Source organism: Melozone crissalis, unplaced genomic scaffold (genome assembly GCF_028551555.1).
Source record: "Melozone crissalis strain CALT ecotype California unplaced genomic scaffold, PUWL_Pcris_2 ptg000062l_1, whole genome shotgun sequence".
Classification (NCBI taxonomy): Eukaryota; Metazoa; Chordata; class Aves; order Passeriformes; family Passerellidae; genus Melozone; species Melozone crissalis.
In genome coordinates this window covers 1,907,466-1,977,897 of record NW_026535840.1, presented here as the reverse complement: position 1 = coordinate 1,977,897, position 70,432 = coordinate 1,907,466, and the positions used below count along the sequence as shown (strand labels likewise).

The 70,432-nt window shown below is 42.5% G+C and overlaps 4 protein-coding genes across 10 annotated transcripts in view; 1 reads left to right on the top strand and 3 right to left on the bottom strand.

Annotated features, from left to right (window-relative positions):
* HNRNPH3 (heterogeneous nuclear ribonucleoprotein H3) overlaps positions 1 to 1,394 on the top strand; it is a 6,242-nt gene extending 4,848 nt beyond the window's left edge. For all 4 annotated transcript variants that reach the window (XM_054288372.1, XM_054288368.1, XM_054288371.1 and 1 more), the window contains exons 7-10: positions 1 to 16; positions 215 to 295; positions 379 to 465; positions 705 to 1,394. The exon at positions 1 to 16 is cut by the window's left edge and continues 120 nt beyond it. In XM_054288372.1, the coding sequence (XP_054144347.1) occupies positions 1 to 16; positions 215 to 295; positions 379 to 465; positions 705 to 781 (261 nt within the window). In that variant the 3' untranslated portion in view covers positions 782 to 1,394. The remainder of the gene's footprint in view (positions 17 to 214; positions 296 to 378; positions 466 to 704) is intronic.
* Positions 1,395 to 4,977: 3,583 nt separating this feature from the next.
* On the bottom strand, positions 4,978 to 29,585 carry RUFY2 (RUN and FYVE domain containing 2). Of its 4 annotated transcripts, none has more exons than XM_054288383.1 (18): positions 29,502 to 29,585; positions 26,755 to 26,928; positions 26,152 to 26,269; positions 24,887 to 24,988; positions 23,673 to 23,796; positions 22,054 to 22,115; positions 21,446 to 21,511; positions 19,615 to 19,684; positions 18,287 to 18,388; positions 17,373 to 17,489; positions 16,053 to 16,220; positions 14,800 to 14,897; positions 11,036 to 11,155; positions 9,139 to 9,268; positions 8,479 to 8,573; positions 7,232 to 7,280; positions 6,156 to 6,233; positions 4,978 to 5,325 (listed from the first exon to the last, which is right to left on the bottom strand). In XM_054288383.1, exons 1-18 carry the CDS (start codon positions 29,503 to 29,505, stop codon positions 5,182 to 5,184), a joined length of 1,821 nt encoding a protein of 606 aa, XP_054144358.1. In that variant the 5' UTR covers positions 29,506 to 29,585; the 3' UTR covers positions 4,978 to 5,181. The 4 variants fall into 4 exon arrangements, with proteins under 4 accessions (XP_054144358.1, XP_054144359.1, XP_054144361.1 ...); XM_054288384.1 differs by having other exon boundaries at positions 19,615 to 19,681; XM_054288386.1 differs by lacking the exon at positions 29,502 to 29,585 and adding an exon at positions 28,454 to 28,851 and having other exon boundaries at positions 26,755 to 26,930.
* A 2,658-nt stretch (positions 29,586 to 32,243) lies between these two features.
* Positions 32,244 to 51,396, bottom strand: DNA2 (DNA replication helicase/nuclease 2). The gene is made up of 21 exons (XM_054288335.1): positions 51,365 to 51,396; positions 50,606 to 50,785; positions 50,050 to 50,233; positions 48,590 to 48,735; positions 47,019 to 47,144; positions 45,987 to 46,206; positions 44,785 to 44,902; positions 44,290 to 44,455; positions 43,331 to 43,525; positions 42,916 to 43,146; positions 41,827 to 41,943; positions 41,614 to 41,723; positions 40,489 to 40,598; positions 39,221 to 39,445; positions 37,914 to 38,107; positions 37,726 to 37,815; positions 37,440 to 37,632; positions 34,555 to 34,644; positions 33,803 to 33,985; positions 32,909 to 33,055; positions 32,244 to 32,300 (listed from the first exon to the last, which is right to left on the bottom strand). Exons 1-21 carry the CDS (start codon positions 51,394 to 51,396, stop codon positions 32,244 to 32,246), a joined length of 3,114 nt encoding a protein of 1,037 aa, XP_054144310.1.
* Positions 51,397 to 54,015: 2,619 nt separating this feature from the next.
* On the bottom strand, positions 54,016 to 69,428 carry SLC25A16 (solute carrier family 25 member 16). The gene is made up of 9 exons (XM_054288406.1): positions 69,335 to 69,428; positions 68,427 to 68,519; positions 66,171 to 66,304; positions 64,469 to 64,532; positions 58,597 to 58,718; positions 58,011 to 58,077; positions 57,193 to 57,355; positions 56,240 to 56,308; positions 54,016 to 54,709 (listed from the first exon to the last, which is right to left on the bottom strand). Exons 1-9 carry the CDS (start codon positions 69,426 to 69,428, stop codon positions 54,553 to 54,555), a joined length of 963 nt encoding a protein of 320 aa, XP_054144381.1. The 3' UTR covers positions 54,016 to 54,552.
* Positions 69,429 to 70,432: the final 1,004 nt, after the last annotated feature.

The following is a 70,432-nucleotide window of genomic DNA, read 5'->3' as shown; positions in this document are numbered from 1 at the left end:
GATAAGAATCATATGCGTGAGTGTCGCGTTCCCCGGTGCTGCTGGGCCAGGCTCCGGCAGGGCTGGGGGCAGCACATCCCTCCTGAGCTTTCCCTGTTCCCATGTTCCAGACTCGCCTGTTTGTGGCCTGCTGCCTGTGAGGGGGTGGGGCTTGCTCCGTACCCCTGCTTCTGGTCTGGAAAACAAAACAAACTGAGGCTTTTTGCTTCTACAGAGCATCGGTATATTGAGCTGTTCCTGAATTCCACTGCTGGAGGTGGCTCTGGAATGGGAGGCTATGGCAGAGATGGAATGGGTAGGCATCCATTGCACACTGAGCTGGTGCTGTGCCAAGGCCGATGGGTTCAGGCTGGTAACGTTGCTCCTGTGGCTTTGCAGATCAAGGGTACGGCTCTGTGGGGAGAATGGGGATGGGCAGCAATTACAGCGGTGGCTACGGAACCCCTGACGGCCTGGGTGGATACAGTGAGTACAAGTTCTCTAAATGTGTGTGAGTAACGGGGGGACAGGGCAAAGAGGGGCACTGGTTCCTGAAACTCAATCTCTGGGGCCTTTGCACGTTGTGCTGCAGACACTGCTTAAGAGCAGTAGTGCTGCAGCATTGTTGGTGTGAGCTGTCACCTTCACCAGTTGTTCTGTGTCACCCATCCCGTTTCCTCTCCCTTTGAGGTGTGTGTGTGTGACCTTGTGCCAATTGTTTGCAGGTCGTGGCAGTGGAAATAGTGGAGGATACTATGGGCAAGGCAGTATGGGTGGAGGAGGCTGGCGTGGGATGTATTGAAGGATAGCCTTGCTTCTGCAAAACATCTTGGAAGAAACAGTCTCTGGTCTACTAGACTTTCTTACAAAATTTAATTTCTTTTGTATTTTAAGAACTTTATAATGACTGAAGGAATGTGTTTTCACAATATTATTTGGTAAGCAACAGATTGTGATGGGAAAATCTGTTTTCTGTAGGTTTTATTTGTTGCATACTCTGACTTTAAATAAATTTTTATATTCAAACCACTGATGTTGATACTTTTTATACTAGTTACTCCTAAGGATGTATTACATATTCCAGGCTACAGTCGGTTTAAAATGTTGTACTATGGTTCCATAAAGGTGGTTGTACTGTAACTCCTATGAACACTGATTCAGTTCTATGTAATCTTGGTCTAGTGAACAAAATGAAACTTTCACTTGTTTAGGGGAGAAGGGTAGATGAGTAGGTTAGTTTATTTGGTAATTACTTTCCTAAACCCTTTTGGTAAGTCGTATGTGCTAACTGCAGCACAGCAGAAAGCTGTGCAGGCTCAGTCACTGCTCTGGCTTCCTCCTGCTGCCAGCACCCCAGCAAATGCCCAGCTGTGGAGGGGCAGCACCCCAGCAAATGCCCAGCTGTGGAGGGGCAGCTCCCCTTTGTGCCACGATGGTTCCCACCCTGCTGTGGTGCTCAGAGCCTGCGTTTCACACCTGTAACCTGCCAGCCTAACAAACAGCTCAGCTTGGAGCTAACACCACATAGGTCAAGTACTGGTTCATTTTGATCTTTTTCACAAACGTGCTTTAGGAAGAGTGGGGGATTTGGAAGCAAATTACTTCTTTTCTTTATTGAATTTATTGTATTTAAACACGGTTCAGCATTTTTTTCACTGCAGAGAGCTGATTTGTCTGTATTTGTTCAAGGTTTGCAAAACCATTATACACAGGAGCTCATTGGAAGCCAAGATCTCTAAAAGGTCTGTAGGCCCAATACCTTTTCAGTAACACACAACCCAAACACGGCGATAAAACTTTCTGTGCATTTGTGACATGTAAGATATGTAAGAAAATTATTGTTTGAAGACACTTAACATACCTGATGTGTAATGGAAAAAGGTATTTATTCTTCTGAGCCAGTGTGATCTCCCAGATTAACTGCTTTGTCCTCAATGCCTCCCTTAAAATGTCAAATGTGATCTTGGGTATTGCAAGTCTGTCACCTGTTTTGCTAGTACTGTGTTATATCTGTAATAAATGTCTTCTTGTGGGAGAGGAGAATGGAGTTTATTTCACCAGAGACGGTGGCTGGGTGTCAGAGGGAGTGGAGGAGCTGCAAGGGGCAGCTGGCACAGGAACCTTTCCCAGCACTGGCTAGGAAGGGGAGGGGAAATGAGTCCTTAACCACTCGGACCGTGTTGGCTGCAGAATTAGGGGGCTCTTGCTCTGTTGCCAGGGAAGCTGAGGTGTTTCCCAAGTGGCAGGGGTAGCACCAGAGATAACTCAATTGCAGGAGTACCTTAGAGTGAGGTGGAGGAAAGGTGCACGGGCAGGAGCCCGTTAGCGTGGGCACGGCAGAGAGCGAAATGCGCGGCTCTGCAGCGCCTCCTCCTTCCCTGGGAACAGCTGGGGCTCCATCTTGGGAGGAGGAGCTGACACCTGCCCGGGCTGTGCTTTGGGCAGTGTGCTCACTGCAGCCCCGGGAGCTGACACCTGCCCGGGCTGTGCTTTGGGCAGTGTGTGCTCACTGCAGCCCCGGGAGCTGACACCTGCCCGGGCTGTGCTTTGGGCAGTGTGTGCTCACTGCAGCCCCGGGAGCTGACACCTGCCCGGGCTGTGCTTTGGGCAGTGTGTGCTCACTGCAGCCCCGGGAGCTGACACAGCTGGGCTGTGCTTTGGGCAGTGTGTGCTCACTGCAGCCCCGGGAGCTGACACCTGCCCGGGCTGTGCTTTGGGCAGTGTGTGCTCACTGCAGCCCCAGGAAGTGACACGAGTCCCCTGTGCCTGTCCTGTCCCCGCACCGCAAGGAGAGCAGCCTCAGCCCCGAGCCTCGGCTCGCAGCAGCCCCCCAGAGCGGCGGAGGAGCCGTTCCAGAGCCGTTCCAGAGCCGTGCCCGCTCCAAGCGGCCGGCCATGGCACTCCCAGCTCCAGGTGGGCAGCACCGGGCACAAGGAGCAGGGATTGGCTCTGGGGCTGGCTGACACTCCCAGAGCAGCATGGCAGAGGTGGCTTCATTTCCCTTTTGGGAATAAAATGCTGCTCTGATCCTGTCTGACAGCTCCGGGTTCTTGTGGGTACCCCACAGCTCTTCCTGTGCTCTTCTCTGTGTGAGAAGGATTTAGGATCAAGAGCAGGGTTTTACAGAAAGACAGAAATGCAGCATCAGTCACAGCAGTGCCCAGAAACCCTAAAACAGGCCAGGTATGCAGTCTGATGCCAAGGAAACCATATGGAACATCCAGCACTCATTTTGGTCAAGGCAGAAGTCTTACCTGCAGTCAGTAAGAGCAATCTGAACATTACACACTTTTCCTGTGCAAACAGGACAGCACAGAGGGGAGGAAAAGATGGCAGTTAGGTAATTAATTCATTCATTGCACATTATGGAAATGCACTACATTCTTGTTTTAAAAGATGGCCTATTTTAAATTATTTCTGTTTAGTTGCACCCCTTTTCACAAGTTATTTATTAAAGCAGTACAGATTGGTTTATCCTACCCTCTCTATCCTGCATCAAACCCAGCTCCCTCCATGCCTGCCCCACAAGAGCCCTCCTGGAAACACCCTCAGGAAGCACCTGAGCAGCACCTGACTCTGTCTTTGGCAGGGTACCCCACTCCCCACCACAGGCAAAGGCTTTCTAAGCAACTTGAACTTAATAAAGTAAAATACTCAGAATTACAAATTTAAATTAAGTGACATTATTCTCAGATAACTTAAATTTATTTTTTTCCAAAAGTTATTTACAGATTTACAAGTATTTGTGTGGTATTTTACAAAAAGTTACATCAGGTCATTTTAAAAACATTTTTCTTTACAAAAGCTACATAAGCAACTACATTGAGGTGTTAGAAAGAATAGCTATGTTAGCTTTTGGGATATTCCCTAAATCCCTGTCCTCAGAGACAAAGCCAAGCTGAACAAGGTGCAAGGACAGCTGAGGGACCTGTTTGCAGCCTCCCTGTGCTGCCAGCACAGCTCTCCAAGCCCACAGCTGCAGGAACTACAGGGCTGGGAATCCTGGAGGATGCAGGGCTGGAGCCCAGGCCAGCAGTGGCCAAAGGGAGCAGGGTGCAGGGCAGTGAGGGCAGTTTATCAAAGGATATTATTTCTATTTCCTATGGAAAGAACAAGGATCTTACATTCCAACAAAAGTTACCACCAGTGACAAGAGTGGGTGGACTCAGAAGGGCTCAAAAGTGCTCTGCAAAAAATGAAGTTTAGCAACCAGCTCTGAAGGTTTGAGAAAGATGGTGACAAAATAAGGAAGAGGTTCCCTGTGCAGCACAGAAAGGATGTGATCTGGCATTCCATCCCAGCCTTTCCAGGTGGTTTCTAGAGCTATGCAGTGACTCCACGTACCAGCTGGAGAGCATGACTGGCATGAAAATGCTGCAGAGACTGGTTCAAGGTTACAGACAATGTCAGACAAGAGGCCTGTGCTGAACAGCTCTCTTTGAGTGGAACACAGATATATCAAATTCATAATTCATGTGAATTCATGAAAACACACACACATTCATTCAGCAAAACACACCTTCCTCCAGGAGTGCCCTGAGCACTGTTTGTGCCCTGGCAGAGCACAGCTCCCCTCACCTGGGACTGCACAGAACACCTGCAGTGCCATGTTCTGGGATGTTCTGGAATATTCTGGGATGTTCTGGAATATTCTGGGATGTTCTGGGATCTACCAACTCCTGCTAATGCAGAGAAGTAAACGAACACCCGAATTTGGCAACAACTTCTCAGACCACTGCATTAATGGCCATGCTTTTCTCCAGTACAATTTGAAAGCAGCTACTGCAGGGTTCTGCTTCCCAACAGCCTGTCACAGGCACAGGATTAGGTTGGACTTGTGGCACATCAGTCTGCAGGAGTATCACCTTCCTCCAGATCATCTTAACAACTGAAATATTCATCCAACACACATTAACACTGAGTCTGCTGTATAAACTGCCCTGCTTCCTCCCAAAAAAGCTGCTGAGGCATTTGGCAGACCAACATACCCGTCTGGGCTCTTTTTAGATGTGCATTTTCTACATTTGGTCCCATTGTCTCCATTTGTCTCAAGAGGAAGCAGAGAAGTAACTCATTCACAGCACTTTGAGATTCCAACTCCACACTGCTTACCTCAAAGGCTGGAAATGCTGTTCACACTCTCTAGTGGGTGTGGTGGTTTGCACAGGATGAGCCGAGCAGCAGAATGAATGAATAAATCCCTTATGGCACGTTGGAGGAGCACCTCTGTATGAGGATGGCATGGCAGGAGTCACAGACCCTCACAGGCTTTGGGGAGGAGGGCAGGGGCAGCTCATTGTCAGAGCAGGCATTGCAGAAAATCTCCCCACAGTTCCTACAGTGATGCTAGAGCACAGGCAGAGAGCAAACATTTAAATTTACAGTGGAAATGTACTTGGTAACTGGATACCAACAAAATACACACAGCACAATCCAAACTGTAATTCCTGACTCCTTCTTGGAGCCAGCCTGTAAAAGGAAACGGATCTACATCCCAAACTGTGATGCAATCCCACACAAATGGTGTTTGTCTAGGACTGCACACAGACAGACACATGGTCTTTCTAGACTTTTATATATATATAAATATAAGATGTGTGTGTGCTGAAGATTTCATTCACACTCTGGATTAAGGATGTATTCTGCTATAGAAAAATACAGCATGAGGAATGATATCATGATATCTGAAACAGTGGATGCCTCTGTCAGGAGCTAATTGAGATTTAACATAAAAAGGCAAAGGAAACTTCCTGCACAAATTAGTAAAGCTTGGAAATTAATGTCATACTTTACTTTAAAATTACAAACTCATATTTTCTTACTCTAGTGTATAAAAAATGCCATAAAAAGACTTCTACACATGTCAAATTCTAACGGTGCCAGAGCTGATAAGAGTTTGAGATAACAATTCAACAAAGTAGTTAAATAATTTTTAACCAAGTTGCCCTGTGGAACTTGACTATGACACTGTTTCTTTTGAAATTAGGGCCCAGTTGCATTGTATGTATCAAAGAACCAGAAAAATATCTCAAAAATACCTCTGCTTTTACCTGATCATTGACATGTCATGCCACACCTCAAAGATAATTATTATTTACATCATACTTGTAATAATAATTACATAACACTTGTAAATAACGCATAATACATTGGGAGAAATCTTGTTAAAGTTTTACCTTCCTTTTGGAAAGTGAGAATTCCTTTTCACACAGCTTGCAGTGAGTGGCTTCTTTGTCCTTCAACCAAACCTGGCCCTGGAGAAAAATTACCATAATTATGTTTATCTGATGAAGTTAAACTCTGGGCTCCAGGGGAGAAGACAAATCAAGAGCAGAACATTCACTGCCTGAATGCTCAGGGCCCTGGCAGCACTGTAATGTCACAAACACACCCTAGAGAGCACAGGGCTGCTCCAAAACACTGCAAAGCCACAGCAGAGGTGCACAGAGAACATGCTTGGGGTGCTAAAGCTGGGCAGTGGCTCAGCTGGGGGAGCACAAAGGCATCCAAGCCTCCAAGTGAAGCCAATGTCCCTGCTCAGCACATGGGAACAGCCCTCAAGATGCAGGGAAGCAAAAAAAAAAAAAAAAAAACAAAAAAAACCCCAGGACAGTGTCAGGAATTGTGAATTTCCTTCTGTTTAAACCACTTAATAAACCCAAAGTGTGCTCCACCATTCAGCCACTTTTACCTGGAGTGCAGCAATGTGCCAGGTGACACAGCAGACCATCAAACCTGTGCACACAATCTCTGCTCCCAAGTGCTCCCTGCTGCCTTTCACAAAGTCCCAAACCTGCTGCCATTGCACTTCATATTTTATCAGCTTTGGTGCTACAAGTTCACTTGTTTCCTAGGATGATCAAGTATTCATTGATCACTGAGAAGTACTATGTTCACTTGTTTCCTAGGATGATCAAGCATTTATTTATTTATTGATCCCTGAGAAGTACTGTGCAGCTGAAGCCCAGCTGGCTTCACATTCTGTCCCAGACACACTCTGTAAATGACAGAAGGGTGTGTGCCACTGCAAGAAAAGGGCCAAAATGCACAGCTGTGCACCAAACAAGGAAAAGCAAAAGCAAATGGACTTTTTCCAGGAGGTTACAAGGGAGTGTGGTTCTCTCCCACTGGAGGAAATGATACAGTGAGTATCTCCGGAGTAACTGCTGTAGGAGAGAAGTCTTCTCATGCTTACGAATCATTGCAAAAAGAACAGTTTAAGAAAAGCTTCTTTTCCCAAAATGCTACTGACCTGCAATGCCTTGTTAGCTTCTTTTATATCTTCTATTTTCAGCTTTGATCTAAGGAATAAGATAAAGCTACTTCAAACCTCTACATGGTCAGTTATGCTCCAACAACACAAAAAGCTGGTTTAGGCACTTAAATGTAAAGCCAAGTCCTCTGAACAAGAGTACAAGACCACATTATGGCATTCTGGGGGAAGCAGCCTCCCCACAGGCATCCAGTGCCAACCCAGTGAGATCTGGGCCACAGGAGCCACACACAAAGTTACCCTGCAGGGCATCAAGGCCACAGAAAGACTGCTGAGAACACAGAGATCATTAAATGAAGCTTCAACACCACAGGAGGGAAGGTGCTCCCTGCCAGGTGTGCCCTCCCCTCCCCTGAGCCTGGGCTGGGGCTCATTCCCTCCACAGTTCTGGGTTTGTGCTGAGCACAGGCTGACAGCACAGGGATGTTGCTGCTGGGGCTGGGCAGGGCTCACACAGAGCCAAGGCCCTTCCTGGGGGTGATGGAAGTGAGGGGACACAGCCAGGATAAAAGGGACATCCAAAGGGATATTCCAGACCAATGGCATCCTGCTCAGTATATAAAGTGGGGGAAAGGGGAAGGGGGACATTTGCAGTGATGCAGTTTTGCCTTCCCAAGGCACCATTCCATGTGATGGGCCCTGCTCTCCTGGGGGTGGTTGAGCACCTGCCCAACCATGGGAAGCTGTGAATGAATTCCTTGTTTTGCTTTGCTTGCATGTGTGGCTTTTCTTTTCTCTAGTAAACTGCCTTTATCTGAACTCTAAGTGAGTTTTCCAGTTTCTGCTTTTCCAGTTCTCTCCCTGGTGCCAGTGGTGGGGAAGGGAGTGAGCAGCTGTCAGGCTAGGGCTCAGGCAGAGCAGCCCTGGCCCTGCCCTGCTGCAGCCAGAGCTGTTCCCTTCTCCTTGGGGCTCCTGGCAATGCCAAGCCAGGCAACTCTTCTCCTGCAGAACAAAGCCCAATGCCCTTCACACTGTTGTGTTCCAACCGTTTTGGTTTGGATTTTCTTTTCACAGCACTGTCATTACCCCACCAGCCACAAGTAAAAATTACCAGCCCTGACCTAACAAGACACACTGACTTCTCCCAGCTGTTTAGTTACCAAAATAATAATAATAATATTGTCATATACTGTCTAATATGCATTACCACTGCCCCACTATTTTCCTTGATTCAAGTGTCTATGACAAAAACAATATGTATAGGTGATCATGAACAATAAAATTACTCGCTCAGCTTGGATGCCAGTTCCTGGAGAGCAGCCTCTTGGTCCTCACATGTGCTTTTCAGCTGCTTGTTCTTCTCCTGAAGCTTAAGGAACTCCTTAAAACAAAACAAAAATAAAATAAAATGAAGCCAAATTGTTCTCAAATTGTGCTTGCCCTACTGCCTAGGAACCGCTCCTACTGAGAAAGCCAAGGGCTTGAGTGACCCCTACACTGCCTCAAACCCAGCCTGAACAGCAACTGCTCAGGAGAAAACTCTCCCAGACCCCAAGAGATAAAGAAACATTTCTGCAGTAGCCCACTGCAGGGAGAAAATCACTCTGAGTGATGGAGATGAACCCTGGAAAATAAATGTGAGTGATGGAGAGGCCAGGAGCACAGGGAGCCACAGGCCCAGCCCACAGTGAGGACAGAGCCCCCAACACAACTGAGAAGGGAAAGCCAGGATCTCATTTCTCCTTATCCAAAGTACTGAGCTCTGCTCTGAGGACTAAGTGGGGAGTAAAAAGCCCATTTTTTTCATCATTCTATTTGTGAGAACACATGAATGTAATCTTTCTCATATATTTGCAGAAATTTTCTAAAATACCATGTCTAAGTCCATAAATAACACTGCAGTCCATTTCTAAATTACTATAGTCAAAATTTGCTGCAGCATTTACTTTCTTAAGGGTAACAATTTCTTGGGTCTCTGTTCTCAGATGAGACACAGTTTCCTTTTCCTTCTGAAGATCATCCTCCAGGGTTTGCCTCCACTCCTTTTCTATCTTCAGGTCTGTTTCCAGCTGAAGCCTACAACAGGGAAAACAAAACAAAAATCACTGTGCCCAACAGTATCGCTTTTAAAAACAAAACTGAGTTTATTTCTGGGTGCAATTACCTATTTTACTAGGTAAAATGACTATTACCATAACAATTAAGTTACATGTTTTCTAAAGCAGAAATAATGTGTCAGTATAATGATATTTTAGGTATCAGCGTAATAAACAAAGCACTGTCATTTAGAAAATGCTTTTCAAAGTAAGTTTATTTAAAGGACTAGGAGTATGGCATAATTTTGAAGAGCTGACCTTTGAAATAAACAAGTAAGAGAAGACTAACCACAAAATTCTGAAGTATTTTTAAAACAAGCATAAGGCAAAACCCCTTAACTTTATACAGCTTGTTTCTAAAATAAACCAAACCAACCAGCCACAGTGTCATTGGTGATGCAGACAATCATTGCAGGTATCTCTGATACCATAAAAGTTATTTCATTTTACACCCTTAGATGTGAATCTTCTATTTTAGACTAAGGTTTATGGCATTTTGAACAGAACTGAAAATAAAGGAGGAAGGACTTTGAATTACTATTTTTATTGAGGTTTCTGCACAGGGATAAACAGGGATACAGGTTCTATTGGCTTAACTGAACTCCAGCTAAAGGAGTCAGGGCTACTCTGACAGAAGAGCCATTCCAGCTGGAATTTTACTCTTGGTTTCATGGAAGACTTGGTGTTCAGAATGTTATGGGGTGGAAGCACACTGTTCAACCTTCTGGATTCAAACTGTGTCACCACAGGAAAAGAGGAAAAAAATCTGAGAGTGTTCATGCAAGGTGTTTTGGTGGGAAACCTACAGCCACATTAATTTTCCTGTTTTAAAAGCAAACCCACTTTTAAAGGAAAGACTTACATGTTGTGACACTACCTCAGCATCTGGCTGGAAAAGAAGTGAACATGACCTGGAGGTTTCAGAATTGCAGAATTCTAAGGCTGGGGTGTGAACTGTTCTTTTGCCCAAATCTGCAGAGGTGACTGTGGTAGTAAAGTGAACATTTGTCATGACAGTTGAACAAGTGGAGTGGAATTCAGAGTTCTGAGAGAGGCAGGGCAGGGCTAATAACTGGGTTGGAAATCACTAATTTTTAAGCCCCAATCTTTGTATCAAAGATTTACTTCAATAACTGATGTTTTATCTTCCCAAAGAGAGAAAGCACCTCTCCTTACAGGGAGCTTCCAACTTTATGCACTGATTTAAATTAGTACTGAAGGATGTAACAGGAGAAAGACAGAGGGCTGGCTTTTAAATTAGCTTTTAACTGTTATGACTCCACTGGATTTTCACTTTTTATTTCCTGTGCAGTAGTAGTTAAACCACTTCTACCTCATCCTTAATCTGGATCAATCTAACTATTGTTGTGCCATTTCTGTTAAAGTTCACCCTACTCCCCACTTGTGGGCTTTGTTCAAAGTGTGTTGTACCACTACTCCACTACGTGTTTTCCCCCACTCAGGATAATTTCCTCCTGAATTAAGTTGGCACTTTTAGCCAAGAAGTAATGCTGGTTTTCCCTGCTTTCAAGCTGGATATCATTTCAGAGGCACCCAAAGCCAGCCTGGCTTCCTTGCAATGACAGATTTTCTTCTGCCTTGCCAGTACCTGACACAAAGATCTTTGGTATTTGCATTCTGTTCAAAACCATTTAACAACAAGCAGCCTGCACTAGGACAGAGGACATATTGCAAATGCAGAATGTTTACTGCCATGCATTTTTCCAAACAAGGAAGAAATACTCACAGCTGTTTCTCCTTCTGGGAGAATTCGTTCTGCAGGCTTTCAGATTTATTCATATATTCCTGTTTAAGTTTCTCATCCTCAGCCTCAGCCTCCATTTGAGCCTTCTCTGCTTGCTGCAATCTGGTGTAATTCAAATCAACTTTGGGTAAAACTGAAGCTAGAACTAGGGTGTAGAGGGTGAAGAAGACAAATAAAAGAAAAATGGGGAAATAGAAACATTTCTAAATAAAAACAAAGTTTGGGGGAAACTCACAAACTCAAACGAGAAATCCATACAATGCCTAGAGAACTTAGCTCCTGGGTTTGCATACAGTCAGAGAGTGATCACTGTAAGTAATAACTGTTTTATTTACGCTCATGAATAACAGGTGCCAAAGCATGATACAGATTTTAGAATTGAAGCTTTTCTTTTTCCTCTAGCATACGTTCATGTGTTATTTCTGAAGCTTTTTCCCCCAAGTAAGGTCTGTGAGAGTCCTTGGCTTGCACTGATCACCCCTTAGGACAGGGCAGAGCAGGAGTTGTGCAAAAGCAGCTCAAAACAACTGAGGCATAAGGTTGCTACAGAGCACTGCAATCAGACAGCAAGAGACTTGACTAGCCTAACACAACAAAACACACCCTGACAGCTGCCACTACATTTACAGAACTGCCTCAACTACACCATCATTCATTTAAATAGTCTGTATTAAAAATAATGCATTCTTACACTGGTGAAAATAGCTCCATACTATAGACAAATCAAAATGATTAATCAAGAAATGAGGGTTTGTTGTTTGATTTAATCTTTTCTTTCTGAATTCCAGGTTTGTTCAGCTGACACTTCCCTTGGAATGCATTGGTTCACTGTGGTCCCTCTGTGGTGGGTGCATTGTAACAAAAGTAAATGGACTAAAAGGGGATTTGTGCTATATCGTGGTTACACCTGTCTGGAGAATCCAGGAGCCTGCAAAATCCCAGTGAATGTCCCCACCTGATGCTCTGTGTTCTGCACAACTGCCCCAAGGGCCTCTCAGGTAAGTGAGGAACCAGTGAGATGGCTGACTTGTCACCCCCCAGCAGCTCCCTGAGCACAGAGTGACTCCCAGCTGCCAGAGTCAGCTAAAAACAAGGTGTGTCAGCAATGTCTGCATTTGTGCTTCTGCTGATGGAGTTGCACCAGAGGGAGTTCCCAAAAGCTGCTGGCAAACAGGTGAACAAGGCTGAAATTAAACCCCCTTATCAAGGGTGCACTATCTCACTCAGCTGCCCCAGGAGCCTGAGGGATGCTCCCATCACATCTGCAGTGGCAGTGCACAGAGGCCAAGCCCTGGAAGGAGAATGCAGGGACAGAGCAGGATCCTCCCCAGTGCAGAAGCTGAAGCTACACAACACACCCACACCAGAAGCACGTTAAACCCTTCCCTAAATCACCAAATCAACTGCAGAGCTGTTTCCACAAGAAGGGAGCTTGCTACCCAAAATCTGCAGCATGACCCCCAGCCCAGCACCAGGGCTGGCTGCACGGCTGGGTTCAGGCAGATGCTGAGCTGGATTTGGCATGCAGATGATTCTGTGGCAGACACTTGTTTGCATAGATAACACTGAGGTGGATAAGGCTTCCATTTCTGTCATGGTCTTCCTGTTGTTCTAATCTGTGTTTCTGGTATGGGTTTTCTTTGAAGATAGTTAGAAGATAGTTATTTTTCAGTAGCCAGCTCATGTTAAAGGCTGTTTCTGCTTCCAAACCAAGGAATAAGCCAGTACATAACCATGCAGTAGGAACCCTTTCTGTAGGACTGCATCCTGTCCCCACTTTTACAAACATCCCCTTCTGCTGCAAAACTCTAGGGTCGTTTTCCCACTCAACATCCACTGCAGCCCTCAGAGCAAACCCCAGGGAGTGTATTGAGGGCAGTGAGCAGCTGAGCTCCTCTCCTGCAGTGCAGGCAAGCAGCAGCTCACAGCAGATGGAGGCAGGGAAAGGCTTTGGGCACAAGCACGGTGCTGATCCCAGAGCAGAGACCTCAGCTGACAAACGGGTTAGGCAGCTTCAGGGCCCTGACTGTAAATCCTGCTCACTGCTCCCCCTCCCAGGGCAGCAGGCACAGCAGCCACAGGATTTGCTGGAGCACTCGGGAATCAGGCTCCAAGCACATTGTGACTCCAGGAGAGCGTTTTACCCCAGGACACCAGGGAGGTGGAGCTTTAGCAGGGGCTGGCATCCCTTCACTGCGCTCACACTGCAGAGATGCTGGCACCACCCTCCTTCCTTACACCCATCCTTGGGAGGGAGCTCAGCTCCAGCTCCTGCCACTCCTGCTCCTTACAACCACAGAACCGAACAGACAGTGTGCTTTGGGGTAAATACAGCCTAAAAGTGAAAGGAGTAAGCAGGGACAAGGGAAGGTTTAGCCAGAAGGGCTACTTTGTAAATCTCTTAGTACCAAAGAACTGGGAAAATCACTAATTAGTGATTTAAGTGTCATAAAAATGTACAGTCAAATAAAGATATCTAACCTCTTAAAATAAAATTTGACAAAGAAGTGATTCAATAGCATTAGAAAACTAGCTTACATTTGCTTAATAATAGTGCAGTAATTTACTCTTTTTTTTTCTTTTTTTGTGTTTTTTTTAGGAGGGGTAAAGTGAGATCGGAGGTGATGTTCCTTCAGAAAACAAACCAGAACCCAGCTACGATCAGTTACAGTGCAGGATTTCTAACACCACTTTCAAGTCTGAACTGGAAACCTCTGAAGTCCTGTTTTATCAGCAATTATTTGAACACAAGAGGTCTGGAGGAGCTCTCAGAACGATATATCCTTGACAAGTTTGTACTGGTGCTGAGCCTCATTGCTGGCACATTTGACGAATGACATTGCAATAGTCCTAGTTTGAGTTAACAGATCTTTGTCACTTCATGAATGCAGTGGACAAAAATCAAAGACAGATGAAGGCAGCAAAACAGTAAAAACAAAAATTGGGATAAAAGGATAAAAAGGAAAAGAAAAAAGAGGAAAAAAGGATGTCAATAAAAGAATATTCATGTCACTAATTTTTTTAATACATAAGCATGTTTTTCATAATCAGATTTAAATGAAAAAAAAGACATGTCAAACACCAACATGACAGGGCTTATGGATATGTTATATTTTACAATTAGAAAGATCAATGTTGCATATAAGGCCACTAAATTAAAACATGTGAATCACATCTTAGTATCATGTAGTACATGCAGTCCAACCATAATGTAAATTTATATTCCGGAATTTTAGTCTTTCACTTTTCAGCCTTTCAGGGTGAAAACTCATTAAGTCATTGAAAATAATGGCACTTCCAAAGCAATGGGAAACAATTATAACAGCTTCAGCAAACAACCAGTGACCCTTGAAGGCATTAATGTTTATATTAAGCATGTGCTTAAGTATAAGCAAGATTAATGCTTCGGTTTCTATTGCATTTCATTCAGGGAGAGGAAAAAGTAGGCAATAAGGAATCAGAATTTTGAAACAACTGAAAGAATGACTTTTGATACCAGCATAAAAACCTAGGACCAGAAGAACAGTGGTAGAGGGAGAAAACTGAAAGATTAAGTTTGTATCTAAAGTGAGCATGTTTGTCAAACAGAAAGAAACAGTCCAACAGCAAAGCACTAATCAGCGGTTTCAGGAAGGTTTGGTTTAAATCTCCTAGCTGAAAATGACATTTCAATGGCAGCTGTGGGAATGCAGTAAGATGTAAGGGAGTGGAGTTGTGAATAAAGAGAAACAAAGATGGGGCTGTACCTTTGTTCTAGTTGTTTCATAGTTGCATTAATTTGATTGGTCTTATCCTCTAATCGACTGATTATTTCATTCTTCTCTTTCATGGCATCTTCAGAAACCTGTGTTACAAAAGAGGTTAAAACTGAAATTGGTATCATTGCACCATTACCTTGTGGGGGCTTTTTCTTCAGTATCCAAAAGGGCACATGGTAAAAATCAAGTTTTGATTCTCTTCAAGGATTGCTTTCCAAAAACCCTCGAGAACAGTATGTAAAATCTTATGCCTAGAAAATTTGTAGTTTTATACTCTGCAAGTGTAAATGCTATTTAATATTTAATTTAATTTAATATTTAATGCTATTTAATTTCCTTCCTTAGTTAATCACTTTAGAAGTCAAAGTTAAATTCACTGACCAAGTAGCCCATTAGAACCTTACCAGTGAAGAGCAAATAGATTAGTCCAGAAAATCACCAAGATTCTTCTGAAAATCAACCCCCCTCCCCAGATCCTAACACTGGAGAACATTCTCTTACTTTTCTCTCCAGCTCTATTTATATTTCTCATCCTCTGGTCCAGTTTCCTCACATTTGCAGATTGGAAAGTAGAATCCTCTGTCCATCACTTCAATTATCCTCCACAGCATCCCAATTTTTTCCTCTCATTCTGCCACAGATTTGACTGGGTTCTTGTGCTGGTTTTCAGAATTTATTCCCTAAATCAAATTCATGTTTTACATAAGTAATTCACTGGTATCTGGTAATTTGTTAACTGCATTTGGGGTCCCTGAGATACATATTCTCACACAAAAGGCATTTAATTGTTAAGAGATTTTCTTAATTTGGTAACAGGTTTAAAAATAAACCCAAAATTGTAATTAGCTTTTTCCATTTAATATATTCTTGTTCTTCCTTTCCCTACTTTGGAAGGTCAGGGCTTCTCTTCAACTCCTCACTATGTGCCTACATTCTTCTGGTTCTTTTATACAACACAGGCCAAAAAAATGTCTTTGTTACAGTACACTATTACTCTCTTTACTTCACATAGGGCATTATTAGGCCATGATCTTATCTTCATGCTCTTTTCTTCCCTAAACCCAGTAAGTGACTGCCTTAAGAACTTCTTTGTACGAAACATTACATAGGTAATGTTCCAAAATGTCAAGCTGACCTAAGAAGCACAAGGAAACCAAAACTCCAGCAACTGCCCAGAGTGGTAATAATGCATTTCTGTCTCTGTAACCCCTTCAGCAGCTGCACAGCAGGTTGTCCTTTACCTGCAGCTTTTGGTACATTTCCACATTAATGGCTTTAACTTCATCAAGCTGCTGCCGCAGGCCGATGAGGGTGTCCTGCTTCTCATGGATGTCCTTCTCCAGCAGCTTCATGGCCAGCTCTATCTCGTGTTTCATGCTGACTTGAACCACCAGCTCATTCTCCATATCCTGGAAAACACAACACAATGCAACACAAAGGATTTAAATCATTATGGAATTGTTTATTTCTGGCTTGAAACTCTAACAGTGCTGCAGCACGACCTATTTCACCACTTCAGAAATTCTGCCCCTCTTTACCTTTGCAAATTATCCCTAAATGTGACAATCATATACTAACTGGCCAATGGGGTTTTTTAACTTTGGGAGAAGACAACTCACATTATAAGAATGGTGTACTGTGAAAAATGTGTATTTTATGATTGGCTTTTTGCAGATATTAAAATGAATATTATATGTGTTGTGTTAGAAAGTAATGCTGTATTAATTCTCTTAAGCAGTGTGTTAAATATAGTTTCAGGTTACAAAAAATGTTAAAATAGAAACGATGCTATGTAGGATACTTTTTTTTTATAATGAAAGGACTCGCAGTGAGATAGCAGCCACAGGACACCTGAATCTTTCAGAGAAAGAGAATTTATTGCCCTCTATCAGAAGAAATGAACTTCTTCCCGCCTTGAAGGAGCTTTAGGATTCAGAGGAAGAAGCTCACGATGCCCAGACAGAATCCTGTGTTTGAATGGAATTTATGCATCATGGATGAGGTGTATGAATGTGCAACAGGCTGTTGTTTTTAAGGGTTAATCCTCTGTTAACGTGGGGCCCTTTTCGGGCTCGTGCTGCCCAGAAAAAGGTACCTGGACTGTCTGTAACTCTTTGTCTCTATTGTCTCCTATTGTCCTAATTCAAATTGTCCAAATTATTATTACTCTAATTGTATTACTATTTTTATAACCACTTTATTACTATTAAACTTTTAAAATTTTAAAAACAAGCGATTAGTGTTTTTCACATGTACAGAGTGAAGTACACGTGAAGTGTAAGCATTAATTACAAAAATAGAAGTGAAGTATTTATATTTTCACAGGAAAAATTTAGCATAGATAGACAGCATACAGCGTTGCTAAAAGCTTACCTAAAAATTTATCCAAGAAAAACGCGGTTGCTTTTTTTACTGTTCTTCGGCAACATTACTACAGAACTATTGATGCTCTGTGGAAACTGCCTTTAGAGAAAGGCTGCTGCAGGGAGTGCAAGGCAGCAGCACTAAGCCCAGGAGAAGTGGGGTTGCTGGGACAGTGAGGGCTGTGCAGGAGCACCCACCTGGCGCAGCTGAGCCTCCTCGCGCAGCTGCCGGCGCGCCTCGCTGTACATCTCATCCAGGCCCTGCCTCGAGTGCTTGTACGTCTGCAGCTCGGCCTCCACGTCCACCTTGGCTGCCTGCAAACACACACACAGCCTCTGGCTTCCTTCTGCAGAATTCTGCAGCTTGATGGCATCAATTTCATGTAGGCACACAGCTGGTGGTGATGGGGAGCGGGGCTGAGGCCCCATCCCCAGGTGAGCAGCACTGACAGCAATGAGCTTACCTTCCTCAACTTCTACCTATAGACTACAACAACTGCAACCATCTTCCTCATCCTAAACACAATCCAAGCCCTAAAGCTGTCTGCCCTAATAACTGCATGGACCAAAATTCCCTCACTAAGGGAACACAGGGCACACAGGTGCAATGCATGAACATGAGGGGTATAAAAGGTTGGGCTGAAGAACAAGAAGGGCAGATGCCTGCAGCCTTCTGAAAGTGTGTGGTGATACTCTCCTGTGGCAGTCTCAACTGTGACAATGTAACACTTGTGGGGAATATGAAGAAAAACTTACAAACACATCCTCCAAGCACAGGGCAATCATGGAAAGAACTGTTTCTGCTCTGTGGCTGTTGGCTTTATAATGAGAACTGAGTAAAACCAGCAAAACATTCACACCACAGTACTGTCCTCCTTGGCTGTCACTTGAATACACTACCCATGCATATGGCTGTAAAACAATCTTGTGTCCTAGAACTTTCATTTACTTATGCCATTTAGAAAGCTCCACAGATTTAATAAGCCCTTTCCCTTATAAAAGTTGTATCAGATTTGGACAAGTTAAGCTTACTTGAAGTTGAGACGTACAAACTTTTGAACAAAAATTAAACATGTTATGTTACAATATTAAAAGTGGTAAAATTAACATACCTCTAGATGATGCTGTGTTTTCATTAAAATCAGAGTATTTTCACTCCTTAATTGATGGTTTTCTTCCTGAAGTTTAATTATATTGTTTTTTGCTATTGCTAACTGAAAAGAAACAAATAAAAAAAGCACTGTGACCACTTTTGAGAGTAGAAATAAAGGATAAAATGTTCTGATTAATGCAAGACCAAGACATCTGCTCTATTCTCCCTGCCTGCCAAACAGAGGATTAGCTCTTTTTAAAGAAAGCATGAATCTCCTGGGTTTAATGATGAGTCACTTTCACTACACAGCAGCAGTGTGTTCAGGACACTTCACTGTTCCATGTCTGGTGAAGACCATGCTTTCTTTTCATGGCTCCATTATGACTTAAAGACCCTCAATTCTTTTTCCTCATCCTCAGCTTCTGCTTTCCACTTGGCTTCAAGTTCATCCAGTTCTCATTTTCCTTTGTGGGCATCTTAATATGTCATATGGAGCAGCTTACATAAGAAAGCCTCCCCCACATGAACAACAAACATATTTACAAAAGATGACATTTCAAACTGGGGCCTACAGTATACAGCTTAACGTCAGAATTATAGGCCAAAGGATCAAAATAGGTGGACAGTTGGGCTGAAAACTTAAAAAGGTTTTATAAAGGAACCTTTCCTTTACACAGGTTTACAAAGGAACCAGAATACTCTGAGAATTAACACAGAAAAGATGCTCTCACTCTGTCTGGATACATTACTCCCAGAGTGAGCTAGCTGTCCCTTCAGCAGCTCAATTTAGCGTTTTCAATTTTCCCCTTCATTAACCAAAAAAGGTGTGCTGTCTCTTATAAAGCTAAAAATATTGGAAACTAGTCAAGCATCAAAGATAACCAGAAATACAGGGTATAAACACAAACCAGAACCAGACAAGTCTGAAAGCTGGGTATAAGCATCCAGGAACCAAGCAAGAAGCAATCCTTTGGCTAAAGCTGAGGACCGGAACAGAAATTGCTTGGCGAACTATTTTCTGTCTCTTTGTAGCAACTGGTGCCATCCATTCTAGACCAGTCATCTGCACAAATCAGACTGACAGCTGGCACTGAGAAAGGATTCTCTTCTCATTCTGTCCAAAGTTGGAAATTGCAATGTTCTACAGAATTGATGTACTGATGCTAGGGGCTGCCTGGCAAACTGACTTTGAGTCCCTGCAGCTGCTGCCCCTCTCCTTTAGGCCAAAATAAAGGTATAAGAATATATTATCCAGAGCTTCCATAGCTTAAAATAATGTAAGTATATTTAGAAAAACTGTCTTTCAGAGAAAACAATATGCTACACATTAGTAAAATAAAAAAGTACCTCTTCAATCAGTTTAGTGTTTGATTTCTCCAGTGAGTCAACTCTTGCATGTAGACTGCTAACTGTGCTACTGAAAGGGAAAAAGAAATAATGCTATTCAAGATTACATCAAAACTCATTCAACCAAGCTCAAAAGCTTGAATGCAAGGTACAGTGATTAATGGTTAAGAGCTGTGAGGTCTGTTCCCATTACTGGAACTTTTCCTAAATATAAGAAAATTACTCTCCTTTGCTGAACATTTATATGCTGCTTTCCAATTCCCAATGTCACCCCTGTCACTTAAACTGCTTGGCCAGAACTTCCCATGCACTCTCCCTTTCCTTTATCCTCACAATCATATTGCAGACAAAAGATGAGTTCTCCCCTATAGAACAAAACCATTCTCCAGATTGTCTCCCTCCAAAATACATTTCTTTCATAAAATCATTTGTTTCTCTGCATTTTTGAGATTTGTCCTCAGGCTCTTTCTTGATGCTTCTTGACTTCATGTAGGATTCTCACCAGAGTTTTATTGCCCTTTATTACTCTGTTGCTTTTTATAGTATCAAACTACATCCAGGCCTTTTCCATAACCTGATTGCCTATTTCTGCAGAAAGCACCTTTTTTTTTGGGCTGCATTTCACACACAGGGAAACAGAAAACCTATTCTGTAACACCATTTACTTATTCCCATATTTCTCTGTGGTGTCCTCAGTAGTTGCCAGCTCATTTGGAACAGCAGGGCAGAGTGATTAATGCATTTCAGGATGTCTGAACACAAACAACTGGACTGAAATAAAATAGGAGTTGCTGAATCACTGATCTGACAGGAAATTCTGTGCATAAACCAGAGTACAAGAGCACACAGAAGCTCACCTGGATAATGACATCAAACAAACACCACTGCTCTTATTTGTGATGGCTCCTTTCTCCTCCTTGGCTTTCATTTTGCTCATATTTGATGTGCTCTGCTTTCCTGTGCTGCTGAAGGTTTCTGCTCAGTGACACCATTTCAAAGCAGAATATCCTTATTCCAACAGGAGCCTTACAGTAACCAATGATCCAGATTACCAGCATTAAAAATTTAAAAAGATTATTACATTTCAAAAAGGATCTAGATCCTTTTTGTGCTAGAGATTCTACAGAAGTTCTCTAGATGTGCTAGAGATTCTACAGAAGTTCTTTCTGGCTTTACTGTTTGGCTGTGGCTTGTTGGGGTTTTTTAGCTTTTCAGCCCCTCAGACTTTAATTTGGTACAATAATTCTCAGAGAATTTAAATCACTGTTCTTCTATTTGCACAGTAACAAGCACGGTGGTGGACTAGGTTTGTTCCATCCAGCAAAGAAAGAGGAAAATGCTGCTTTCATGAAAATTGTTTCAACAGGAACCTCAGCCTACCACATATAAGTAACTTCTAGCAAGCAGTGAGTTTATTCAGGTTCAGTCCTAGGCATTAAAGCCACAAACTAAAATATTCTGCAAGGCAAAGAAATAAAGTCATATGGATTCACCAGAACATTCAAAACCACTTCTGGCAAACTGTTAAACGGAACACAGAATCCAGACCAAGCTTTTTATTCCTGTAAAGCTTTGATTCATGAGGACCTTCACAGCTCTGGCCTGTTGGTTTTGTGTTTTTTTGAAGAATAAAGGTTTTGACTGTCCAAAAGCATGAAAACTGACACTGAGCTCTGCAGGAGAGTGTCTTTTCCTATTTCATTAAATCTTCAGTCTAAACATGGAGAATTTGCAGCTCTATCTCTGAAGTTCTCTCACAAAGCTGTGGAACAAAAGGCATTTATTTACCTGTAAGCCTGGCCTGACACCCATACTTCAAAGTAATACTTACTTCAGTTGCCTGTTTAGTTCCTCAACATAATTCTTTTGGTCCAATATTGCAGCAATCTGTACATTTCTAAAGCAAGCACAAAATAAAATTAACAAAATGATGTTCTAAGCTATGGACTGAAAATATACATATGAAAATGTCCATTTCAATTGTGTTTTTAAAAAGAAAGGAAGCAACTTCATCTCATACTCATGAAGATAACAACACACATATCAGTGAGACACAAACACATCCAGTGCTTTAACTGCAAACAATTTCTCTACATGAAATATAGCAGTCTGACAAGGATGAGGATGTTCATTTACTGCCATAACTCTGGTTCTTTGAAAGCCTGACTGAATCCCAAGCTGAGGCCTTACAGGTTCCTTTTCAGTGCCTCCTGCCAAGCCTCCCCTGCTTGGGGGCAGGAGCTGATGCTGCTGAGGTTTGCTTCAGACTGCAAATACTCCTCCAGCTAGCTAATAACACAGAGCAACACATTGGGGCATTCTTCTCAGGATCAGAACATTTCATTCTTAGGGAACCTGACTTATCTCTAAAAGAAATCAGCCCCAGCCAAGAAATCATTTGTTAATATAGAAAAGAGGAGGTGTTTTGAGAGGACATACCTTTCTTTGCCCCCAATGTCATCATCACTCTTCAAATACACAGAGAAATCGATCACCCCAACCTAGGGGAGAGCAAAGGCACAGTTCCATATCATACAAATAAGTGCTGCTGATATTTACAGCCTTGTATTTATGCAATTGATAAAACCTTAATTACAGCATTTTTAAGGTTCATCCAGTTTCAGCCAGAAGCTGAAAAACCTGAACTATGACACTTAAAACAAGACTTTACAAAGTTTAATATATCCTTGGTTTATACAGTGCTCTCCTGTCAGCATCCTGTTTGCTCTTTCCATGTCTTTTCTAAAAATTCTCTTCTCAAAATACTTTCTAAAAACATGTTTTTCTGATTAAAGCAAAATACCATTTCTAATAAATAAGGTAAAATGTTCTACCTATAAAGGTTACTTTATTTCAATTCACTAGAAATGTACGTAAACACATTTCACCACTGAGTAGCATTTTGTCAACATACCAAAATGATGCTCCTGGCTGTGACTTCCATCAAGGTTCAGAAATTTACCTTTTTGCTCAATAAAACCTGCAGCTTCTGGCTTCTCTGAGAAGGTGCTTTCTTTATACTACTCTTCACAAACAGAATTATTCTGGACATGTTACAAATGTCAGATTGGGACACACTGCAATCAGATCTCATCTACCACCTCCTCAAACTGAGTTTTCTCTCTCATGCAGCAAGGCCACCCAGTATAACAGAGCTGTAGCTAGCAACAGATCTTGTGGTCTATAGTACACATATTTAATTCTCAACACTAAGAGCAAGTTGATAAGTTTTCTGTAATTACAGGCCTGTCAATGTTGTATCTTCTACACAAGATCAGTGCCTGAAACTAACATCACACAGTAACTAGAACAAACAACTGAGGATAAGTTAACCATGGGATTCAAAAGCGCACACACACAGTTAGCTGTAACTTCTCTTTCCCAGAGGAGCTGGTTTTTCATCAAATATATTATACAGTTATAATCACTTAAGCTACTATGATTTTTTTCCACAAAGAAGCTGGAAGAACCCAATCAGGGCTGAACAGAGTCTACATTTATTTACAAATACCTGTGCATCTGCCGTGAAACAGAATCTGTTAATATTTTCTTGGAAGAGATCAGGGTTAAAAGTCAAAGCCCATTCAAAGCAGGAAGAATTCCAAGTCTTGCTTTGCAGAATCAAAGTAGTCACAAAAGTCACTCATAAGAGTGTTTGTTTCAGGTCCCTGCACCATTCCTATGATGTTCCAGAACAGCAGTACATGAGCCAAGCAGGGTAAACTGATGATGGCACTATCCTTGTCCCACACAAGAAAAGGCTGGGTCACACAAGTCAGATGGAAAGAACTCTGCCTTGCTGCAGCTGCTCCCATCTGAGGACAGAGCACAAAGCTTCACCCTTGCACTCTGCCCATTACCTCCATTCCAAGGTCTGACCCTGCTGATAGTGAGGTTAAAGCAACAGCCCCACAAAGCCTGGAGCTGGACCATCACACCCTGAGCAGGCTCAGGTGGGATTTCTAACAAGCCACCACTCTGAATAACAAAACCCACAAACAAAAGTACAGGAAACTCTCATGGAGTGCCTGTACATTCCTTTACCTGGACAGACTTACTTGTGAATCCAGGTCTTCTCCCTTCACACACAGGTTGGCATCGATCACGTTCAGCCCAACTAAGAGCCCAACAATCACTGCTCCCTCCTCCTCCATCATCAGGGCATGATATTCATAAAACTCACTGTGTGGAGGAGAAAATTGCACCTTACTGGTATATTCATTCTATAGACATCCAATAAATTATTCAGAAGTGACAGACACATCTGAATTTTCTCTTATTGCAGCCTTGCTACAGCATCCATAAAGATGAACTGGCCCTGCCCATACTTTCACCTCATAAATATTTAAAAATTCAAAGTGCATGGTTTTTCTCAGAGGCTATTTAAAACAAGGATACTGCCTTAGGCTCCAGATGGCTGGGACACTGTGGGGAGGGTGACAAGATTTACTTTGACTTTAAAAGAAAACAAACAAACAAACAAACAAACAAAAAAAGAAAACAAGAGAAAAGGCTCTTCCCTATGCCTTCTATTAGCCAGTGTTGAAGAGCATACTGCAAGGAATGGATGTTTGGCCACACTGGGTTAGACAACTCTTATCTTGTTAAGAAGCACTGCAAGCAATGCAAAGGAAGAACGGCAAAAGAATTACCTTTTGTGAAAAAAAATGCCTGGAATTTAGTGAATACATGCTTGAAATTCAAGGACCAAGGAAGAGATTATATGGATAAAAAAGAAACTTAAAGTCCTGAAATGCTAAAAAGGTTTTTTAAATATTTGTCATAGTTTTGCACCAAAATCACTACAAACATAAATACTTCACTGAACAAGAGAGTATCAGCACTTTCTTCTCCTTGCATTTTTAAAATAAAATTTTAGATTCCATGTAACAAACTCTCTTGTCACTGGAAAAATCCATAGCTGCTGAACACCAATGACATCCTGACATACTACTGTTATCAAGGCACGAAGTCAGTCTTAAAAATACGTATAGCTTATAAAACTGAAATGAAGAAGCATCCTTCTCCATTGTGCTTGAATGACTCCACCAGACAGGAGAAGTTACACCAGAAGAGAGCAATGCCAGTGTTGGAACTGTGAAAGCAAAGCTCAAAGCAAGAGCCCTCCTTGCAACGGCAGCTCAGTGAAACCACGAGCACGGTAGGGATGAAGTCACCCCCTCCCCAGTGCACAGTGGGAGAACGCAGGATTGTTTTTAGGAGACTAAACCTCTGAAAATAAATTGCAAACAGACTCCAGTGAGTTGTTTACCTGAGGAGGTCTCTCTGAATGATTAGACAGCGAAGATAATCGGCCATTTTCTTCTGCATCAGCGCCAAGCGCAGCCAGGCCCGGGCGCGGCCCAGCGGAGTCCTGAAACAAAGGCCACGAGGACAAACAGCCCCAAATTAACAAAATATAGATCAAATCATGCTCTTTAACACCTTATCACTCTACTGGTGGAGCAACTGCTGTTTCTGAAGGGGTATTTTAAGCTATTAGTTGAGCATCACCATGTGGACAGCCATAATGTTTAGGTTTTGACTCCAAGCTTTGAGGTACTGAGGACTTCTCAGCTGAGCTTGGGAGCAGACCCAGGAAAAACAGGAGTACAGACTGCACTAGAGCCTGATGATCTTGAAAGTCCTGTTTTCTGCTGAAGCAATATGCTTGCAGCAGTTGAGACTCCTTTCTGCCATTTGTTCGTTGAGAGTTGAGGGGAATTGCAAGAAAATGAACAGAATGCCCATCACCAGCCACCATGGCAGCTTCCCTACCCAACCCTTACTCGAGCCCACCTTTAACTGTGTGCAGCTTCAGAGCTATCTTGGGAAGACAGTGCCAAAAAAGATGAAAAGATGAAAAGTAACTGGCAAACACTGACAGCCAGCAAATTACACCTGGACCTGCAGAACTTCCTCTTCTAGTGCTTGCATACTTACAAGTGGTGAGCACATCAATGAAAAAGAAAAACCCTCACAAGTTGTGTTAGGATAGGAAGAGACTAACACACCTGGCAAAGGTTATTACTTCCTCTGGCCTGCCACAAGAGTAAATAATAATTTACATGCCTGTGTGCTTTAGATAAGGTCTAAAGCTATAAATTAGAACCCTTACGCTGCAACACACCAGTCAGGGCAACCAAACCCTTTTGGAATTTCGTGGATGGCCAATTATAAAGCTAAATACAAAAGCAGAGTGCACTGGAATGGGAAGAGAATAAATTTACAGCTGAGTAGGACTGTGCAGGCAATAATCTCAAAAGCTGCCAAATTCTTTCCTCTCTGGTGTGTCACCTTGTGGTTTGATGGAGCCTTTGCTGACTGCACCCACCAATGTCTGCTGCAGCTCCGGACAGCAGAGTGACTGACACACAACCTGCTCCTCTTTGCATTGTTACCCAGCTCCCATTCATTCACCTGTGCTCTGCCCAGCATCAGGCACTAGCTGTTCAAAGGCTTGGTTAATGCCAAAGGAAATCATCATTCTCAGGCAGGTCCTTTCTTTTCCTGCTGCATTTTAACAACACTACTTACTTAAGGCCAGGCAAATCTCTGACACTTGCTGCTATTTCCTCAGCTTCTGGATATAACTTCTCCACAAGTTCCAGAGGACCCCAGATGGTTTTATTGTAACTCAGAAAGGATTTTCTTACTGTGAAAAGAAAAATCAAGTAACCAAATTAATTTAAATTACTGCAGTAGCTTTCTTCATAATATCTGGTGTGTGCAAGGGTTAACTGCTGAGTCCAGAGCTCCAGATAACTCTTAACTGAGACACTGGTCAGCTCAGCAGTATCCAAAGCCAACTTCCAAATTACTTTGCTGTGAATTTAAAAATTATATGCAAGAAAAAAATAATACAAAAAAAAAAGCTAAAAATACACATTACAAATGTACATGCAGTTGGTAAACCCTGGACCACTTACAACAAATGCTGCACAAAATGACAAGTTGGTAAATGTGGAAATACATGTGGTGAAGTACTAATAATTACACTATTCATTACAAAAGGTGACTATTTACTTTTTTTTTTTTTTTTAATGCAACATTACATTTTTAAAAATCTACTTCCAGAAAGAAAGGAAGAAAAATGGCATGTTTGGGATGAGAAATATGCAGCTAGAGCAATTTGCACACCTTTCAGGCCATGCTTCAGGCAGTGCTCCATGACAACAAAGAACTGCTGCAAAGGTGGGTAGTCAGAGTCCAGAGTGCGCCCAAAGCTCAAGGCTGATTCAATGAGTCCTTTGATACTCAGTTTAGCCATGTTTAATAAATTTGCTCTTTCCACAGCTGTGGGGTCCTTTACAGCTAAGACAACAGAGAAAAACATGTTATGGATCAAGTTTTAGGAGTGACACAAAGAAATAAAGTGCTTCACATCCACCTTGCTAAAAGGAATACTTACCTTAAGCTAATAAACCAAATAAACTCAGCAGAACAGATTCAGCAGGGCTACAAACCACCATGCCGTAGAGGAGCATCCAACCCAAAGCACATTCTCAGTGTTTCAATGGGTTTAGTGGGGAAAGCCCAGGCTGGCAATGCCAGTTCTCAGGCACCATGCTGTCCCAGCAGCTCTCAGAAGCAGCCAAGCCACCACAACAGCACCTCTGCACCTCTGCATGGCTGCAACCAGTGCCCTCCACGCTATCAAAGCAGCCTGTCTGTTAATTTATGGATTTATTTCTGTATCACAGCCTACCTACAGAAGCAGCCTTTTATATACATACTTTTCTATACAATCATACTTTTCATACTTTTCTATACAATCACTGCACTGTAGCTTTAACTGCACAGTGACACAAGCATGCCTTCCTTCTCAGGCTGCTCAGAGTCACTGCCACCAAACCAGGAGCATTTTCTGGAAAATACTACATGCTGAAAATTCAGTTTCTCACCTAGCCACAAAATATTTTGTACCCAGAAAATCTTAAGAATTAAAGGTTTTGTTTAAACTTAAAGTTCTTGGTGAACATTACAAAGTGTATACTGCAAAAATACATTTGAGGATTAAATCTTATCAGTAAAAAATACATAGCTTTTTACAATCATCTTAGTCTGACAGAATGGACAAGGTTCCTCTTCTTAGAAATTCTGCTACTGAGAACAGAGTGCTCAGGAAATTCTTAAGCTTATTTTCATTTATAATGAAGCAATTCAAACATTTAGGCCAGACCCTATTTTCTCAGAGACTAAACAAGCCTCTGTTTATTCACTATCATCAAAGTAACCTGGAAAGAAACAAAAGAGTTGATGATTTCCTGCTTAATTAAATCCAACAAGTGAAGCAAAAAACTAAACTTTTTAAAAGACGTTGAGACAGAGATGTCAAAATATCTAGAAAGGCTTGTGACAGAAAAAAAACGTGAGCCTGTTCCTTTGCAGATCTGAGTATTGGTATCTGATACAGACTGTATCTGTCTGCACGTCAGAAAGCACAAAGAACCCAAAGCATCATAACAGATGGGCATTTTCTCAGTTCCCCAACAGCAGTGAAATTACTTGTCTCATTTCTTGCAGACTTCAGGTACTTAGGGATTGGGTATTAGAAGCCCTGAAAACCACTTTCTAATATTCTGTGTCCCTAGTTGCCTGCCAAATACCCAACTACCCCTCTGCTTTCTAGGAAAAGTAATGACTGAGATTATGTACATGCCACAGCCTTAAAAACTGCTTTTATAGTTCCCCAGAACTTCAACAGAAAAGCCCAGGAGACATGAGAAACAGTAAGATAATGAGAGACAGGGCTGTGGCAAAACTGTAGCCAGGCAGCAGCCACAGCTCAGTGCTTTGTCTGTTCCTTCCTTCCTGCTCAGCTGCTGGGGACTGAGCAGCTCTGCCAGAGCAGCACCAGCACAGCATCCCCGGGACAGGAGGAGGCTGGAACAGCAGCCCCTTTCCGCAGCCAGGGCACGCATCCTGCTTTTTTATTAGCCTTGCTACTGACAGCATTAAATACAAGCGCTAGAGGAGGAAACGCCTTGCTCAATGCAGACTTCAGGTGGGGAGCTCTGCCTTGCTACACATCCTGCCTATTTCCCCAAAGGCATCATGAAAATTCCTTTGTCAGGTGACCTCATTCTGACTTCTGGAGCCGATCCTCCTCAGACAGACTTCTATGTCTGCTGTCCTTTCAATTACCAGTCCCCGCCTGCTCGTTCTGAGGCGAAATGCATCTTAGGTCTGTTTTAAAGTGCGATCTACGCGCATGCTTTTCTTCACCTGCTTCTTAAAAATATAAATGGCGAACAGTTTTTTTTAAATTTAAAATCAAGATTGAGAATTTAACACCGCAAGTGAAATCCTACATCCCAGCCACCACTGGGGTACCGTCTGGGGTATTACAGGGAGCAGAGCGAGGGGCATTACAGGGAGCACAGCGAGGGGCATTACAGGGAGCAGAGCGAGGGGCATTACAGGGGGCAGAGCAAGGGGCATTACAGGGAGCAGAGCAGGGGGTATTACAGGGAGCAGAGCGAGGGGTATTACAGGGAGAAGAACGAGGGGTATTACAGGGAGCAGGGCAAGGCGTATTGCAGACAGCAGAGCAGGGGGTATCACAGAGAGCAGAGCAAGCTCTGCAGGGCTCTGTCCCCGGAGCAGCAGCAGCCCCGACAGGGCTGTTCGCAGCCAGCACCAGCCTGGCCGGCTCCGAGGGGCGAGCCTCGGCCCGTGAGGCGGCTCGGCTCCGCGGCCGGGCTCGGGCCGGGGGCTGCGGGCGCCGTCCCTGCGGCAGCGCCGGCCTCTCCCCGCCCGCAGCCCTCCGCCCCCGGGGCACCGCCCGCGCTACGGGCCCCACACGGCCCCGCTCCCCCCGGCACCGCTCCCTGCCCGCGGCCCCGCGGCCCCCGCCCCGCTCCCGGCGCCGCAGCCCCGCTCACCCATGGCTGGAGAGGAGGAGCCGCCGCCGCGGCCGCTCCCTCAGGGCCCGCACGGGGCTCCTCCCGCCCTCAGCCCGCGCCGCGCGGCGCCCCCGGCGGCGGGAGGACCCGCCCCTATCGCGATAATCCCCCCGCCGCCCCGGGCACCGCCCCCGCCCCTATCGCGATATCCCCCCCGCCCCCGGCCCCAGCTGCCCGCCCGGAGAGCGGCCAAGAGCGCCAGGGCAGGCGTGGGCACAGGAAGCCTCAAGGCTTCTCTGCCGTTCTGTCGTGACATGAAGCTTCAATCCCTAGCATTCATTCCAGATACTAATTCTGTAATATGTATCAGAATAAATAATATTCTTCTAGAAAAATCTGTGAGTTTAGTACTTTCAAAGGTAATGTGGTGGGGAACCGAAACCAGCATTTAAAAAAAAAATTAAATGTTGGGGTTTAATTTTCAAAAGCCCTGGAATGTGAATCTGGCTGGAAAAGAGCCAAAACTCAAGGAGCTGTTTATCAGCAAGCAGGCTTGTCACAGCCAGATGGGATCTCAGCCGATGCTTACTGCACCCTAAGCACTACAGGATGCTTTCCTTAATAGATATTCTTTCCTCTCACCTTTTTGGGCAAGGCTAACCAGCAACCTGTAAAATAAAAAAAGTGTTATTTTCCTTACCCAGCTTTAGAGACTGCATTAACAGCACAGAGGGTGTCACTGCCTGGGCCTGCAAGGAAGGACCAAAGGACAAGGGACAGACCACAGCCCATGGTGACAGGGACACTTAGAGCCACTCTTCCCACCTCTTACATGGAAAAAGGAACTTATACATTTAAATATTAAACAATTCTGAAATAGTCACACTCTGATCCTGCTAGCCTGGCATAAACCAATTTCCTTTAGTTCCTTTTTTATTCATTTCTGGGAATCCCAGCAAACACATAACCCAGCAGGCATGCATCTGCATCTTTTCCAGCAGCACCAAGGGCTGTTTCAAAGGCAGCACCCAGAAAAAGTGATCCATTCCTGCTAGAAGATGCTCACCTGCTGTATATTCATTGAAACACAGAGTGTTTTAGAGAATCACATCTCAATTTTGTTTGAGACTACCAGGGCAATACATGGTTTCATCTGTAGGCTCAGGATTTGCTGCTCAGTGTAATTTTTACCACATGACAGGGAAGGATGCATTTTGCAAGTGGATTCTTCTGTTTGTTTCTCATGCAACTTTGTGATGGAATGGCAATACCCTCAATTTATGTATTAAGTTTTTAATAGAATGCAAACCATTTCCTGGATGGTTTCTTACACCAAGCAATCCTGGATAAGCATTGCAGATTAATGAAATCTTAAGAGCTTTCTACACACAGATCCTAAACACAGAAAGAAAATATCTTCTAAAAAAGCACTCTGATGTCACTACTATAATAAAGAGCATATTTTACCCTATTTTTTCATCTTTTGAAAGACCCAGAGCACAGGCACAGTTGATGAAGCATGTATTTTCACCTGAAAAAGGAGAACATCCTGTCAACTTTTCAAATTATTGTTGCATCATTCTAAATATTTGCCTTGTATAAAATGAAACATTAACAAAGTATAAACAACTTTAATGAAACCAACAGCAAACTTTTATTAGTTCAAACATTACAAAAAGTTAGGGAGCAGTTTAAAAGAGTGAAAATGCCCACATTTAACAAGTTTGTCTGCAACTGTATGCACACAGCTACTTGACATTGAACCAAGAGAAAACAAATGCTAATGATTCTGAAGAACAAAAAAATTGATGTTTCTACCAGCAGCCTTGCAAAGAAACTTCTCAGCATCTTTGGTGCAGAATATGAGGTAGCATAAAGAAACTAACAGAGATGTCTCAAGTAAAAGGTGTTTTCTGTTGTTTATATGCCATCATCTTTAAAAAATACAACCAGAGCATGTAAGCTTCTTAGTCAGTGAGCTGCAGTCTAGCTTTGTTTCCTTTTTGTTTTGAAGGCTACAGATCAGATGAACTGAAAACAAGAGTTCTACCATGAAGCATTTCACTTCAGATTGATCTGCTGAGCACACACAGGGGATGAAGTGAATCAGCACCACCTTTCTCCCTGAGGTATGCAAAATCAAGAGATCAGAAATGTCATCAAGGGATCTTCACATGGGAGATTAATTACATTATGCATATAAGTATAAAAGACTTCAGCATTTTTAAAAGCAGGAGTAGACTTCAAAGGACAATGTGAGGTTTTGAAGAAGAGGAAGAAGTTTTTTCTGTTGTTTTTTTTTTTTTTCCAAACAGCACAACACAGCACCTTAATTAGGAATTCTGGCAAATGGAATTATTGTATGTAAACGACATTTTCAAGTTTTTAAAACCAAATTGAGCCCAGAATACTGACTCAGTACAACACTGGTTTACACTCCCTTCCTCTTCAAGTGCTTCCCCAGTCCCTTCTGCAGGTAACTGCTCATCAAGGTAAGAGAATAAAGCAATATCCAGCAGGAAGGAACAGAGTGCTTCATATTTCTGGTTTGTCACAAGCTGAGCACTTTAGTTCTGTAACATCAGCTTTTTCAATAAATGTCTGTTACCCTGCTGAAAGGAAACTTTCAAATAATTGAATGCTTCCTGTTTTGGCTGCCTCCAGGCTGAGGAGTGCACATCAGCACTGATAGCCCAATTCCCAGCTATTTACATTAAACAGCAGCAGAAAAGTGTTGCAGTGTGAAGATACAAAGTCCTGTAAAACTTTCCATCTTCCCACTCATAAGATGTTACACTTGTGGATACTTTCATGAGCCCCGACTGGAAGATTCAAGATGTAGCAAGTTAAGGAAGCATTTTATCAACCCTTGGCTTTCACAAAACCTGTTCGAATATGCATGGCTGTTTGCAAAGAAAGCAGCTAACAAGGTTCTTTCCTGTTTAAACAGGAGATGGAAACAGCAATAGCTAAAGCTTATTCAGTACAATGCCAGAGAGAGAGAAAAAATTACCAAGTCATCTGAAAGTGACACTCTTTTCCTTTCCACCAAGATTATTCATGAAGCAGATGTGCTGAGTGGAAGAAAGCTCTCACACTGATGTTAAGATGCCAAGAAACTCGAAATGATCACAGGAAAAAATGCAAAAGCATTAAAAATTAAAAATTCAGGCATCAAAATACAAAATAAAAAATTATGGCCAAGTTAACTTGCAAGTCAGCACTGACTTTTTCTGCTGTTAAAGACAGAGAAGGTTCTAAACCCATCCACTAGCTTGATCTCAAGTGCACTTCTGGCAAATCTAATCAGCAATTCTGTGCTGTGCTGCCAATCACTGTTAAAAGTATAACCTAAAAAATTAAAGATCTTCCCATTCTCCCCTCAAACCTCAGTGAGTCAACCCCAGCTTTCCCCTTTCCCACAGCAGCACGGGGCAAAAGGATATCATTGCCTGGGACTGCAGGTGGCAGAGGAGCTTCTCCAGGGGAGGGTAGCAGCACAGGGAGGGAACACAGCCCACCATGACCAGCTTGTGCTTGGCTCTGGTGATGGCCACGTTCAGGCGGCGCCAGTCCTTCAGCAGGGAGCCCAGCTGCAAAGGAAATGCCACTTGCTTTTATTTTCCCTGCTTAATGGCCATAAACCACTCCTCTTCAAAATGCATCTAAACCACTGAAATTGATTGGAACATGTCAGGAGCCAGGACATCCCTCTGGCTGTCCTGAGCAGCCCAGACCCTGCCAGGGGGCTCAGAGACCCTGGCACAGAGCCCAAAATGGCCCTGTGGGTTTGATTGTCACCCATGCAGCAAATTGCCAACCTTAGATGAAGATCTGCAGGCCATGACAAATTAAGTAGAATGACAGTGAATTTATCATGAGGTGAAAAAGTAGATTTTGGGGTTTTTAGAATGGGGATTCAGGGGGAAAGATGGAGGGATCTGAGCATGTCCAGCCTTTCTCCTTCTTCTTCTTGGCCTCCATCTTCTGCTGTGGTGTTGGCACTCACAGATTGGTTTAGAGTAGAAGCTCAGTGTCTAACATGGGTGATAGGCATTGGGAAGTTATGGTAAATATTGTACAGGTAGTTTTTAGTATAAAGACATAACACCACCCTGGGGCAGGCAGAGTGCCTGGACTGTCCTGCTGAGCAAACCTCGGCAGGGCAGGAGAAAGAATTTTATAGATAAGGAACAGTAAACAACCTTGAGACTGAGAAATGAAGAACTCTGACTCTTTCTTCAAGTGCCAGGCTGGGAAAAGAGACTTCCCAACTCTTCTTGGGGTCACTGTGACCAGCAGAGATCCCAACAGGAACAAAGTTAAAATGACCAACTTACATTTTCATCAATGCTGTTCCTAACAAAGGACACAATTATGATACTTTTGTCTCTTCCTTGGTATTTGTCAACCGTGTTCACTTCCACTCTGTTCTCCTTCCATTTTGCCATCAAGTCAGTGATTGTTTTTAACTGATGTCTGTAGGGTGAGATGATGCCAATGTCTGAGGGCTTACAGCCGGCCTGAATGAAGGAGAAAGCAGAGAAAAAATCTGTCACTGCAGTTGGCTTGGGAAACTCAGTATGGTCAGAAAGATTCTTCTAATTAATTTTTTTTATTAGCAGTGCCTCAAGGTATTGTATCTAAATTAAAGGAACTGTAAGTGTAACAAATATTAACTAAAGGAAATAGAAAAATGAGGATTTCAAGGACATCTGTCTTTATGCCAAGTTAAGACAAAGCTTGGGAACTTGGAGTAACTCATGTTTTCTTTCTTCTTTAGACTGCTAGGTGAACACTTGAAGCTCCTGCTCTGTATTTCTGGATGAAGAAGGAACAAAAGCAAATCCTCTCCCCTCCCTCATCTCTTAAAAAAATTTAGCATCCAGCTTTTGGTTTTTTTGCATCTCAGATCCAAGCAGGCAAGGACAAGGAAGGGAATGCAGACCTCAGGCTCCCCACTACACTGACATGAAACCAACCTTCAATTTATCCTGAAGATTATCCCCCAACACATACAGCCACCACTACTAAAGCAAAGTAAAAATATTAAAAGGTCTCCCTCCAAACCAGGTAATAAAGTCAAAGATACCTTAATAAATAAGGATGTGAGGAAAAGCACTATTTTAGCTTCTGTCACATTGCTTATGCCACCTTTTTCTGCATGTTCTGGTGCTGGGACCTTTGAAAATACAAACAGAAAACAATGACTTTTGCTGTCTGTAATGGGGTACTGTGTTCTGTCCCTAACTCACTGAGTCATATGTGGATTTATACTGATGGTATGAAGTAAAGAAATAAAGTTAAATGCTAAATTTTACTAAACAGAAGAGCCTGTACTGTGAATTAACTTCAGAATACTGCACTTGCAAAACAAATTGGAACAATCCCCAAAATAAGTTTCTAGCACTAGCTTGTCACCTTAAGAAATTGCCAGACTTAATCCTCTGAACTTTACAGTTCAGCATTATACATCAAAATCAAAAAACCCAAAAATGGACATTTTCCTGCTGATAAGGTAAAAGAGCTAATTATATTCTACATGGAACTTCTGCTTTAACACTCTCCATGCAGCATTATTTACAGTGAATTTTCTTCATTCCATGGCAGAAAGGATAATTTTTTTACACGTTTGAAAGCCAACATTTACACCTACACAAGAACTATCCAAAATGGTAATATAAATTGTAGTATAAACTCCCAACCCTTAAACATTCACTGAATTTACCATTTCTTAACTGTTACCTGCCATTTCTATATCATGTATGAATGAGGCCAACAAGCTCAGGATGTAAAATCTTGTCACTGTAGTGTCACAGTTTGGTAATTTTTTCTCTTTGTTTGACTCCTGCCTTCTCTGGAGTTGAAGCAGCACCAATAGCAATGAAAGTGGGCTTGGAAGCCTCCAAACCCCCTGTGCTCAAGTTCTCTTCAATCAGAACAGCACTGTTTAACTGCACAGGTAATTTCTGACCACGCTTGCATTAGTGTAGCTAAAAATTACACAAAAATGATTTCAGGAAAGAAGTCCTAAAAGCTGTGTCATGCTTATGATAACACATGCTTCCATTTCTATTTCTCCTGTTCCCATAGGACACCAGCAGAACCACCAACAAAACCAACGTGGGCCTAAAAATTCTCAGGAGATTTGCCCTAAATCAAGGATGTCATTTTTCAAACCACCAAGCTGTCAGAGAAGTGCAGACTGACACAGGGGCTGGCAGAATAGAAATAAATAGATTTCCCACTGCTGTCACAAACTTGTTGCATTGTTAAGCAGAAAACAATAGAGGCTTTTTCAGCATAATAAATGTAAGCTTCCTGGTGGTGTCATGGTGTTTTTTCCTCTTCCTTCTCTCTCTGTTTGTATCCCTCCCTCCCAAGTCTGCTTCTTCATAAGCATTTCTTGGTTACATTATAAACAATACATGGGGGAAAAACCTACTATGAAGTGAAAGGAAATAAAAGCTGTTTTTGTTTGTTGTCATGTTCAGTGGGGCTTTTTAATTTCTCCCCCCATGACTGCCACAATACATGCAGTTCTGACAGGAAGTCCAAAAGGAGAAATGGCATTATAGCCTCATGTTTCATCAAATCTAGAATATTTTGGAATATTTTTGTATCCCTCTCTCCCAAGTCTACTTCTTCATAAGCATTTCTTGGTTACATTATAAACAATACATGGGGGAAAAACCTCCTATGAAGTCAAAGGAAATAAAGGCTGGTTCTGTTTGTTGTCATGTTCAGTGGGGTTTTTTTCCATTTCTCCCTCCATGACTGCCACAATACATGCAGTTCTGACAGGAAGTCCAAAAGGAGAAATGGCATTATAACCTCATGTTTCATCAAATCTAGAATATTTTGGAAATAAAAACTCTCCTCCTGGCTCTATGAAGAGGACAGCTGTCTTACACTTGAGATGGGCTTTCTAGGGAAAAAAAAAATGGAACAGAAGCTCTACTTTTTCATTAGCAATTTTGCTATAATTACTAGATAAACAGTGGTTCAGCCAGATTCCCATCAACAGGCCTCTTCCCTGGGACCAACTGTCTGCCTTGCTGGGACAGGAACTGCAGCTGTCGAGGCATTCCTGGAAAATGTCTCTGTCTGGTTTAGACATTTTTAGAAATTTCTGTAAGCCATCAAAGTAAACACTGCTTGTTTTTAGGTCATTAAAGAGGTTCTATCAAACTGCTGGAAAAAAACATGAATCCTGTACAATGTCAGAGAGCATAGAATCACTGGTGAGTTCTAACCACAGTCAGCATAAAAGATCATAAAAGCTGATAATTATATCAAAATTATATTATATTATTGGCAAAACACAGTATTAATAGGAATCAACACAAAATCTGTTAAGGAGGAAGAAAGACTCAAATCATAATCCAATCACCAAGTACAGTGACAAGTACTGGAGACCACAAACAGGTACTAATTTATTCATCTTTTTCCCCATGGGTTTAAACTCTTCCTTATTTTTCCTGCAAGTCAATTTCTTTGCAGAATTTTTATCTGCACTAGCATTTTACTTTCCCAGCAGAATTCTGGGTCTCCGTGAAGGACACACCTAAACCAATTTCTCCATCCCTCACACTTCAATGTATAGAATGTCTGCATTACTGCATGGAGAATTGCAGTTTTTGCTGCCACTGGCTCTCAGCTTTGCCACACTGACCCTCAGCCAATGGAAACAAGGACACCCAGTATGGCTGCACACCTTGAACAGGAAGAACTAAGTTCAAAGTCCATTCAATATTTTCTGCAATAGGATCTAAATTCAAGTTTTCAGCTGTTCTCAGGTGTGATGTTTCCAGCAGCAGCTGTACCACCCTGCCCAGCTCTGCCAACAATGCCAAGGATGTTTTTGTGTGCTGCACACTTCACATGATGCTGCAAGAACACTTCCTGAAGTTCCCTGTTTTACCCAACCTAAGCTGAATGAAGTTTTATATGCTGAAAGAGCATAATGAACTTTACCTTCTCTGTGTTCAGAAAACACACAGCTGTGTCTGGATCAAGGACTTCTTTCAGCCATGACTTTGAAGCATCCCCAAGGTCCAGTTTCAATTTCTTTAGGTTGGGCAAGTTAACAGTGGCATTTGACACCTTCTCTGAGCCACATTCCAGTTTGCCTTCATAGACCAGCATGTTACTCAATGACATAATCTTACTAAAGATTTAAAAAACAAGAAAAGGCATAAAAAATCTCACCATTTCAATCCCACATCAATAACACATTTTAAAAAATAAATGTTGAAAGTACCTATTCATCCTGTATTGCACAGTTAATTGGACAACAGCATTTTGGTTTTGTTCCAGCCTTTTAAATAAGCTTTCACTCATGCCAAGATCTCTGTTACAACACAAAAAATCAAAATGTGTCAATCAGAACACTGCAAGAGCCTTCCCTGAAATTGTGACTAGGAACTGTCCAGCAGCATTTTCTCTTACCTTGCTTCTGCATTCAGCACAAGAGGAGGCAGCTGCTGATGATCCCCCACCAGCACAAACCTTTTGGAGCAGAACAGCGGGCCCAGGCAGACGAGCTGGCTGATTTGGGAAGCTTCATCAACAATGCAGAAGTCAAATTGCTTCTGAGCAAAGATGGGGTGATTCACTCCCATGCAAGAGGTTGCTACCACTGGCTGAAAATGGAGACACGCTTCAAGGATAAGGTACATTTTATATCCTTTAGCACTGTATTCTCCACATCAAAAGAAAAACTAATTCTCATTAAACTGAACTAAACTGCAAAATCACAGAAATCAAAGTATTTAGCCTTGAAATCAGATCAGCATCACTTAGATATATGTTGGCCTGATATATTCTTGTATCAATCGCAAGTGACAAACAAAACCAGCTTTAGAGCAGACTGTAGCCTACAACTTGTTCCTGTCATGTGCTCAGAGTGATGCCAGGTTCTATTCAGGGACAATTCATGGAGTGTGCTGAAATGACTACAGTGAAAAATCAGGTGGTTCGGGTTTTTTTTTCAATACTGAGGAAAAGATAAAACAACAACAGCAGCACAGTTCTCCCCACAACTGTGCTTCCACTGCAACCCAAAATGACCAAACTAAGAAATGCCAAGTCATCCCCTTTTGACTTCAGTCATTCCCCAGCAATACTTATCAATAAAAAGTAAATGGCAGCTTTTGTGAAGTTGGCATTTACTGCAACTCCAAATTAAATTCATTGAAAGAATCAAACTTTATTCTTTCAATTAATTTAATTTAAAGCTGCCACTGACTCGTATGACCCAGCTGCCATTATGGTTTGCATTGACATTCACACAGACAGCACTCATATTTCAATCAGAGATAAGGCTTTGGCCAGGTCAGCTGCACAGCATTCCTCTTCCTCTCCCCATCTGCTGATTGTACTGATGGCACAAGGAGCACCAGTGGGAGGGAGGAGGCACAAACAGCAGCAGAATGTAAAGAATGCTAAAGGAGGCTGCAGCAGCCCATCCACAAATCCTCAGATAGAAGCACTGGGGTCTTTGGGGCTTATTACTTACAATGATGAGTTACTTTGTGTGGACATAAACAAAGCTTCTCAACTTGCAGACTTAATGTAGGTCATTACTGGCTATAAAGAAATTGAAACAATGCAGAGGTTGAGTATCTCTTTCAGCTCAGATTTCTTACAGCAGTACACACCCTTGGGATGGGTTCCTTCTCTGCAGCATCCAAACAAAATACTAATGCGATTATCTTTAATAATTTGAAGGGCTAGCAAAAAACCATTTTGCTCACCTGACTATTATAGACCTCTTCCAAATCTGTTACAGACTTAATTGATCTGGACCTGCAGATTTCTTCTTCTGTATATTTCTGAATATCTGGGTGAACCTTCTGAGCTCGGCCCAAGCGCAAGAAACCAACTTTGAATTTGGCCAACTTCAGCAGGACATTGTCCACAGCTGTGTGTGTAAAACTGGTCAGGAGGACACTAAATCCACAAGCAGAAAGAATTCTCACCTAATGAGCAGCAAAGGGAAAGAAAAGGAGAAGCTGTTAAGGAGAAGCAGAAAAGGATTCATCTGCAAGAATCAACAATCCCAGGTTTGCTAAGGTGGAAAGCACAAGGGGTTTTGGAGGGAGGCAATAATAAACATGACCTGGTCTGTACCAGTCTCCCTGGCCAGATGTGTCAGCTGGCAATGTGGGCAGCAAGTCCTGAGGGCTCCCATGGCCAGCAGGCTCCAGGACTGCTCACACAGAGCCAAACCTGCATGTGCACTCCCAAGGAACTGCACTCTAAGATCCCAGGGTAAGCAGCAGCCATGCAGCCTGTTCCAGTCTGTTCCCACAGCACTGCTCCCATGGCAATGCAGCCACTGGAGGTTCAGGCCATGGGCTGATCTGGAGACAGCAGCAGCTCTCCAGTCTGTTCCCACAGCACTGCTCCCATGGCAATGCAGCCACTGGAGGCTCAGGCCATGGGCTGATCTGGAGACAGCAGCAGCTCTCCAGCCTCCTCCTTCCACGAGCTGATGGCAAATGGAAGCAGGGATGCACTGCTCTGTCATGGAAACCTCCCTCAGCCCCCAGCCTGAGTGCAGCATGCTCCTACAGCTCTCTCCTGGGGAGAAGAGCAGCAGCAGCTAGAGGAGATGGTGGCAGAGTGCACATGGATGCAGCCCCACAGGTTCATGCAATCCACAGTGGCTGCTCAAGCCAGTACGACTGGCTACTTTCTCTTTTGAGCTATAACCCAAGATTTGAACACTTGCTTATATCTGGAGCCAAAGAATTTTAACACTAAAGCATCACAGAAATGATTAAATATCACACTTCAATCTCCTCCCTCCCACATACATTCCTACACAAGCAGTTGACCATCCTACTCCACAAAATCCAATTTTAGTTCTATCAAATATAGGTTAAGCAAAAAGAAATGTGTTTTCTTCCTTGAAATGATACATATACAGTCAGATTAATTCATGACACTACACAGCTGGTTTAATTCTATCCTCTAAATCTCACAAAAAGAATTAAAACTCCAAGGTACATGATCTTACTAGAGCACATATTGTAGTCGTTTTTCCTGTTCCAGGCATGCCCACAATAAGTGTGTAGTCCTTTGAAAGTAGCACTTGCTTCATTGCCTGTTTCTGAGGCTTATTTAGACCTTTCAGAAGAATAAGCAAAATTTAATTACTTCATCAAAACTACACTTCATCAAAACTGTAATAATTACTAAAGTCACAGCAAGAACTGAGCAAAGTCTGTAGGTTTTAATGAAGATATGACATTAAACATAATACACAAGATAAGTAGTAAAAGGTCCTAGAAATAAGTCACTGGAGACATTTTTATTTTTAGACCTTTTGTGGCTTTTTTTTCTAATATATTAATTGACCACCTCCACATATTGTCTGAGCACTTGTGTTTGATCATACCACTTTCACACCAAACACACAGCTCACAGCAAGGGCTGCTGAGCTGCACATACAGCAGAATGTTGTTTGGAACAAACATCACAGCAGAGCTGGTTTGCCCCAGCCTGATGCAAACAAGCAGCACATTTCACCTATCACGACTAAGCAAAGCTCAGGCAAAGTAAGACTTCAAACTGAGTTTTTATAAAAAATTCGGTTTACTCTAAGACAACTCAGTTAAATTTATGTTTTCAAAGGCAGAGCTGTCAGAGCACAAATATTTCCACCAAATACAAGATGCTGCCTCATACCTAAGCAAGTTTTGTTTTTAAATCAATGCCACAAAGCATGACACTGTGTTGACACTTGTCAACAACTTAGCAAGAGTGATTGATTACACAAGTAAATATTTCCTCAAAGCCCATCTCCTTCCTCTCCCTCCATCCCAAGAGCTGTCTCTGTCCCCTCCTCCTGTAAAGGTTACAGAGGGAATCACATGGCCCTCTGGCTGCAACTGCCCACTGCAGCCTCTAGCAACAGTAAAATAAAGTTGTGAACAAGGATCTGATCAGGTCTCCCTGTGATTAAATGAGTCTTCAGCTCGTTGGAAGCCATGTAAGGTGAGAATTTGGTTTAAATTTTTAAGCTGAGAACTATCACAGGACCCCAAAGTAGGAAAAACTCCTTACATTTATAGCATGATAAATACTTTGCCTGTAGAAACACACTACTAAGCAGAGCATTTTGGGGAAAGTAATTTTGTACCTTTTAAAATATTTGCAACAGTTTCCTTTGCTTCAGGAGGAAGGACAGAGCTCAAGTGCTGAATAAAACATGGTTTCTGGAAATCAATGATCAGTTTGCGGAGCCTTTCACTGTGGATAAAAAAAAGCCAAAACTGAGCTCAAATAAGAGTTACCAGTTGAGAAACTTCATCTGAAAATATTGAAAGAGTGAAATTAAGTTGATTTTTCATACCTGACTGGGCAATCTTTCATCAATTTAGAAAGATTTTTAAAAGGGACTCCTGTACCAACATCTCCTTCATCATGGTCCAACCTGAATACAGTGTTCTTGGGGAGGTTGGACAAATTCCTGAAGGATGACAAGAACATGGATGAACTAGTTTTGTTTACCAGCTGTATGTAGATTAAAGACTTATTACTACATGTTAAATGATATCTTCCAGAGATCCCAGAGTGAAGCAACAGCTGATCTAAACACTATTAACTGATCTAAAGAAAGCATGATGAGGGATAACAAAACATAAGCCAAATTTAAAGACAATATAGACTGAACAATAAAAGTTACTATTAACACAGTAATCACTGTATCCATATAGATTCATGCTAGAGATGTAAGGAAATGGAGTTATAATGTGCTTTTATTCTAACAACCTGGGTAAATAGACAGGCATACATAGCAGGTACTGACAGTTTCAATTAAGACAAGAGAATTTCTGAAGGGTAATACTCCAAAGCCAGTGGCGCCTTGTGAAGGCTGGCCTGGAACAGAGACTAGATGGAGCTAAAGAATAAAGCAGGGATTTATTAAAAGGATCTCCTCAATGGCTCCACCTTGGGCAGCACAAGAGCCCAGCCAGGGCTGCACCCAAGGTGAACCAAAATGGTCCCAAAATGGTCACAAAATGGACACCTGGTCACAGGGTCTCTCACTTTTATGAGTTCTGCTCCATTTGCACCTTGCAGTTCATTGTCCCATTCCAGCTTTAGCCCAGGCAGTCCCACCCTGCTTGTTTTCTTCTCTCCAGCCCACGGGGTTTGTGCTCCTGGGCTGAGATTTGGATCATTTGTCCTTGGTGCCCAGGTGGAGCAGGAATTGTTTTGTCTCCCTGCTCTGTGCACAGAGCTCACCATGCCCTGATGTGAAACCCAGACCCACACACTAAAGCAGGACAGAATGTGAAAAACATAAAAGCTAAACCCTGAGGCATCACCAGTAGGAAGGGTCAGGACATGTCACAGCTTTTTGGACACCTAGCAGCACCCTTCCTCAAGCCGGTGCCACAGTGTTTGCAAACAGAGACTTCTCTTTTTATCCTATTACCTGCCCAACAAACAGGAGACTTTTGTTCCACTGGCTTCTCTAACATAGCCAGTAGCCAAACCAAGCAGACCCTTTTCCTCTCCACTCACAACCACTCGATCACCAACCAACAGGTTTGTCCCAGGTATGGCACCGTTTCTACGCTGGAAAAAATGCAGATACTGTCCCTCAGAAACTTCATGGACTTCATCAACTCTGACCATGTTTCCAACACAATCTCCAGCCTTCTCTCTGAAGGTATTAAAAACAGAAATATTTTAAGATTAAGATCCTCTCTGTAAGAGAACTATTAAGAATAAAACCCCACAAGTTAAAAAACCATACCACCCACAAGCAACCATCAAAACCAAAATGCAAAACAAACAAAAGGAAGGAAGGAAGCATCATTGGCATGAGTTTAGAAATTATACTTTACCTTTCCAAAGAAGGTATCATCCATATATTTTTGTATCCCTTTTTATGCTCTCCACTTTGCAGCTCCAAGGTCAACATCAGATACCAGAGGCTGAAATACTCCAGGTGGGAGGGTTTCAGGTGCTGGGTCTCTCTGTCAATGACAGGCACCAAAGCAGGAGGAAAGGCCACACTGGGCATCTTCTGCTCCACAGCTCTGGGGACAGAACCAGCCACACAAAGGCTCAGCCTGCATCCTTTCTCACCTGCAAGCCCATCTGTGCATAGCAACAATCCAAATACCCACGGCAACATAGCAGGCAGATCACACACTTTGACACCTCTAATTTTAAAAACAATCAGGCATTCTATTTCCACAAGACCACCCCCAAGGCTCTCCTTTTCTAACAAAGCTCATTTGATCTCTTCCACATACAATTCTGGTTGGTTTTTGTGCAGTATAGGTACTAAAACTTGTCACAGTTGTTAAAAGAATTCAATAGCTTCATGTGAAATTTTATGGAATATTTGCTCACTACTTCTGTTGACCAGGAGATGCAATAACACTTAGCAGAGTAGTATCGAGGTATTACTTGTGTCATACCCTACAGGGAAACAATCTTCTACAGAGTGAAGCTGAAAAGTGCTTCTCCAGCCTGAACTCAGGCCCAGAGATGGCCTCTTGCAGACAGATGCAAGAATAAAGCTTCTTAAACAGATCTGTTATTGTCATCAAGTATTTTGTTGAGACTTATCTCAGATTTTGTCTTGCAAAAAGTGTACCTGAGCAAACATATTAAGTCTCTGTGAGATCAGGAGCTGAACCATAAAAGTTGTAGAGAAATCTGTGGGAGATTCTTTTCGGGTGGAAAAGTCTTCAATACATACAAAACTGTCGACCACAGAAATGAAATTATTTTATCAAAAGATACAATTATTCAATCTCATTTAAAAACATTAGTCAGACTTTTTTTTTTTTACCTGCTGTACAGAAAGCAGTTGTGCATTTGGGAACAGTATTTACATGTTTGACTGTCATCAATCACAGGAGGCAAAGCAGCAAGCTGTGAATTCTGCCTTCCCACATCAGGTTTATAGGTACTGTGTGTTAAGTAGAAGGCCACATGATTTCTCAACTTCATTAATTCTGTCAAGAAAAGGATAAACTAAGCTGATGGTTTTGCTTGTAACAATTTCTACCTCAAAAGTAATTAGCTATCAACTCTTTAGTCAACTAAGAACTGATTATTCACAAAGTCCTTGCATGGTATTAATAAAACAACTGAATTTTGAACATAAAAGTTAGTAATGAGTGAAGTAAACTCTAAGTAATGAGTGAAGTATCCCCAAGTGTTATAACAAGTGAAGCATCCCCAAGTACAGCTATTTTCACAAGAGTAAGCTTTACAGTTCTAAAGCAAGATTTTAGTGATATTTAAGAGAATGATGGTTTCCAGAGAAGGGGAACAGCTTCACCTCTCCGGTCCATGCGAGCTGCAGACACAGGATACATTGTACCAGTTTTCAGATAAAGAAGAAATCCAGCTTCAGGGTCTGCCCTCCGCTCTAAGCTCAGCAATGTGTACAGAATGACCTGCAAACATCACACATAAATACATATTTACATACTGCAATACCTATTGTTCCAGTATAGTTGCTGTGGTGTAACCCCAAGCACCACACAGCTGCTCACTCACCTCCCCACCCTTGCTGAGGGTTCAGATAAAGGCAGTTTACTAGAGAAAAGAAAAGCCACACATGCAAGCAAAGCAAAACAAGGAATTCATTCACAGCTTCCCATGGTTGGGCAGGTGTTCAACCACCCCCAGGAGAGCAGGGCCCATCACATGGAATGGTGCCTTGGGAAGGCAAAACTGCATCACTGCAAACCCTGCAGTGCCCCCACCCTTCCTCCTCCTTTCCCCCACCTCAGACAGTGAGTGTGCTGAGCAGCTGCAGGGTCTGGGACACCCCTTTGATCCTGGGGTCCCCTGTCCTGGCTGTGTCCCCTCACTTCCATCATCCCCAGGAAAGGCCTTGGCTCTGTGTGAGCCCTGCCCAGCCACAACAGCAACATCCCTGTGCTATCAAACTGTGCTCAGCACAAACCCAGAACACAGCCCACACTTATCTCCTGTGAGCAAAACCATTGCTAACCCAGTCAAAACCAGCACAGCATTAAAACCAAAACACTTTCTAAACTGTGTTTAGTTCTTCCACAATTTATATGGCCAAACAGCCATTATTATAACAAGTCTTCCAGAAGCTGCAAGTGGTAAGAATTTTACCAAGGATTTAAATTAAAAGGCATCTTTAAAACCTTATATCAAGGCTACCACCTCTCTAAATCAGGCCAGGTATATGGAAATATGTATAACTCTAGCTCCTGAAACAGTTTGCTTCAACCTCATATTTGAATGTAGTAAGAAGAGACTGAAGAACAGACATTTCAGGATAAAAAAAACCTAAGTGTGCTTGCAGGTGGTAAATGTATACACTTTTTACTACTAAGTTCACTAGAATTTTATACCAGCAGCTTTGGGCACGCCAGGGTGAGCCATCCATGAATTTAGATTGTACCACATACAAAGTGTTTCATACTCATAAGAGAAAACAGGTCACCTAACAAAAAAGCACACAGAGCCCTGACAGTGAAATGAGCCATGTGGTGCCTGTACCTGACTCCTGTGCTCGATGGAGTTGGATTCCTTGCCAGACTTGAGCTCCAAAGGCATTACCCGAGACTGCACTCCACCCTGGCAGTGGATTTTCACCCTGGCTGTAACATCAATCTTGCCCTTCAGCCCAAACCTGGGAGACCAGATGTTCTCCTCAATGTCCAAGATCTCTACAACCTCTATCTTAGAAGATACATCTTCTGTTTTCCCACCATTTGACCTAGGAAGAAAATTAAGCCAGAAGTTAACAACTTCCCTTTATTATTAATATTTAAACATTAAAATGTGTTGCAACTAAATATATATTATTACAAGTGTCCTTTAAGCACTAACTTGAGAAATAAAATGCATCAAGTCTCACTCAAACTAACCTTCCCATTAACAGAGGAAGCAATATATCAGAAACTAACTTCAGTTAGTTTTGCTACTAATCTAAATTTCAAAGTTAAAATGAGATTTTAAACTGTTTTCAATAGTTTTTGGTCTTTTCTCAATAACCACACTCTGTCATACACTTGAGAGTGGCATACAGTTTTGCTCAGACCTGCCATTTCACTGAAACTTTAACACTCTATGGTTAAAATTAACAGCAAGAAGCCAGGGACAAGAAGAGCTCAGCAGCATTTGAGTAAAGTCACCATTTCACCAAAGAAATCTTTCATTAGTCAAGAACTCCATTTCATCAATAGTTTCACATTCTGATTTGCAGTCTTGCTGATGCCTACAGTAACTCCTACTTTGGTCAGCAGCTCAAATACCCTTGCTCCTCTGCTCACTAAAAGCTCTGGTTTGTACCATGCTGCTCACAAGGATTTAAAGATTTTGAAGTCAGCTCCCCCTCAGGCTTCATGTCCTGCCCAGTACTCACAAAGGCAGCTAAACAAGCAGCACAAGGGCAGCTCTACAAAAAGTGGGGCCATGAATTAGCTCTGAATCACCCAACAGATGTGCATAAGGAGTTCCAAAAATTTCAAGTGAACTAAACAAGATATACAACATCAAATGGTTTTAAATGTAATTCTGACTTCTTACAGTTTTAGTTGCATTTTGTTTTGGTTTGCTGGATTGTGCATGAAGTCTTCTGCCCACTTAAAAAATGATGGCAAATATTCTTCTATTTCTTGCATTATTTGTGCTTGTTTCACATTTAAGAGATACCTGAAAAAAAAAAAAAAAAAAAAAAGGCATGCACATGAAGGAAACAAAGTACTAAATCTGCTGTGGTACTAAAGAGATTTGCCTGGAGTAGCAACAAGATCATTGGAAGTAACTGTCAAGTTCTTATAAATATCTATAAACTGTAGATGACAACAGTTTCATAGAAGTTCAACTCAATTCATAAAACTATTAACTGGATATCTATTAAAAGAGATATACTATCCCAGAACATGAATTTCTGGTGTAACGTTTGAAACAACAGGTACAGCACAGTGAGAGCATCAGTGTGGCAGATGTGATGAAACAGAATTAACAGTCTGACTGCAGGAAAGGGGTACCAGACTCATGCATTTAAATATGGCTATTCCTACAATTCATGCAATATTGAATAAAAAATTAAAAGACCATTTGCTTTTAGTCTGGATATCCTCATCTGCTCCTTACATGCATTTTGGCAGAACACGACACAGAATGTAATTGTGTGGCATTAGACAATTCAGTGCTGGCAACCACTGGAAATAATGTCATTATTCTACAGCAACAGAGTGGATTTTGCACAAAAAGGTTCATAGGAGTGCAAATGACCACAGGCAGCAGACTTATGCAACTTACTTTTCAGTCCCAATAAACAGTAGCCTGCACATGCAATAAGGAATTGCAAATTAAGTTTCATGGAGGCCCAGAGGGACATAAAGGCATTTCAGCAGCCCCAATTCAAAATATTGTAGTCATAACAGAACTAAGAGTAATAAATCTTGCCACTACAGCTTTAACTTCTGACTCAACAGATAGTGATATTGCCCAACATACAATTTAAAAGTCTATATATAATGATTTTTAATTTACATGAGTAGAATTCTATTTTAATCCAGCCTGCAGTAAAATGTTAAAACTAACAGTCATTCATCTTGCACTTTCTGAGGGAAATACTAAGCATTGCCTAGCATTTCTATTAGTTCTGCTGAGAAAATAAGTTAAAGGTCTTCTAACAACTGAGACTTTAAGTAACCTGATAAAGATATGACATTAACAGAAATTCAGTTCTTGGTCAGTCACAAGGTTCCAGGTTCATTGCTGAGGATCATAATTAACTATTTGTCCCACTCAAATCAGCTTTAGGAGATGCCTGGAAATCTAAAATGTTACAGACACAGACACTGCAACCTGCTTGGCCTAAAAGTAAAAAAGACCCCTGCCACATACAGTTACTCCAAAAGAGTAGTTCAGATATACACAAGTAGCTCAGCAGGGAAGGCAAATAAAATTAAGCTATCAAATGGGGAATTATCTTATTAAAAGATCCCTAATTTCCATTAAGCAAAGTCATTTGGCAGAACACTCTCCTGATACCAGTGCTACACTTTTTAAAGTACAACTGAAATTGCTACTTCAAAGTGTTCCTGCCCTGCCTTCCACACATAAAAGGCAGCTGCAATGCTACTTACATTTCCTTGAGGTACTTCTGTCCATACACAATTTTATTTGCTAGCTCCTGCACCTTTTCTGGTGCCAGGTCATTGGTGACTGACTGCTGGAAGATGTCATGAAGGATTGTCCCAACCAGCATTTGGGGTGAGCCTGGTTCAGAGCCCTGCAACAGAAGGGATGTCACCATGGCTGAAGGTCTGTGCCCATTTCATGCCAACTCCTCTGGCAAATTCCTGCATTTGCTTTGCAGGAATTTACATTACATCACAGCCTGCACTTATTTAGCTACAAGATCACGACAGCTTTCACCTCACTAGTGATTATCTGGCCAAACCTGCCTGAACTGAAGTGGGTCTCACCTATTGCTCTATCCCAACCCTGACAGTGTCAGGATACAATCCTTTGTGACTGGCAGGCAAGAAACAAAAGCACAGATTGAAATAAAACTGTCAGAAAGTTCTGCCTGCAGGCATTTCCCAGTGCAAATACATTCCTTACAATCTTACACAGATTTCTGGCATGAAGCAGTTTCCTGCCTGCTACCAGCTCACAGAAAATATCCCCTGTGTCACCAGGATGGCTCAGAAGCCATCAGCAGGGCTGGGCTCTGGAGACTCACAAGAACTGAAAGTGGTAGTGAATGACCTTGGCAGGAGTCACTACCAAACAGCTGGGAACCCAAACACTGGTAATATGGATCTCTCACAGATTGCTCTCACAACAGGGGGATGGTGCTATCCCAGTCAGGCCCCTGTGCATTGTCCCAACAATTATTTTATCCCCCTTACTCCTCTAATAAAGGGTTGAAAACCATTTTGTGGTCTTAATCTCCTGTACTTCATTTTCTTGTTCCCGTCACAGGTTCCCCGCCAGGCTGTTTACCACTCCATTAAAATCCCCTTATTAATTTGGATTTTTACTCTTACCATGTCTGGAAGTTTCCATCAGCTCAGACTGGCAGCTGTTGCTGCTCTGTTTATCAGCAAGGACACTACCACAAATATCTCTCATATATCAGCAAGGATAATACCACTTCTCCTCTTTGCAAGATCCAGCAGCTGGATTCAGACTCCAGAGTTAGCCCACACCAATCATTAACTGAATTAGCCACATTTTTCACAAGCTGTTAACTTGGCCAAGTGTGGTTATATTTTCATATGGATGGCAGGAGGCATATCCCTCAGAAAGGATTCGTATCCACACAAAATGTGGCAAGAGATCATCAAAAAAATTATCAGAATTATAAGTGGAAAGACCATTTATTTAGCCCAGTAGCTGGATTAAAGAGTACTGCATTATTTCAGGTGCAATTCTCAAAAAAACAAGAGAAGCTCAACCAGAGAGTTTCCACCCCAAATGATTCTGTGTTGCAAACATTATGAATTGCTAATAATGCCATTTCCAAGAGGCAGATGTAGCACTGAGCTAAGGCAGCAGGGGAGCAGGAGCTGGCAGGCGGTGTGGAAGGAGCACTCACCCTGAAGCGTTCGCTCAGCACTGCCCTCCTCATGCAGCGGATGCTGCTGGAGATGGCGGTGCCCGAGAGCAGCAGGTCTGGGTACAGCACCAGGTACCCGCTCTGGGCACTGACCACCCACGTGCCACAGCTGCACTCCCCTTCCAAGTGAACAATGTCCCCTGGAACCACGGGGACAGACTCCCTGCAAGGGAACACACCACACAATCAGTGCTTGCGAATGACAGGCTCGGCGCATCAGAAATAACACACCAACAGAGCAGATTCAACGTTCTTTCTGGGCTGGATTCCTTTAAGGAGTTGACCTAAAGAAGTCCTGAGAGTGAAAAAAGGCATTTTTACAATGACAAAACTGCAAGATAGCAGTGCCCACTCAACACACATTACACCTGAGATCAGGTCTCTCAAGATGATACCCATTATGCTAGCACACTGATAATATTACATTGAACAAAGATTCCTTCAGGATCCCCTATCTCTTTTAAGGCCGTAAAATTCAACTCACAGACAACACAAACAAAATTTCATTCTCTTTTCAAACATCTGTGTGGATTACCAGCCATTCCTAAGGATGCACAGCTCTGTACTTTCCAGTGAGGGGGAGGCTGTAATTGTCAGGTGCTTCTCAGGGTCACTTCCATTCCTCTGGATCACGCTGACCTCCAGCACACGGTATCTGTTGTTCAGCCCATTCCTCAGGATCGCATCAGGCGAGTCAGCCGTTTTCTTCTGAAAACTGAAATTACAAACAGCTAATGACAAAGAATACTGTGCCGTTTGAAAACGGCCAACCTACATGCAAAAAGGGGGAAAGCTTCAAATATAAACCAAATTTTAGTCCCCTTCAATTTTTATAAGTATTTTGTTTGGTTTCTTTCTTTGTTTTTTCTTTTTTGGTTTTTTTTTGTTTTGTTTTGTTTTTTTTTAGTTCAGTACGGGTAGAGTGTAGGAAATCTCTATAAATATAAGCAACTTGCTATTTATTACAGTTAGTGCTTCATTTTTGCGTCCACATATCCATAGGCAGTAGTAAACTAATTATAACTGTACCGCAAACCCTGTGCTTGGGGGAAAGTTTGTATCTCCCTGCAGGCACGAACTCCCACAGCCACACAAAAACCTCGAACACGGAGCAGCAAATTTTTACCCATTACCTGAAGCTGATTAGAAAACCGGTATTCAAGGTTCAGCTTCCCAGCGCTTCCCAGCCCGAGGAAAGCGGGTGCCGCCCCGCCGGCCCTCAGGAACCCCGTCCCGCCGGCCCTCACAGCCCCGTCCCGCCGGCCCTCAGGAACCCCGTCCCGCCGGCCCTCACAGCCCCGTCCCGCCGGCCCTCAGGAACTCCATCTCGCCGGTCCCCGGAGCCACATCCCGCCTCCCTGCGCCCAGAGCCGGGAGCGGTTCTTAAGTTCAAACCCCCCGCGCTCCCGGCCGTCTCCGTCCAGCTGCGGCTCCCCGCGCTCGGCAGCTACCTCTCGGCCATGGGCAGCTCCCGTGGGGCGGTCGGCTGTGCTCTGCTCTGCTCTGCTCTGCTCTGCTCGGCTCGGCTCTGCTCTGCTCAGCTCGGTTCCCTGAGCCCCGCGCCCCCCGCGCGCCCCGGCAGTGTTGCCGCGCGCTCCGCCAGCCCCGCCCAGCGCGCCGCGCGCAGCCAATGGGAGGCGGCGGAGGGGGCGGTCCCCGCGCGCGCGGGCTGAAGGCGCGAAGCGGCGCGCAGCTCCTCGCGCCGCCGCCCGGGGAGGGGCGGGGCCCGCGCCGTGAGGGAGCGCGCGCGGGGGGCGCTGAGGGCCGGGGCTCCGCCAGCCGTGCCCGCCGGTAATTCCCACTTTGTCAGGGGCTGTCCCGCCCCCGGCCCCACCTCCGTTACCGGTGCGCTGATACAGGATAATATCAGACGTGCCTTCCGCTCCCAATTCCCTTATGGGCCGCTCTGAGCCCGAGAGTCCAACCCTTCCCCTCAGAAAGATGTGTGGCCGCTGGCTTTCTGACACGGTGCTGAAGTTTCATATACACAGATCTCACTCTGCTGCAGAAAGGACAGCTTTGGCCCACGGTCAGACATCCCAACAGAAGGATCGAGTTCATATTGACGAATTTTAAAAGGTGAGAACATTCTTAGGTTAGGCCTTTACTGTTTTATCTGGGATAGTCCTGAAATATATGCAGTAAACTACATTAATGCTGCTTCCCATTGCAACATTATTCTCTAAGAGAAGCCTAATTATAATTTTATAGTTGCTTGTTGATATGATTAAATGCAGTCATAATGTGGTGTGACATTGAAATTACATAAATGCATTGAACACTTGCTAAACCATTGTGCTGTAGCCTCTTTCATGCTGTCTATACATCTCCCATACACCAGAAAATAAATATTCAGCAGAATAGGTTTATGAAGTACAAAATAGGCTTTAAATATCTTTTTGAAGTTATCTAAAATCCAACCAGTCTGGGGAATCTCTAGGAAGAAAGTTGGACACAAGTGTTCTGAAATCAGAGATTGTAAAAAATGCTTGCTGATAGACCTTAAAGTTGCATTCTCCAAGCACAACTGTGTAAATTCAGGAATCAAGATAAAAACATTTCCATACACTGTTCAATTTTATTTTGAAAAACTAATTCTGAAAATACAGCACAGTTCCATCAAGTAGGTGTGTTTTTCACATTCAGACTCAAGAATTTAGGTGACACTTTTTATGTTCTCTTCCTCTCAGGCATGAACATGCTGGGTTCTGCTTTATTCTGCCTTACAACTGCTTAACCTACCATGACACTCCTCAAATACACCCCTGCTAGTAGAATAAAGATGTAAAACTCTTAATTTAATAATCCCTAACAGTATTCACATGAAAAAGAACTGGCTTATTTGCTCACACAGCAAAACAACATAGAGAAAAGAAAGGCACTTAAATTTTCTAATACAGTGGATTTATCTTCGCTGCAAGAACTTCAAAATGTAAAAGCTCACTGTGATATTGGCTAGCTTTCCTTTATGGGAAACTGAAGATCAGAAGAAAAAGCATATTTACTGTCATTTAATTAAGAATGACAATGTTGTGCATATTTACCTATTAGGGCAAACAGATCATTCCAGAAATATGTATTCTTCCTGGTAGCAACACACACAGATCACACAGGGACACTGGTTCAAAAATTTTAATAAAATATATCCAGATACATTGCATTCTCTGTCCATTGCTACACTGTAAATTTCAAAGGAATATGTATTTTTAAGAAACTGGGGGGAAAATTGAGCCACAGAAGTTGGTATTGAATATATAACTGAAAATCCAGTTTGTTAAATTTGTCAAAATTAAGCAAATCAGTCTTACCATCCAGCACTTAACATCACCATTCGCCAATTCTGAGAAGACACTAAAATATTTACAATAAATAAATAACTTACACAAAGTAAATGCTTTACAGTTTCCTGAATACAGTGAGTCAAATCAAGAGTACCAATGCCAATCGTGTGTAAAATAATTCCTTCCAGAAAAGGCATCACAGGAGGAGGCCAACATGCAATAATCCATTGCATACCATGACTTGAGGAGCAAACAGCACACACACACACCTACAGAGGCCAATACAATCTTCATTTCCTTTTCTGTGTGAGGTTGCACGTGGGCCCTGTGCCTAAATAAGCAATTGCAGCAGCATGCAGTTTCTTTGGCACGGTGGTTTAAGGGAGGGAAAACCTGTTTACACCAGCTAGTAGTGGGGTAGTACATAATCACAGCATACTCAGCCTTGAACACGCCAAGTGAAGAACATGCAGCTCCACAGAAAAGCTTTCTGAGATTAGCCCCCACCAGCTGCCACAAGGAGATCTTCTCTAGCACTCATGCCTGTGAATTTCCCCCCACTCTTATTTGTGTGGTACAGCATTTCTTAGGATACAATGTACACCAAAATTTCCAAACTGCAAGCTGTCCAATACTGCAGAATACATCTTGCTGGTTGTGGCTGAAGATCCCTTCCTGGGCAGCAATTCCTGTTCTTGCACACAGAACAATAAAAGGCTGCCTGCAGTGTGCTCTGCCAAGCTCAGCTTCTGCAGACCTGGCAAGGATCTGAGTGCCAAAACCACTGCATTGTGTTCAAATCAGTTTATTCCATTTCATTTTTAAAGAACAGATGCCTAATTACTAGCTTCAAAGGCAGCATAATCAGCAGCATGTAACTCCTGGAATGCTGATAAAGCTAAATAACAGCTTGGAACCTGTGTAAAACATGGATCTCCAAAACTGTGCCATTCCTAGAATTCATCTAATGAAGCCTAAAAGATCAAGTGCAAAAAAGTGTTCAGAGCTAGCTCATGTTGATGTGGATGTGTCCCCTGGCTCTGACTCCAGGAAATCACCACATTTTGGCAAATAAAGATGTCAGACACAGCAGGTCCGCAGTAACAGAGAGCTTTTTCTGTTAAACTTCAAGTCATTTATTTATCAGTATCATTTGAGGATTGATAGTGTAGTTGTACAGAAAAGTCTTTAAAACAAACGATCAGTTGAGGTGCAAGAACTGTTTCATGAGTTCATAGGTGGTGAAAGCCACGGCCTGGGAGGGGACGCAGCGGATGTAATTCAGGGACAGCCCCCGGTACAGCCCCCGTCGCACTCCGTGCTGCTGGTACACGTACCTCAGTGTCTGCACCATGGTACTGCCAAAGGAAACCACCAGGGGTACACATTCAGCATCAAAATCATCTGATTTCAACATTTACCTGGGGTTTAGGAGATCCGTGGAGAAAAACCCACAGCATTCCACACAGCAAAGCCACACGGGACTAAAAAGCCACGCAGGAGGACTAAAAAGCCACGCAGGAGGACTAAAAAGCCAACCTGCACTTCCACAAGAAATTTAAGCCCAAGGGCTGGGAATTAAAAAGAGGATGGTGCAGTCCCAGCTAAACAAGTGTTGGTCTGAAAACACCTGCCCTACAAGATATATTACAGTGTTTTCCACCAGAATGGCTCCACACATTATCTTGCCTAACTGGCAGGAAAGAGCAGAGAAACATAAATTCCTTTTACAAATAATAATCTTAGAACATAATATTTTACCTTTTTAAAAGCAGAAATTGCACTGTATGAGCAAAGAGAACTTTCTTCACATACTTGCATTGAAAGTAAGCAGACATGAAATGGAAAGCACCTGAAGTGCTTGGTATTCCCATGTTATTGCAGACAGGGCTCTTGGAGAGCACCTTCCCTGTGTTCCAAAGCCTCCAGACTTCCTGCCTGCTTTATCCTCTCACCCTCTAAAGACAGACCTGTGCCTCTCCTTCAGAGCACAGCGCTCTGTATGGGCACAACAAAACTGTTAAATGGACAAGCCTCAGCTCTGTAAAAGGACTCCTCACAAATGCAAAAAGTACAACCCTGAGAACAACAAACACATTTTTATTTAAAAATCATCAGGAGTGGAAAATAACCAAGAAAAACAAAAGGGCTGGTGAAGAAAACAGAACAGAACCTTCACAGTTAAGCAGCACTGAGGTTGTTTGTGAAAGGTCACTTGGGCTGCTCCTGTAGGATCCAACCTTTCACTCAGGAGATTCCCAGTGAATTGCACTGGGTTCAGACATACACAATTCCACAAGATTGCAACTAACCAAGAGGAAACTGTCCCAGAATATGGAATTAGATTGAGACAATTTGAAATTCAGAAAGTTGCTCAAGATGAGAGCTGATTTAACATGATTTTTACATTATTATGGAGCTTCCACTTCTACTGGAGGAACCTCAACAACGTGTGGGGTGTAGGAGGGCAAAAAGCTCAAATAAAATTTTATTATGCAAAATTTTATTATGCAAAATCATCTTATGGAACAGATTCTGCACCATTAAAATACACTCTGAAACTATTTCATTTCAGCAGAAGCATTTGGTCTCTCTCTCAGAGAGCTTGCTGATACTAAAGGTAGCACAAGTTGCATTAAAATGCAAAAACCTATTTTACCAGTAGAGATACAGGATTACTAACAAGGGTGCCATTGTTATTTCAGGTATTTCTTAACCCCAGATTGAGAGTGGTAGCTTTTGTCTGCAGGGAAACTTCTTTAATAAAAGAATGAAGAAATCAACAGCGTAATAGTTCAGGGGGTGGGGGTGGCTGTTTTCTTTTAAAGTGAGAGCTGACCTTAGCTCAGACACAAAGAAGTCAGTGCAGATGAACAGGAAATACTCACAGGCACTTGTCAGAGTCCGGCAGAACCGCTCCCAACTGCATCCGCCTCCGAGTCACATCCAGGGGATACCTGCACAGGGGACAGGCAAACTGCAGCTCAGGCACAGCAGGGACAACTGCTGCAATGGTGCTTAACAGGAAAACAGACAAACCCACAGGCAGCCTCCCAGCTCCCTCTGCACTGAGTCTGGAATCCAGCTCCGATCCTCAACACAGCTGAAAGCTCTCCACAAAGGGAGGCTCCCCTTACACAACCAAAACCAGCAAACCAGAGCTCTTAGTGCATTCCATTTGGCACTAGTAAGGAAGAGACATGAAGATCAGATGAGAGAATAAAAGAGTCTGTAAAATGCTGAAGGGAGAAGACACCTGCATTGAAAATAAAATGAACAGCTTAAAGATGAACAGGCAGTGATATTTACAATGCAGTGATGGAGGGAAAAATCCATGCTAAGTCCATGAAATTAACTTATTTTATGGACAAAATAAAATAGAACAAAGACAGGGTGAGAAAGGAAAAAGCAAGCAAGGTAATAAAAATGCCAAATGCAATATCGAAGACTTGATTGGTTTTGGCTTTTTTTTAATCCTATGGTTTCACAGGTTACATAGGTTTGAAGGTAAATTGGAATCATAAAGTTCTGCAAATTAGGTTCAGGGTCAAAATTTTTTAGCTTTCCAAACAAGGCAAGAAACAAAATTGTTACTAAAAAAAAATTCCAGTGGGTTTTAAGAGATTTGCCTGGATTTGTTTAATCGACTCACCGGATAACTCTTAAAAGACCCCGAAGATTAAACAGGTATTTAGTAAGTGAAACAATAGGAAATGCCTGCATTTCAGTATTTGATTAACTTAAAAACCTTACTAACAATTAGACTGGGATAAAATTGTGTGAGAGCAAAGTTGTTTAGAACGAGCAGGTGCAGACAGGACACAGCCCCATCCCCACTCACGACACGGTCTGAGCGATGGCCCCGGCTACGCCCCCACACAGCAGGTTCACGTGAGTTCTCAGCACCAGCACTTCGGGGTTATCCAGCGAGGGCCGGCCAAGCAGCTGAGGGGCCTGAGCAAGCCCAATGCTCTTCAAGGTACCAAAGGTAAAAAAGGAAAACCCTGAAAGGAAATTTCATGTTATGTACTTGCATTGAAAAGTATCATCATAAGCAGAAAGCTGCATTTACAAAATGAAACTATTTCACAGTTCTTTTGGAAGTTTTTTCTTATGCAGAAAAACAGAGAAACAGTATTTTGAACTTCTACAGAAACTTCTGTCCAAATGGATTTGACTTGAAACAAGCTAGACTGTGAGTTTTAAGGTACTGGATTGCTGTCAAGAATCTGAGAATTGCTGCTGAGAATTGCTCCTGAGAGCTTCCTAAGTGAGGGCCCAGCCTTTCCAAACGAGGGTATGTGAGCTGGGCTGCTCTGTTCCACAGGCGGGAGCGTTCACAGAAAAGCCACCAGGAGAGGGAGCCAAGGAGGCTCCGAGGCCGCGTTTCCAGAGCCGCCAAGGATCTCCCTGCTGGAGACAAACAGCCTCCTTGTCTCCTTGGGGAAACTGGGAATACAACACAACCACTGCTTTACCTTGCTCACTCTCAGCTCCAAATTGCAGAAAAGCCAGCCTTTGACTGTTGAAGACACGTTTTAAGGAGCATCACTGAGGTGATTTGGACAGAAGCTAATTAACTAGGTGTGCAAATATATTAAACAAATTTAGAAGTGCACAGAACTGCTGAAGGACTGGCACGTCCTGGTTTTAACTTACCTGCATATGGTGCCATTCCCACCACAGTTGGCATCAGCCCTCTGTAGAAGCCACTCAAACCACCTTCCTTTGAAAGAAAAAACACAGCAGCCTTTGTAGCAGGAAACACAAGTGTCCTGAGTCCCCCCTGCTCATCCAGACTCCCATGACAGCAATCTGCCCAGCACCAGCCACCACCAAGGAGCTCGTGTCACATTCTGCCTCCTGTGCCTGAGGAACTGAAGGGACAACTGCCTGGCTCCAGAGGAGATAAGCAAAAAGCAAGGTAAAAAATCTACCCCCAACATTGGAACTGGGAACATTTATGCATTATACACAGCCCTCCTCCCCAAATCTTTTTTAACATCACTACCTTTCTTGGAAAGCAGCTTCTGTGCTGTTTCTGACCTCCCACGTACAGGAGCCTGAGCTACAGCTCAGCAGCCTAAGGCAAAAGCAGCATCCAAAGAACTTTTTACATTAAAAAATCCAAAGTGCACACAATGAAGTCACTTATTTCACACTAAGCCATTATGGTCAATGCAGTGCAACATTATTTAAGAGCATACTTTGCTTTTTCAGAACTGAAGATGAAAAGAAAAAATACCTTTGTGTAAATCATCTTGAATGCATGGATAATTCCCATGTACTTGTGTTCCCCTTTTACTTGGAACGCCAGGCGAACTCTAACCATATCAAGAGGGTAAGTACAAATCACTGCTGTAATACCTTTATTAAAAACAAAAACAAAACAAGCAAACAAAACTCACCTACACCTTAGCTGATTCTAGGATTATTTTGAAAAGCAGAATTTCCTTTTCTGGCAGTGAATACAATAGCATGTACAAAGTATTTTGTTACAGAAACACTTAAAGTCACTTACAATCAGTAAACAGGAACACCAACTCCAGCAACACACAAAGGATGTGTTTGTACTTGGTGGTCACCGAAGCAGCACACCTCACCTAGGCCTGGATTTCCCAACATTTCTGGGCCTGACTGCATTCACCTGAGCTTTGAAATCCACAGCTCCTAAGAACCAGGCTGGTTAAGTACATCAGCTTTACTGGATTGCAACCATGAAACCTAATCCTACCATACTAAAAAACACCTCAAACCACCAAATTTACATGTAGTATTCCAAACAGGTTCTGTCAGAATTTGGTGTCATTATTGAGTATAGATACATCTATCTATCTACTGTATCTGAAAATATGAAACATATCCTAGTGACACACTAAATATATTCCAATTACATCTAAAATAGAGCCAGGCTCATACTGATGAGAAGTACTTAACTGTGTTGCATTAGTGCATTTCAATAGCTCATGTTACATCAGCACTTCTGTTTTAAAACTGAGCAGAAAAGTTTTCTGGACTTAAGATGCAAAATAAAAGGAAAAAAAATAAAATCTTAGAACTAATCCAGTTTGGAGCTGTTCACAACAGCTGAAATGCTGACCAGCTTGCAGTTCTGGAAGCACAACTCCAGCACAGAAAAGAACAATTCTAACACTTGCCTGAGTAATAAATTCTTTCCAGGTAGGTATTGAGGCAAACCACTCCATGGCTGACAGAGTCTTTGGAAGGAACAGTTAAAACTCTTCACTAACAACAGTGGTCATTTTCTGATGGTACACCACAGTCACAAAAAAAAACCCCAAAAAACCCCACCAGAGAACCAAAATCAAACAAAAAAAATTACAGGGAAAGGCAGAAAAGAAAGTAAAAGCCTTTGTAATTAGCACTGTTTTCTAGAAACTGCTCTGATTTAGCCAAATGGAGCTTTTAAAAATTGGTCCTACAGAAGATAAGTACATTTTTGGTAGAAAGAAAATTGTCACTTGTTTTTGTCAGGAAAATGTCACTTCCTTTTAAGTTTTAATAGTTTCTTAATGACGCCTCTTTTTGTGGGTGTATCATCTCCCCTCCTTTCCACAAGGCCAACACAAATCCATAACAGGGGGAACAGAAAAACAACACGAACCAATAACAAAATCCAAATGCAACACAGCCCCTGCAGACAAGCTCTGCTTAACTTTTATGCGTGGAGTTAAAAAAAACCAAAAAACAAACACTGCTCTAATAAACTGAATGATCTGAAAGTTATCAGGATTAGATGGTGAGATAAAAAACCAGTAAGTGACCTATCCAAAAATCTGACACTGGTCAGCTCTCAGTTGGGAACCAACTTTGTGGGATTCTGGATTATCCCATCAGTAATTCATTTTAGAAGACAAAACCACCTCTTTTGGAGATTTTGGAAAAGCCCTCTGAACAAAAAGCAGACATCTGCAGTTTATTTCTAAGGTTGTCTCACCCACAGGATTCAAAAGTTGGAAGCTGCAAAACACTAAAGCAACTTCAAGACTGTTTGCACTGACTTACATGAAATGCAGGCCCTCAGTCTAGAGCCCTTCCCCAATGGATTCCCTGAGATGTCCAGAAACATCATCAAATAGATCAATTCAAACAGTTTAAAACAAATGAAGGGAGAGGTAAAGCACTTTTACAGAGCTTGAGTGCACAGGAAGCCATCCCATTTCAGAAAAGAGACTTTACCCCCTCTCCTCTTTCCAGCCCTGCACTGAAATCCATCCAGGCACTTCCCCTGAACAAAGGCTAGCAACAGACCAAGCAGGAGCTTGGGGAATGCACTCTTTAGTGAGCACACTCTGAAAATAGCACCATTTAAAAAACCCCACACAGATGAATGGTATGTAGAGTGAGGATTTAAATAGAAACTTTTAAATATATTTTCTTAAAGTCCTCTAGCTATGAATTTTTGAAAAACAAATGAAAGAAGTAAAAAGGGGATTTGGGACATGAGCCACAATATATGCTGTCTGGTAGCAACCAGGAGAGGCATGTAACTGCTTTACTGTTCATCCAAGGAAAAGGTACACACAAGGGATCAGGATGGCTTCTGGGGCTCAGGAGAGACACTGTCCTTTCCAAGAGGAATGGAGCCAGCTGTGGGACACAAAGCCATCGTGGTGAAGCCTACAAAATCACTCATCTCTGCTCCTTCAATACTGCCTGATGAGAAGCCAGACCTCAGCACCTTAAGGCTCAGTCACAGGCTTGAAAAAGCAAAGTCTGTCCCCACCAATGGTAGCTAAGCCAAAAATCTCTGCTGGGGAAGGTGAAACAGGACAGATTCAATGTGCACCAGCAGTTCAGAGACACACACTGCCCTTGGCACTGCTCTGAAATAACCTGAACAGGGGAATGCAGCTCCTCCCTTCACAGAGCCACTTCCCCTAAAGCAGCACACCTCACTGCCAGTGCTGACCCAGCAGCCAGGGAAAGGCCCTTCTCCACTTGCCACCTTGTCCCCAAGCACCTCTGACCACTCCTGGGGACAGGACACTGGCTCACACAGACTAAAGACACTGAAGCACATGAGACTGTCCTTGATTCCCTCCCAGGCTTTGGCAGCTCACAATGAGATTAGCTCCACAGGGATTCATCTGTCCCCCAGTTTCAGTGCTACCCCTCTGTTCTTAGTAACCTTCTTTGGAAATAAAAATAAAAACCCATCAGGAGCAAGAAAAACCCACAAGTGAAATACTTTTGCATTGCAAACACAGCTGGTATGCAAGTTTTTATTATCTCTGTATCATGCTCTTTGTACCATATCAGGAGCCCCAGAGATGAAATTAAGCACTGCCAGGAGATTCAGGGGAATAAAGTTCAAAAGTGATAAGCACAAGACACAGCCTTGAACTGCAGATTTGCTCCTTAGCTAATGTAAAGATTAAATTATCCAAGTAGCATCTTCTGAACAAAAAGCTTCAGAAACAACAAACACAGAAATTGCTGATGACAAAAAATATTTATCAGGTTAAAGAACACCTAATTCATCAGTTCTAATATTTCTTTATGCCAAATAAATAATAATTCTGTTTCCTTCCATAGCACATCTGAAGAACTAGACCAGATTTTTTTAAAATGCTGACTGAAGTAGCCAACTGTTAATTACATACTATTTAAAATGGAGACAGCCAACATCCTCCTAGACAGTGCTAGGTCAGTACAATTTTCAATCACTTTTAGTAAAAGTAAAAAGCTAGAACCAAAAGCATACTTTCTGTAGTAGTTTAATGGGACTTGAGTTTATTCTAGATAACATCTAGTCTTTTTTGGCTCTGTTATTTTGAAGTTAATCAAGTGCAAAAGAGGAAATACACATTTCTATGTTTTGATTTGGATTTTTTATTAGAAAACTTTAAAAATTAATTTATAAAATCATTCTGTGATGTTTTATTTAATGTTACTTGTTCATTTTTGATGTTATTTGATAATTTTCTTTCCTAAACCCAACCAACCTCTATGATTTCTCTTCTGCCCAGCTCTCTTTCCTTAAAAGAGACTTTACCTACTTATCTGTTAATGAAGTGTTACAGCTGAAATTTGAATCACACAAGACTCAGGAAATTCAGAGTTAGAGTTTCCACAGTAATTTTAACTGGGTCTCCTTAAATATAAGCATTACAATAGGCTTTTATTTTCTCTCCCTCCACTGCCCCCACCCTCACTGCCTGGTTTTCCCTGTGGATATGCTTTTGATGCTGTTTATCACTTACAGAAGACACTTCAATGTTTCCCACCACTTGGAGCTGACTCAGCTCTGTTGAGCCCCAGTCTGGTTGGAAACACTGCCATGAACAAGATTTGTGTTTGGTGGGTGAAAGCAGACAGTGAAAGCTGCCAGCTGCCTGGCTGGATGCTGCAGGGGGGACAAAAAGCCCAAAGAAACACAGGTTATGTATCTCAACTTGATCCTGCAGCCATGAAACTGTGAATGCCCCTGTGCACCAGCACATCATCTCCTCTAGCGTTAGTGTGGAAGAAACAGAAAATCATCCTCTACTGCAGCCAGCACAGCAGGGAAAGCAAGAAGTATTACCAATCTTTCAAGTCTTTTCTGTTTTGTTTGCAAACCTAGAAAACTTCTGGACCAGATTTCAATCTCTGCTCTTCTAGTGCCTCCTTCATCCCCTCATCTCCTTGATATACTTCAGATAAACCCTCTGCCTCTTATTATCTAAAGAACACCCCAAGAAGCAGAATGCCACCTAGAAAACAAACACACGTGACACTATATAAATACTTGACTGCTGTGTTCATCTCACCCCCAAGTCAAGCTCAGCTCCTCACTTTCTGAGCTCTAAAAATGAAACTACTGAGTATATGGTACTTAAACACCCCACATAAAGCAGATTGTGCTTGCCAGATAGCACTGTACATTAATTTATTTCTGTTATTCTAACCACACAAACCAGATTTAACCAGTAAGGTGCTATTAATTTATTTATGGGAAGAATTCCACCCCATCCAACACTGACAGATTAGGCTGATTATTCAGTGTTTTCACAGTGCCTCCCAGTCAGGTTCCCAGTCTCTGACAAAGCTCCTGGAAAAGCTAATAATAATAATAATAATCTTTGGAGGGGGGAAGTATATTGTAAAATGTTCCTTAGGACATTTAAAGCGAGGGGAAAGGAAAAAAAAGAAGGAGAGAATAACATCTATGGATCTAGGGGCTTTTTTGACTTTTCAGCTAGAAAGCCAGCCAAATTCTGGAACATACCTTAGCAAGCAGGCTTTGTTAGTTCTTAGCACTCTTCCCACTGTTTAATTTCATTCTCTTTCCTCTGATGCCACACAAAGTCTGAATATTTTAATGAGATCTTCCTAGTTTAACTGAAGGTAGTATTAAAAAATCCCAATTTTTTTTTCCAAAAGCAGCTAAATATGAATACCTGTGACTATTTGAGGAGTGTCACTAGGCAGTTCTTAGCCTATTTTACAAAGGAAAAGCACATGAAGAATCACTTCAATTAAAGCTCAGCTCACTATTACTCACCTTCCCCTGTTTTTTTCTTAGCTACTTTTGACTCAATGACTAGTAAAACAAATAATCATATTATACACTGGCAGTTTACTGATAGGTTTTTCTGCTGCTATTACACTACATAATAAATGAGAGATTGTAACATTCACAAATATGACCTAAAGAGCATCATGAAAATCCTGCACTGGACATGGAAAAGTACAGTGGCAAATCCTTTCTCATTTGAGAAGCCACAGATCTCTCTATTTCTGTGGGCTTATATTCAACCTAGCAGCAGTGGCAGAGGGGCTGCTGAGCTAATTCTACCAGAACCTGCAGCTTTATACTTCATATTGATCACACTGGTTTTTACACTTTTTAAATGCCATAATAAAAGACTCTAAAAAAACTATGCTTCCCAACATAGCACAGAATTCACAGCTTGCACAAACATTTTTTAAAGAATACTCTTAGACAAACAGATTTCAATTAGGCAACCACATTAAATTAACCATTTACTAGTATATTTGCTTAATCCAAATTTGCAGGAGTTTGACCCAACCCCACATGAAATCATGCCCTGAAGGAATATTAACTTTTGCGCAAAAGGCACGTCTGAAATGCAAGCACAAACCCATACCTGCCATGGATCCAGCCATCAATCGATGCACGTGCCCAGAAATCCCAAGCTGTTTCTTTATTACCTGCACAACACGGAACACTGTCAGTAATCAGGTATCAGAAAAGACAGCAAAACACAGCACAAAGCTCATTAGCACATTAGTGCAAACACTGCAGCAGCTCCCAAGAAGTTTACAATGCTATAAATTCAATCCAGAACATTTAATTACTGTTAGAATTTTTAACACTCTTTCCACTGCTGCTGTTTCCGATTTCTTATCAAAAACATCAAAGTACTAAAATTCTACTAACAAAGCAAAACAGTAAGTTGAAAGTATTTGTACTATTCACTTCAGAAATTAGATTGTTTATTTAGTTATCATTAATGTGTGTTAAACAAGGCAAACTTAGTATATAGAGAGCAAAGGACACTGAACAAAATTGAAAAGTAAGAAGAGTCAATTTTTCTTACATGCACATCATGTGAAATACTCCCATAAAGATTTTAACTAGATTAAAAGAAAAGGAAAAAAAGAAAAGGGAAAGAAAAAAAAAGGAGAAATAAAAACGAAGAGAAAAAGAACAACATTTCAGAGTAAGTTAATTACAGCCTGGAAGGAAGTTAGAAATTACCTTCCAGGCTTTTTTATCAAATAACTGAGACTTTCTGCTATAAAGATCATTAGTATCTTCCCCCTTTAAGAATTATTTTTCTTTTACATATCCATGCAAAATATTGTGAAGGTTTCTGGTCAATTAATTGATAAAAGAAAGTGCTATGATGCTAACTGGGCTCTTGAAATTGCAGATTCATAAATCACTTCAATTACATGGCATGCAGTCTTTTATTCCACACAACATAAAATATGTACAGATCAAGAGCATTCATGATTACAGCACAAAGAACAGAACCTACAAAACCCATTACAGCAACTTCTTTGTATCAGTCTTCTGAAATTTGCTCTTAGGGAAGGGAATCACAATTTCAATCCCATTGTCCTCAGTAAATATTGTACCATTTCCTTGGCTGGGTACTAAATCTGACCTTTCAAACATGAAACTGCTCCTTGCTAATAGCAAAATGGTATTTTTTACTACAAACAGCAATGTTTAAAATACGTTCATGCTAACAACTGACCTCCATGAGATGCTGCAAAGATTTATTATGAAACAGTAAATGCAGGAAAACAGAAAAGAATTGATAAATTTTAGGGTTTCAGAACCCTGAAATGAGCATTTTTATCTTCAAGGTCATTTTTATCTACAGCCTGACATAATAATTTGTCATATCCAGCAGACCTTTCAAGTTTAAGTCCTTTTATCCATGAAGCACTAGAAATCCCAAATAAGTACAATAATGTTTCATTCTACATTTTTTGCTACATTATTCACAAAGGGCTACCTCATAGCAATACAAATAGCAGTAGACTTTAAATTACCTTTTGTTTCCATTAAAGAAAGGGCATTATTCTCAACAATACCCAACATATCTAGAAATTAGTGTGAATTTTCTTTTTCCTTAAGCAACATTGTGAAAGCTTCCCTGTTGCCCTGGTATTTTTACTGAGTAAATTCTGATAAAATTAAGCCACCTTAGAAAAGATGTGCAGCTAGTTAATAAAACACAGGAGTTTCAGTGTTAGCTACATTCACTCAACCAGTCTGTATTCACTGCAGACAGGGGAAAAAAGAAAGAAAAGGAAAACAATAAATTCAGCTACCTTTTTATATTGGTCAAATGCCATAAACTGAATAGCGCCATAGGGAAAGATCCTGATCATCATCGCCCCATTGCCTTTATACAGCCCAAGGTACCCTTCCTTTTTGGGGACAGCACACAACGTAGAAAATACTCCTGCAGCAATACAAAAAAAGGTGTTTAACACTCTGGGGAAGGAAAGCAAAAATCAAGGAAATGCTGCTGTGAAGAAAGTAAGCATATAAAGCTGAGGCTGCATGGTGCTGCTCAGGTAAAGTGGAAAATCCACTTTCACTGCCCAAACACTGCCGGAGGGGAGAGCCTAAGGTGAAGTTTGATGAGATTTCTCCTCTCCCAGACTCAGGGAAGCTCTGCAGGGAGGCCCCAGGACCTGCCTGGGCTGTGAGCAAGGCTCCTGCAGATGCCACCACCCACCCACAGCAGCCTAAGGCCACCAACACAGGGGGAAACTGCCTGACTTATAGTTCAGTCAACTCTAAACAAATAAATAAATAATGCTTTAAAGGCTAAAACCATGGCAAAATGACATTGCTACATGCTAAATTACAGATTAAATGCCATCACTGAGGAAATCAAATAAAACTGTTGAAGACTCTCATTACTTACAACTTAAACATCTCACACTCTTTATCTCAGAGTTGTTGCAACAAGAAGCAATCCTACTTTTAATCAGTGGGAAATAATGCAACATCACACAGAGTTTGGGCAAAACCTATAGTTTTACTGGAAACATTAGCTATGCACAGTTGCTATCAAATTCACTTTTTAGTTTGATTCTATAAAAGAATTAACTGTGATAATCAAACAGTTTTAATTCCTATGCAACTACTAAATAAAAACTGAAAATGAAAATGATTCTTGCTTTCAGGCAGGAAGAAGAGAGTGGCTGACAAACTTTCATTTGAAGTTTAAACAAAACAAGCATCTATTAGTTTCTGGGATTCTAAGAATATTAATAGATTAGTGCATCTTTCTACTATATCATTGTATACTTACTATAGCATTGTATATTAAGATATTATTACATATTTAGCAGCAAATTTACTCTTAAGATGTCATGCTCATTACCTGCCTCTGAACTTATTTATGCCAAGACCAGAATTTCTCTCTATGCTGCAATGATGAGTTACTGTTTCTATTTCCTAGAACAGTGAGACCCACAAGCTCCACAAGGCAAAGGTGTAAAAACACACAGGGAGGACTTGGATGAACAGAACCATGGTGTCTCTGCACTTACAGGTACCTCATCCACATAATTCTCCTTTTTTGCCTACTCGTAACATGGACACACATTCAAGTCAGACACAATTCAAATAATCAGCATCATACCTGACTCCCAAAATAGGGAAGAACATAAGATTTTACTTGCCAACTATGGCACAGTACAAAGCAAATTGAAGATTTAAAATGCTAGTCAAACCAATTATTTCACCCTTCAGTTCATTGACTTGAGTGTATACTTGTGTCTGTGTTACTAAAACACATTGCTTGTGTTTCCCTTTTTGCCACAGTGAATATATATATATCCACTGAATTTTATGATTTAGCAATGATTTATTTTTGCAACTTTTAAAAACATTATCTTTAGTGGCTAAGTTCATAACAAATTCAGTTACATGCAAAATTAGCCAAGTCAAAATATTTTTTCCCTCTGAAAATTGCAACATTTAACTTTTGGAGCAAAAGTTATGCCACATTTCAGTAACATCTGACATAAATGGCTCAAACACCCTGCACAAGAGGGCACTGTTAGAGCCCGCAGAGAACAGCTGTGCACACGTGAGCTTGCTCTCACCATGATGCAACACAGGTGCCGAGCACAGATCACCTGCACCTCCCAGCAGGCACAAACGCTCTGCTCGGTGCAATTGCCAGCAGCCAGGCCTGTCTGAGCCGCAGGGATCCCCACGGCCCTGGGAGCCCCCACAGGACAGCTCCCACTGAAATCATCCAAGCCTTGAAGCTGTCATTGCCAATCTCCCGCTGCCCTCTGTAAACAGAAGATCGAGCCTAGCTCTTACGTGCCTTATTGAGGATTGTTCTGACATCTCAATCTCTAACACATCGATTGATACCACTGCTTACACATGGCTTTGTCTGTCTTCTCAAACGGTAACAAAACATGGCACACAGCCTGACCAGACAGATACAACCTCCTGTCTGATGAGCACCTTTTTAATCAGCCTCATCACTGAGTAAATTAATACACCCAAACCGCACACACTGCATTTCAAACCTAAATTAGCAGCCATCTTACCTAGATGTTTGTAATGGTGGTTATGAGCTTGCAGCAAAATCTTTACTCGATCCAGTGGTGCAGTGGTTGTTTTGGCACAACATCCTGCAACACCTTTCCAAGGGAGAAACAGAAGAGTGACAGGATGAAAAAAATTCTTTAGATCAGCAGTTAAATAAGGGATTTTTCTAATGTAGCTAACTCAATCAGGAACTGGAAAAAGCCCCAATGACAAGCAAACAGCTTCCAGTAGATGCTACAAAGCCCCTAAGGCCTTAGTCAAACATTTAAGCTACTTTTCCTGTTTACAAAAACCCAGGCCACTGTCCGTCTCCGCTGCTAAGGTCATTGCAGGAGGAACTTTCCTGAAAGTTACTCAAGAGTTTTCCATCCTATTTCCTCCTTCCCTTTGCGGGAAACAGCCCTTGCCGGTGTTCCCAAGGAGGTGGGTACGTGTCTGCCGTGCACGCTGCGCTACTTCAGAGTGAGATCCAACAGAGTGCGGCATGATGGAAAAACTGTAAATAAACACAACCTTCCCCTACCCCCAGCAAATCAGTCACCTGAGACAACACCTCACAGAGCAAACAGGCTTTGTCTCTATAAGGTCATCAATGTGGCAGTATGTTTGCCAGGCTGTCTCGCCCCTTCACACCACCTTCATCTTGGGAACAGCAGCCTCAGCAGTGTGAGGACAGGGATAATCCGCCCTCCCCGAGCAGCCTAACGAGGGTTCGGGCTCCGGGATCATTTCATTGCGCTGGCCGGGGCTCCGAGCTGGGTCTGACACACGTGCGAGTCCCTGGCGTGCACCGCGCCAGTCCATAGGGGAAAAAGGAGAAGAGAGCTCCGTGCTTGCCCAGGGGACCAGACCCGGCGGCGGTTCCACGGGGACAGCGACAGTCCCCGCCCGGGGCACGGGCACCCACCTCCGGCGATGAAGGAGCGCAGCCAGTAGAAGTCTCGGCGCGCCGCGGCCGGGGGCAGCGCGGCTCCGGGCCCCGCCGCCGCCGGGGAAGCCATGGGGCAGGGCCGGGCCGGGCCGGCTCCCTCAGGCGGCGGCTCCCTCAGGCGGCGGCTGCCGGCGCTCGGGGCAGCGCGGAGCCCCCGCCGCGCCGCAGGGGCGGAGCTGGAGCTCGGCCGGCCCCGCCGAGCCGCGGCCGGGCCACGCCGCGGCGCCTGCGGATCGCGTCAGCCGCGCCGGGCCGCGCCGCCCCTTCAACGAGCCGGGGAAAGGCCGGGACAGCCCCGCCGGAGCCCGCCCTGAGCCTGCTCCGGGGCACCGTGCGGCGTGGAAGCCGTTTGGTAGTGCCCCGGCCTCGCCTGCTGCTCCTAAGAACAGCCACCCGCCCATTTCGCCAACAAATACGTGTATTTACACCTATGGGCGCACATAACCAAAACAGCTCTAATTAGACTGTACCGTAAAATACGTTGATTTCTTTTTAGCCATTTAAATGGCTACTTAAACTTAGGGCTAGAACATGAATATTTCTTTTGTCTACAATTCTGGTTTCATACCCAGGAAAAAATATTGAGTATAATTATTTATATGCAAGTTTCAAAATGCTCAGAAGTGGAAACATTGAAAAAAGAAAAATCAGCAGTTTTAGAATCAGAAAGGTCAAACATCATGATTCCACAGCTGTCAACATTTTGGACAATTTTTTAGATTTTCTGCAATGTCGCTATTGATTACAATGTATAAGGCTTTCCTTCATAATAATAAATACCAGGAGATATTTGACCTTTTGTCCTCAGCTCCTGAAGCAAAAACTCACAAGTGACCCTCTGAATGCTGGTGCATGGAGCAAGGAGAGGGCACACACACCTCTCTCTCTCACCTGGTGAGAGAGCTCATGCTGTCAGCTTTTCCATTATCTTTCTGCAGTTACTCACCTATTCCTTATATACTTTCTGCCCCATACATCTTGACCTTGTATTTAAAGTATTTCACATACCAATATGCCTTTTTAAAAAGTTAGTCTTCTAACACAAATAAACCAGTCAAACAGATCTCAATGCTT

What these genes read in the sequence shown, in the direction of transcription:
- RUFY2 (XM_054288386.1), bottom strand. Translation starts at nt 28,572, where the DNA reads ATGCTGTCAGTAGCAAGGCTAATAAAAAAGCAGGATGCGTGCCCTGGC. An exon ending in GACATTGGGGGCAAAGAAAG is followed by an intron (nt 21,512 to 22,053) that starts GTATGTCCTCTC and finishes TGCTTGCTTTAG; the next exon opens with AAATGTACAGATTGCTGCAA. An exon ending in AAATTGTTACCCTTAAGAAA is followed by an intron (nt 8,574 to 9,138) that starts GTAAATGCTGCA and finishes TTTTGTTTTAAG; the next exon opens with GAGTTCCTTAAGCTTCAGGA.
- DNA2 (XM_054288335.1), bottom strand. Translation starts at nt 51,396, where the DNA reads ATGGAGTTCCTGAGGGCCGGCGGGACGGGGCT. An exon ending in AACAAAATGCAACTAAAACT is followed by an intron (nt 46,207 to 47,018) that starts GTAAGAAGTCAG and finishes TTTTCTTCCTAG; the next exon opens with GTCAAATGGTGGGAAAACAG. An exon ending in ATGATACCTTCTTTGGAAAG is followed by an intron (nt 43,147 to 43,330) that starts GTAAAGTATAAT and finishes TAATACCTTCAG; the next exon opens with AGAGAAGGCTGGAGATTGTG.
- SLC25A16 (XM_054288406.1), bottom strand. Translation starts at nt 69,428, where the DNA reads ATGGCTTCCCCGGCGGCGGCGGGGCCCGGAGCCGCGCTGCCCCCGGCC. An exon ending in CCACCATTACAAACATCTAG is followed by an intron (nt 66,305 to 68,426) that starts GTAAGATGGCTG and finishes GTATTGCTGCAG; the next exon opens with GAGTATTTTCTACGTTGTGT. An exon ending in CATTTGACCAATATAAAAAG is followed by an intron (nt 64,533 to 66,170) that starts GTAGCTGAATTT and finishes CGTGTTGTGCAG; the next exon opens with GTAATAAAGAAACAGCTTGG.